Genomic DNA, 72,089 nt, shown 5'->3' on the forward strand with positions numbered 1-72,089 from the left:
CTGCGGCCGCCATCTCGGGAAATGGGATATTATCGCACCCACGACATGCACCTCCGACGCTAAACACCAGACAGGAGCAGCTCTTGCCGTCGGATCGCGATAACCCCTAACGCAGGTTTGTAGGGGAAGGACCCAGGTAGATATCCTGTCGGAAAAATTAAAAAGGAGGTCGAGTGTTGGAGTCACGGGAAAGGGTTGATTCTCCCCTTGAAATTAGGAGGAAATGCTAAATCGTAGCGGATTTTAAAGTTTGAATAGAAAGTTCAGTTTTGACGGGAAACTCACAATGTGTTAGAGAGTAGCTGTATCATTCCTCTACACGAAAATATGCAGGGCGAGACAAAAGTAAATCCGGAATCTTGACTTTTCTAAGAAAATCCGCGAGCCCGTGTCCTTTTCGCACCTTTATAAGCGCTTCTCGCCCCCTAAACCGCCATTTCGTTAAAATGCAGTTAAGTGTACCTCGGTCTAACCGAGGAAGTCGAAACTTGGGATACCCTGAGAGCCGGACCTCTCCTTTTAAATGGTAAAATTTCGTAACGATCGAATGACGCCAAGTATGAAAAAGTGATAATCGAAAGACAATGTCATTCTCGTCTCCTAAGGAGCGTTTCTCTCGCCTAAGCCATGTTTTCAATTTCGATCTAGGGAATCGAAATTCGGCGCAAAGGTAGCCCGCGTGAATATAATAAAAGCTTCGAATGCGATTTTGAGATATCTCAAAAACTGCGGCCGCCATCTCGGGAAATGGGATATTATCGCACCCACGACATGCACCTCCGACGCTAAACACCAGACGGGAGCAGCTCTTGCTGTCGGATCGCGATAACTCCTAACGCAGGTTTGTAGGGGAATGACCCAGGTAGATATCCTGTCGGAAAAATTAAAAAGGAGGTCGAGTGTTGGAGTCACGGGAAAGGGTTGATTCTCCCCTTGAAATTAGAAGGAAATGCTAAATCTTAGCGGATTTTAAAGTTTGAATAGAAAGTTCAGTTTTGACGGGAAATTCACAATGTGTTAGAGAGTAGCTGTATCATTCCTCTACACGAAAATATGCAGGGCGAGACAAAAGCAAATCCGGAATCTTGACTTTTCTAAGCAAATCCGCGAGCCCGTGTCCTTTTCGCACCTTTATAAGCGCTTCTCGCCCCCTAAACCGCCATTTCGTTAAAATGCAGTTAAGTGTACCTTGGTCTAACCGAGGAAGTCGAAACTTGGGATACCCTGAGAGCCGGACCTCTCCTTTTAGATGGTAAAATTTCGTAACGATCGAATGACGCCAAGTATGAAAGAGTGATAATCGAAAGACAATGTCATTCTCGTCTCCTAAGGAGCGTTTCTCTCGCCTAAGCCATGTTTTCAATTTCGATCTAGGAAATCGAAATTCGGCGCAAAGGTAGCCCACGTGCAGATAATAAAAGCTTCGAATGCGATTTTGAGATTTCTCAAAAACTGCGACCACCATCTTTGGAAATGGCATATTATCGCCCCCGCGACATGCACCTCCGACGCTAAACACCAGACAGGAGCGGCTCTTACCGTCGGATCGCGATAACCCCTAAGGCAGGGTTGTAGGGGAAGGACCCAGGTAGATATCCTCACGGTAAATTAAAAGCGAGGTCGAGTAATGGACTCACGGGAAAGGGTTGATTCTCCCCTTGAAATTAGGAAGAAATGGTAAATCTTAACTGATTTTAAAATTTGAATAGAAAATTCAGTTTTGTAAGGAAACTCACAATATGTTGTTTGAAGGTAGCTGCAACATTCGTCTACACTAAAACATGCAGTTCGAGACAAAACAAAATCCGGAATCTTCACTTTTCTAAGCGAATCCGCGAGACCGCGTCCTTCTCGCACCTTAATAAGCGTTTCTCACCACCTAAACCGCCATTTCGTTTAAAGGAGGTCAAATGGACCCGGTAGACCCGGACCTCTCCTTTTACATGGTAAAATTTCGTAACGATCGAATGACGCAAAGTATGAAAAAGTGATAATCGAAAGACAGTGTCATTCTCGTCTAATAAGGAGCGTTTCTCTCGCCTAAGCCATGTTTTCAATTTCGATCTAGGGAATCGAAATTCTTCACAAATGTAGCCCACGTGAAGATAATAAAAGCTTCGAATGCGATTTTGAGATTTCTCAAAAACTGCCGCGCCAACTTGGAAAACGGCATATTTTCGCCCCCGCGACCTGCACCTGCAACGCTAACACCAGACGGGAGCGGCTCTTGCCGTCGGATCGCGATAACCCCTAACGCAGGTTTGTAGTGGAACGACCCAGGTAGATATCCTGTCGGCAAATTATAAAGGAAGTCGAGTGTTGGAGTCACGGTAAAGGGTTGATTCTCCCTTTGAAATTAGGAGGAAATGCTAAATCTTAAAGGATTTTAAAGTTTGAATAGAAAATTGATTTTTGACGGAAAACTCACAATGTGTTAGAGAGTAGCTGTATCATTCCTCTACACGAAAATATGCAGGGCGAGACAAAAGCAAATCCGGAATCTTGACTTTTCTAAGCAAATCCGCGAGCCCGTGTCCTTTTCGCATCTTTATAAGCGCTTCTCGCCCCTTAAACCGCCATTTTTTTAAAATGCGGTTAAGGGTACCTCTGTCTAACCGAGGAAGTCGAAACTTGGGATACCCTGAGAGCCGGACCTCTCCTTTTAAATGGTAAAATTTCGTAACGATCGAATGACGCCAAGTATGAAAAAGTGATAATCGAAAGACAATGTCATTCTCGTCTCCTAAGGAGCGTTTCTCTCGCCTAAGCCATGTTTTCAATTTCGATCTAGGGAATCGAAATTCGGCATAAAGGTAGCCCACGTGAAGGTAATAAAAGCTTCGAATGCGATTTTGAGATATCTCAAAAACTGCGGCCGCCATCTTGGGAAATGGCATATTATCTCCCCCGCGACATGCACCTCCGACGCTAAACACCAAACGGGACCGGCTCTTGCCCTCGGATCGCGATAACCCCTAAGGCAGGGTTGTAGGGGAAGGACCCAGGTAGATATCCTCACGGTAAATTAAAAAAAGGTCGAGTGTTGGAGTCATGGGAAAGGGTTGATTCTCCCCTTGAAATTAGGAGGAAATGCTAAACCTTAACGGATTTTAAAGTTTGAATAGAAAATTAATATTTGTCGAGAAACTCACAATATCTTGTTGGAAGGTAGCTGCCTCATTTGTCTACACGGAAACATGCAGGACGAGTCAAAAGCAAGTCCGGAATCTTGACTTTCCTAAGCGAATCTGCTAGCCCGCGTCCTTCTCGCAGCTTAATAAGCTCTACTCGCCCCTTAACCGCCATTTCGTTTAAAGGAGGTCAAATGGTACTTCGGTCTAACCTGGGATGTCGAACCTTGGGATACCGGTAGAGCCGAACCTCTAGTTTTACATGGTAATATTTCGTAACGATCAAATGACGTCAAGTATGAAAAGTGATAATCGAAAGACAATGTCATTCTCGTCTCCTAAGGAGCGTTTCTGTCGCCTAAGCCGTGTTTTCAATTTCGATCTAGGGAATCGAAATTCTGCACAAAGGTAGCCTGTTGAGGAGAGAAAATTTGGAATGCGACTTTGAGATATCTCAAGAACTGCGGCGCCATCTTAGAAAACGGTATATTTTCGCCCCGCGACCTGCACCTCCGGCGCTAAACACCAGACGGGAGCGGCCCTTGCCGTGGGATCGCGCTAACCCCTAACCAGGGGTTGTAGGGGAAGGACCCAGGTAGATATATTGACGGTAATTTAAAAATGGAGGTGAGTGTTGGAGTCACGGGAAAAGATTGATTCTCCCCTTGAAATTAGGAGGAAATGCTATAAATTAACGGATTTTTAGGTTTGAATAGAAAATTCAGTTTTGGCTGGAAACTCGCAATAACTTGTTAGAAGGTAGGTGCATCATTCGTCTACAGGAAAACATGCTAGGCGAGGCAAAAGCAAATCCGGAATCTTGACTTTTCTAAGCAAATCCGCGAGCCAGCGCCCTTCTCGCACCTTAATAAGAGCTTCTCGCAACTAAACCGCCTTTTCGTTAAAAGGTATACTTCGGTCTAACCCTTTAAGTGGAAACTTGGGATACCGGTAGAGCCTGACCTCTCCTTTTAGATGGTAAAATTTCGTAACTTTCGAATGACGCCAAGTATGAAAAAGTGATTATCGAAAGACAATGTCATTCTCGTCTCCTAAGGAGCGTTTCTCTCGCCTAAGTCATTTTTCAATTTCGATCTAGGGAATCGAAATTCGGCACAAAGGTAGCCCACGTGAAGATAATAAAAGCTTCGAATGCGATTTTGAGATTTCTCAAAAACTGCGGCCGCCATCTCGGGAAATGGGATATTATCGCACCCACGACATGCACCTCCGACGCTAAACACCAGACGGGAGCAGCTCTTGCCGTCGGATCGCGATAACCCCTAACGCAGGTTTGTAGGGGAAGGACCCAGGTAGATATCCTGTCGGAAAAATTAAAAAGGAGGTCGAGTGTTGGAGTCACGGTAAAGGGTTGATTCTCCCCTTGAAATTAGGAGGAAATGCTAAATCTTAGCGGATTTTAAAGTTTGAATAGAAAGTTCAGTTTTGACCGGAAACTCACAATGTGTTAGGGAGTAGCTGTATCATTCCTCTACACGAAAATATGCAGGGCGAGACAAAAGCAAATCCGGAATCTTGACTTTTCTAAGCAAATCCGCGAGTCCGTGTCCTTTTCGCACCTTTATAAGCGCTTCTCGCCCCCTAAAGCGCCATTTCGTTACAATGCAGTTAAGTGTACCTCGGTCTAACCGAGGAAGTCGAAACTTGGGATACCCTGAGAGCCGGACCTCTCCTTTTAGATGGTAAAATTTCGTAACGATCGAATGAAGCCAAGTATGAAAAAGTGATAATCGAAAGACAATGTCATTCTCGTCTCCTAAGGAGCGTTTCTCTCGCCTAAGCCATGTTTTCAATTTCGATCTAGGGAATCGAAATTTGGCGCAAAAGTAGCCCACGTGAAGATAATAAAAGCTTCGAATGCGATTTTGAGATTTCTCAAAAACTGCGGCCGCCATCTTGGGAAATGGCATATTATCGCCCCCGCGACATGCACCTCCGACGCTAAACACCAGACGGGAGCGGCTGTTGCCGTCGGATCGCGATAACCCCTAACGCAGGTTTGTAGGGGAAGGACCCAGGTAGATATCCTCACGGTAAATTAAAAGCGAGGTCGAGTAATGGAGTCACGGGAAAGGGTTGATTCTCCCCTTGAAATTAGGAGGAAATGCTAAATCTTAACTGATTTTAAAATTTGAATAGAAAATTCAGTTTTGTCGGGAAACTCACAATATGTTGTTTGAAGGTAGCTGCAACATTCGTCTACACTAAAACATGCAGGACGAGACAAAACAAAATCCGGAATCTTGACTTTCCTAAGCGAATCCGCGAGACCGGGTCCTTCTCGCAACTTAATAAGCGTTTCTCACCCCCTAAACCGCCATTTCGTTTAAAGGAAGTCAAATGGAACTTCGGTCTAACCGGGGATGTCGAAATTTGGGATACCGGTAGAGCCGGACCTCTCCTTTTACATGGTAAAATTTCGTAACGATCGAATGACGCAAAGTATGTAAAAGTGACAATCGAAAGACCGTGTCATTCTCGTCTTATAAGGAGCGTTTCTCTCGCCTAAGCCATGTTTTCAATTTCGATCTAGGGAATCGAAATTCTTCACAAATGTTGCCCACGTGAAGATAATAAAAGCTTCGAATGCGATTTTGAGATTTCTCAAAAACTGCCGCGCCAACTTGGAAAACGGCATATTTTCGCCCCCGCGACCTGCACCTGCAACGCTAAACACCAGACGGGAGCGGCTCTTGCCGTCGGATCGCGATAACCCCTAACGCAGGTTTGTAGTGGAAGGACCCAGGTAGATATCCTGTCGGCAAATTAAAAAGGAAGTCGAGTGTTGGAGTCACGGTAAAGGGTTGATTCTCCCTTTGAAATTAGGAGGAAATGCTAAATCTTAACGGATTTTAAAGTTTGAATAGAAAATTGAATTTTGACGGGAAACTCACAATGTGTTAGAGAGTAGCTGTATCATTCCTCTACACGAAAATATGCAGGGCGAGACAAAAGCAAATCCGGAATCTTAACTTTTCTAAGCAAATCCGCGAGCTCGTGTCCTTTTCGCACCTTTATAAGCGCTTCTCGCCCCCTAAACCGCCATTTTTTTAAATGCGGTTAAGGGTACCTCGGTTTAACCGAGGGAGTCGAAACTTGGGATACCCTGAGAGCCGGACCTCTCCTTTTAAATGGTAAAATTTCGTAACGATCGAATGACGCCAAGTATGAAAAAGTGATAATCGAAAGACAATGTCATTCTCGTCTCCTAAGGAGCGTTTCTCTCGCATAAGCCATGTTTTCAATTTCGATCTAGGGTATCGAAATTCGGCATAAAGGTAGCCCACGTGAAGGTAATAAAAGCTTCGAATGCGATTTTGAGATATCTCAAAAACTGCGGCCGCCATCTTGGGAAATGGCATATTATCTCCCCCGCGACATGCACCTCCGACGCTAAACACCAAACGGGACCGGCTCTTGCCCTCGGATCGCGATAACCCCTAAGGCAGGGTTGTAGGGGAAGGACCCAGGTAGATATCCTCACGGTAAATTAAAAAAAGGTCGAGTGTTGGAGTCACGGGAAAGGGTTGATTCTCCCCTTGAAATTAGGAGGAAATACTAAACCTTAACGGATTTTAAAGTTTGAATAGAAAATTAATATTTGTCGAGAAACTCACAATATCTTGTTGGAAGGTAGCTGCCTCACTTGTCTACACGAAAACATGCAGGACGAGTCAAAAGCAAGTCCGGAATCTTGACTTTTCTAAGCGAATCTGCTAGCCCGCGTCCTTCTCGCAGCTTAATAAGCTCTACTCGCCCCTTAACCGCCATTTCGTTTAAAGGAGGTCAAATGGTACTTCGGTCTAACCTGCGATGTCGAACCTTGGGATACCGGTAGAGCCGAACCTCTCCTTTTACATGGTAATATTTCGTAACGATCGAATGACGCCAAGTATGAAAAAGTGATAATCGAAAGACAATGTCATTCTCGTCTCCTAAGGAGCGTTTCTGTCGCCTAAGCCGTGTTTTCAATTTCGATCTAGGGAATCGAAATTCTGCACAAAGGTAGCCTCGTGAGGAGAGAAAATTTGGAATGCGACTTTGAGATTTCTCAAGAACTGCGGCGCCATCTTAGAAAACGGTATATTTTCGCCCCCGCGACCTGCACCTCCGGCGCTAAACACCAGACGGGAGCGGCCCTTGCCGTGGGATCGCGCTAACCCCTAACCCGGGGTTGTAGGGGAAGGACCCAGGTAGATATATTGACGGTAAATTAAAAATGGAGGTGAGTGTTGGAGTCACGGGAAAAGGTTGGTTCTCCCCTTGAAATTAGGAGGAAATGCTATAAATTAACGGATTTTTAGGTTTGAATAGAAAATTCAGTTTTGGCTGGAAACTCGCAATATCTTGTTAGAAGGTAGGTGCATCATTCGTCTACAGGAAAACATGCTGGGCGAGGCAAAAGCAAATCCGGAATCTTGACTTTTCTAAGCAAACCCGCGAGCCAGCGCCCTTCTCGCACCTTAATAAGAGCTTCTCGCAACTAAACCGCCTTTTCGTTGCTACGCCCCTTGTGGGTACGTACTTAAATGTTATTTACCACTTCTACAGATATCTTAATCTCAGGGGGATAGGTTCTTTGTTTGAGAATTCCAAATAAGAAAGCGTTTTATAGCCAAGAGGATATAGTAAAATGCGGATATATATTCTGAGAACTTAACAAACTACAGAGAAAATATATGTATTTGTATAATCGAAAAGGCTTCTTCTTCTTTTAAATGGCTTCTTCTTCTTTTAAAAGGCTTCTTCTTCTTTTAAAATGCTTCTTCTTCTTTTAATATGGAAAAAGCTTCTTCTTTTCTTATGGAAACGGCTTCTTCTTCTTTTAAAAGGCTTCTTCTTCTTTTAAAAGGCTTCTTCTTCTTCTATTATGAAAACGGCTTCATCTTCTTTTAATATGGAAATGGCTTCTTCTTCTTTTACTTTGAATTTCTTCGTCTTTTATTAAAGCGTAATCTTATTTATGTGCTCGCTTTCCCCCCGCTTCTTTGTCAAACAATACAAGCTATACTTGTAGAAAGAGTAGGGTCGACTAAACTGACAATAGCGCCACCTCCTATTTGACGACCAAAGGGGAATAACCAGGATCGCTAATAACAAGCGCTACCAATAGCCCAGTGAGACTAAGAAAAAGCGCAACCGAAAAGTGCTTCGGGGCGTCTAATTTGACACAGCGCCACCGGGGACAAACAAACAAAAAACTGACGATTTTCTCCTCGTCAGAGATATAAAGATACATTTCTGAATTCGTTATCTTACTTAATAACTTCCCTAAACGTTTCGTATGCGACAATATTCTTAATTCTTTTAAATTACTATATACATCATTCTATTTACTTCTATTATAGTATTTGAACTTTTCTTTTATATATTTCTCAATTTACTATAATATATATAATCCCTCTTCTCCGCTCCTAGTTTGTACAATGAGCTCTGTTCTTCTTTATATGGCGTGCTGCCATCTATCGTCGATTCCAAGAAACCATTCCTCCTTGCAACTTTCATTGTGTCATCGAAACTGGCACGTGACACAATATCCCCCTCCTTGAGGATAAAAAATTTATATATATTGGAAAATTCATTTGTAAATTTATAAATTTTTTCCTCGTTCTAGGTGGCTTCTCTTACTGTTTCTATTCTTTATTAACTAAGATCTTTTTTACCTCCTCCGTGCAGTTGTACCTCCGGATATTCTCCAGGTTTTCCCTTCTCTCTATCTTTGTTTCTGTATGCTTTACTACCGCTGTGTTCCGAAACAAATTCATGACTTCGTATGGACCTTCATATACGAAGAACAATTTCTTGATTGCTTTCTCTGATGCTTTGCTCATTGGGTGTGTTTTGCAAAATACTAAGTCTCCCCTTTTTAATTTTATTTTCGTACCATTCTCTGCTTTCTTGTCCATTTTCTTCATTCTCTTAATGTATATGTCTAGTAATACTTCCTTAGTCTCTTCTTTGGATATTACTTCCCTCGGCCAATCAAATTCCTTGAAGATTCCGGGTTCTTCCATATATCCCAGAAACAATTCAGCTGCACTCTTCTTTGTTTCCTCAGATATAGAATTATTTATCCATCTTATGGCTCTGTTAACTGCTGTAGACCATTTCGTATGATTGTCATGACATAACATTCTTAGAATTCTTACTATTTCCCCGTTATATCTCTCTATCGGGTTCGAACTTGGATGATACCTAGTAACGTTTATCATCTTAATTCCTTTAAACTTCAGGTAATCTTTAAAGTATTCCGATACAAATTGTGTACCATTATCAGTGAGAATTTTTAATGGAACTCCATAATGTTTGACAAACCCTTCTTCTAAATATTTTACTATCTCCTTTGCTGTAGCCTTCTTGAGGTTATAACATATTACAAACTTACTGCACACGTCGACGCATGTGAGAATATATGTAAATCCTCGCGATCTTGGGAGAGGTCCAATCAGATCAATAGATATCATATCTAGAGGATTTTTCGCAGTTACGTGTAACTCTTCTCTTTCCATTTTTAATTTTGAAGGTTTAGTTTTTATACATAACATACAGTTTCTTACATGATCCACCACGTCTCTCTTCATACATTTCCAGAAAAAAAATCTCCGGGCAAGTCTCAATGTTTTATCAATCCCGAAATGTCCAGACTTCTCATGCACTTCTGCGAGTACTTTTTTAATTAGTGCTCCAGGTACGCAGAGTTGCACTTGATTGGATTTCTCTATGCTTACTCTAAAAATCATTCCTTCCTTAATTACATATTTTCCTTCTATCTTCGCTCTTCTCATTTTCTTTTCGCTTTCATTTCTATCTCCATTCAAGACATTTAAGATGCCGCTTAATTCTTCGTCTTTCTTCATGTTTTCTATCCATTCCTGTCTGGATATGTTCCCGAGTTCTTCATCCATGATGGCATTTATGGATAATTTCAACACTTCCTCTGGTTCCTGTGTCATATGTAAAGGGGATCTACTTAAGGCATCTGCAATTTTATTGTCCTTTCCTTTAATATCCACTATTTCGAAACTGTATTCCTGGAGAAGTAATGCCCATCTTGTCAAGCGAGGATTCCATTGCCTAGCAGAGTTTAACCATATAAGACTCTTATGGTCACAAAGAATTTTAAATTTTCTTCCTTTCAAGTAAACCGCAAACTTTTCAATACCGAATATAATGGCCAAACATTCCAGTTCGCTAATGGTATACGCCCTTTCGAACGCCTTCAGTGCACGACTCGCATACTGAATTACAACATCTTCTCCATCCTCAGTTTTCTGGAAGAGATAGGCCCCTAGACCTATATTTGATGCGTCTGTTCCTATGATGAAAAGTCTTTTAAAATCTGGCTGGCCTATAGCTGGACTAGATGTCAGGTCTTCTTTTAATACATTAAAAGCCTTTTCCTCCTCTTGTGCCCATTTCCATTTCACATCCTTTCTCAAAAGATCGTATAAAGGCTTGGCTTTTGAAGCGAAATTCCTAATAAATTTGCTCCTCCAATTGCATATCCCTAGGAATCTTTGCAATTGTTTCCTGGTTGTAGGCTTTGGAAAACATTTTATAGCCTCATTTTTATCGCAGCAAAGTCTTACGTTTCCTCCAGATACTATATGCCCTAGGAACTTGATTTCTTTCTTTGCAAACGAACATTTCTCTAACTTAACGGTAAGCCCTGCTTCTTTCAATTTACATAAAACCCAGTCTATTTTGCTTATATGATCCATCCAGTCCTTTGAATGTATACACATATCATCTACGTATATTGCTAACCATGACTTTGTTTCCAGACCAAATATTCTGTTTAACGCTGTTGTAAACGCCGACACCGATGAATTTAGTCCGTAAGGTAATCTCCTAAATTGGAATAGCCTGGACCCATACCTAAATGCTGTGTATTTTCTAGACCTTTCTTCAATCTCCACCTGGAAGTATCCTAGCGTTAAATCAAAAGATGTGAAGTACTTACTTCCCGCAAATGAATGCAATAACTCATTAATTTTTTCTACTTGATTTCGTGGTAGTAATACATGCTTATTTAGCTCTCTCAGGTCCAAAACAGGTCTCACGCCTCCGTTTGGCTTATCCACTACGTGCATGGGGCTTATGTGAATACTATTCGAATCTTCTATGATATCCCAGTCCAGCCATTTCTGTAGTTCTTCTTCAACAGCTTTCCTCTTGGTAAACGGTATAGAATATTGCCTAGATACTATGGGCTGATTTGTGTCGACCTCTATTTCATATGAATACACATTCGTAAGTCCAGGTCGCTGGCTAAATAAATTCCTATGCTTGACAAGTACATCTCTCAATTCTCTTCTCTCCTTTTCAGAGATTTCTATGCATTCGCTCACTTTATCTTGTATTTCTTTAACGGACGCCACACATTCATTTTCTTTTTCCATTATTTCTCTATGTTTATCTTCGTTGTATTCACTTTCTTTATACATAACGTCCCTTTTATTAACCACAAGACCTTGTTTTCGAACACACATTTCTTTTGTTGACTCGTCACACATTGTCTCCATAGGAATATCAAGTCTACACGACTCTTCCAATTCCACATTTAGCCTTCTCTCTTTGACGTGAATGTGCCCATCATACTTTTCTAGGAAAGACACTCCTAAAATAATCTCACACCGTAATCCTTTCACCACTAGGAAATTTACTGAGAAATTTTCACCTTGAATATTCATCATGATTTTTATCGATCCCTGTATCTTGTATTCGTCCTTGCCGGCTGCCATGACTAGTCTAATCCTGTCTTTCTCGCATGTATCCAATCTAGCTTGCGGGTACTTCTCTCTTATTTTCTTCCAGCATTCGTAGCTCATGACTTCCACTACGCTTCCACAATCTACCAAACATTTAACTTCCAGTTCTATTATTTTAGCTTTAACATAAAACGTTCTCCCAGGTTTCAGTCTTCCAAAGTCTGGTTCTCCTACTAAACATAATTCTAGACTATCGCTGGGTTTCTCTATTGTTTCTCCCCTCATTTCATGTTTCTTTTCATTAGCTCTCACACCTGGGGATTGCTGCAAGAGCATTACATGTTTGACGCTCGATTACTTTGGGCGCTCTCCAAATGTTCTCCTCCTTGCGATCTTTCTTGGAACCTTCTTCCATCAGTACAATAGCTTCTTGTTAGTTCCATTGCCTCGTTTCTCTCTTCGTCCTGAGATATATTTCTTCTCTCAGTTTCATCATTGGATGCTCGTCCATTCTGCTGTCTTTCTTCTCTTTCCTCTCTCCATCTAGGACTTCCCCTTCTGCCATATCTTTGGAATCTATTTCTGCCTCTATATGTCCTATCATATCCCTGGTACCTTCCATCTCCAACAAACTCTTGATTCCTGACGTAATCGTTCCTATTTCTCAAGTTGGTTCCTCTTCCTCTATCCTGGTCCTGACTTCTCAAATCCAGATTTCTAACCTCGAGCCCCACGTTGGGCGCCACTAATGCTACGCCCCTTGTGGGTACGTACTTAAATGTTATTTACCACTTCTACAGATATCTTAATCTCAGGGGGATAGGTTCTTTGTTTGAGAATTCCAAATAAGAAAGCGTTTTATAGCCAAGAGGATATAGTAAAATGCGGATCTATATTCTGAGAACTTAACAAACTACAGAGAAAATATATGTATTTGTATAATCGAAAAGGCTTCTTCTTCTTTTAAACGGCTTCTTCTTCTTTTAAAAGGCTTCTTCTTTTAAAATGCTTCTTCTTCTTTTAATATGGAAAAATCTTCTTCTTTTCTTATGGAAACGGCTTCTTCTTCTTTTAAAAGGCTTCTTCTTCTTTTAAAAGGCTTCTTCTTCTTCTATTATGAAAACGGCTTCATCTTCTTTTAATATGGAAATGGCTTCTTCTTCTTTTACTTTGAATTTCTTCGTCTTTTATTAAAGCGTAATCTTATTTATGTGCTCGCTTTCCCCCCGCTTCTTTGTCAAACAATACAAGCTATACTTGTAGAAAGAGTAGGGTCGACTAAACTGACAATAGCGCCACCTCCTATTTGACGACCAAAGGGGAATAACCAGGATCGCTAATAGCAAGCGCTACCAATAGCCCAGTGAGACTAAGAAAAAGCGCAACCGAAAAGTGCTTCGGGGCGTCTAATTTGACACAGCGCCACCGGGGACAAACAAACAAAAAACTGACGATGTTCTCCTCGTCAGAGATATAAAGATACATTTCTGAATTCGTTATCTTACTTAATAACTTCCCTAAACGTTTCGTATGCGACAATATTCTTAATTCTTTTAAATTACTATATACATCATTCTATTTACTTCAATTATAGTATTTGAACTCTTCTTTTATATATTTCTCAATTTACTATAATATATATAATCCCTCTTCTCCGCTCCTAGTTTGTACAATGAGCTCTGTTCTTCTTTATATGGCGTGCTGCCATCTATCGTCGATTCCAAGAAACCATTCCTCCTTGCAACTTTCATTGTGTCATCGAAACTGGCACGTGACAACGTTAAAAGGTATACTTCGGTCTAACCCTTTAAGTGGAAACTTGGGATACCGGTAGAGCCTGACTTCTCCTTTTAGATGGTAAAATTTCGTAACTTTCGAATGACGCCAAGTATGAAAAAGTGATTATCGAAAGACAATGTCATTCTCGTCTCCTAAGGAGCGTTTCTCTCGCCTAAGCCATTTTTCAATTTCGATCTAGGGAATCGAAATTCTGCACAAAGGTAGCCTCGTGAGGAGAGAACATTTGGAATGCGACTTTGAGATTTCTCAAGAACTGCGGCGCCATCTTAGAAAACGGTATATTTTCGCCCCCGCGACCTGCACCTCCGGCGCTAAACACCAGACGGGAGCGGCCCTTGCCGTGGGATCGCGCTAACCCGTAACCCGGGGTTGTAGGGGAAGGACCCAGGTAGGTATATTGACGGTAAATTAAAAATGGAGGTGAGTGTTGGAGTCACGGGAAAAGGTTGATTCTCCCCTTGAAATTAGGAGGAAATGCTATAACTTAAAGGATTTTTAGGTTTGAATAGAAAATTCAGTTTTGGCTGGAAACTCGAAATATCTTGTTAGAAGGTAGGTGCATCATTCGTCTACAGGAAAACATGCAGGGCGAGGCAAAAGCAAATCCGGAATCTTGGCTTTTCTAAGCAAACCCGCGAGCCAGCGCCCTTCTCGCACCATAATAAGAGCTTCTCGCAACTAAACCGCCTTTTCGAAAAATGTATACTTCGGTGTAACCCTTTAAGTGGAAACTTAGGATACCGGTAGAGCCTGACCTCTCCTTTTAGATATTAAAATTTCGTAACTTTCGAATGACGCCAAGTATGAAAAAGTGATTATCGAAAGACAATGTCATTCTCGTCTCCTAAGGAGCGTTTCTCTCGCCTAAGCCATGTTTTCAATTTCGATCTAGGGAATCGAAATTCGGCACAAAGGTAGCCCACGTGAAGATAATAAAAGCTTCGAATGCGATTTTGAGATTTCTCAAAAACTGCGGCCGCCATCTTGGGAAATGGCATATTATCGGTCCCGCGACATGCACCTCCGACGCTAAACACCAGACGGGAGCGGCTCTTACCGTCGGATCGCGATAACCCCTAAGGCAGGGTTGTAGGGGAAGGACCCAAGTAGATATCCTGTCGGCAAACTAAAAAGGAGGTCGAGTGTTGGAGTCACGGTAAAGGGTTGATTCTCCCTTTCAAATTTGGAAAAAATGCTAAATCTTAACGGATTTTAGAGTTTGAATAGAAAATTCAGTTTTGACGGGAAACACACAACGTGTTAGAGAGTAGCTGTATCATTCCTCTACAAGAAAACATGCAGGGCGAGACAAAAGCAAATCCGGAATCTTGAATTTTCTAAGCAAATCCGCGAGCGCGTGTCCTTTTCGCACTTTTATAAGCGCATCTCGCCCCCTAAACCGCCATTCTTTTAAAATGCGGTTAAGGGTACCTCGGTCTAACCGAGGAAGTCGAAACTTGGGATAACCTGAGAGCCTGACCTCTCCTTTTAAATGGTAAAATTTCGTAACGATCGAATGACGCCAAGTATGAAAGAGTGATAATCGAAAGACAATGTCATTCTCGTCTCCTAAGGAGCGTTTCTCTCGCCTAAGCCATGTTTTCAATTTTGATCTAGGGAATTGAAATTCGGCGCAAAGGTAGCCCACGTGAAGATAATAAAAGCTTCGAATGCGATTTTGAGATTTCTCAAAAACTGCGGCTGCCAGCTTGGGAAATGGCATATTATCGCCCCCGCGACATGCACCTCCGACGCTAAACACCAGACGGGAGCGGCTCTTACCGTCGGATCGCGATAACCCCTAACGCAGGGTTGTAGGGGAAGGACCCAGGTAGATATCCTCACGGTAAATTAAAAGCGAGGTCGAGTAATGGAGTCACGGGAAACGGTTGATTCTCCCCTTGAAATTAGGTGGAAATGCTAAATCTTAACTGAATTTAAATTTGAATAGAAAATTCAGTTTTGTCGGGAAACTCACAATATCTTGTTAGGAGGTAGCTGCATCATTCGTCTACACTAAAACATGCAAGTCGAGACAAAGAAAAACCGGAATGTTGACTTTTCTAAGCGAATCCGCGAGACGGCGAACTTCTCGCACCTTAATAATCGTTTCTCACCCCCTAAACCGCCATTTCGTTTAAAGGAGGTCAAATGGAACTTCGGTTTAACCGGGGATGTCGAAATTTGGGATACCGGTAGAGCAGGACCTCTTCTTTTACATGGTAAAATTTCGTAACGATCGAATGACGCAAAGTATGAAAATGTGATAATCGAAAGACAGTGTCATTCTCGTCTAATAAGGAGCGTTTCTCTCGCCTAAGCCATGTTTTCAATTTCGATCTAGGGAATCGAAATTCGGCACAAAGGTAACCCACGTGAAGATAATAAAAGCTTCGAATGCGATATTGAGATTTCTCAAAAACTGCCGCGCCAACTTGGAAAAAGGCATATTTTCGCCCCCGCGACCTGCACCTCCGGCGCTAAACACCAGACGGGAGCGGCTCTTGCCGTCGGATCGCGATAACCCCTAACGCAGGTTTGTAGGGGAAGGACCCAGGTAGATATCCTGTCGGAAAAATTAAAAAGGAGGTCGAGTGTTGGAGTCACGGGAAAGGTTTGATTCTCCCCTTGAAATTAGGAGGAAATGCTAAATCTTAGCGGATTTTAAAGTTTGAATAGAAAATTGAATTTTGACGGGAAACTCACAATGTGTTAGAGAGTAGCTGTATCATTCCTGTACACGAAAATATGCAGGGCGAGACAAAAGCAAATCCGGAATCTTGACTTTTCTAAGTAAATCCGCGAGCCCGTGTCCTTTTCGCACCTTTATAAGCGCTTCTCGTTCGCTAAACCTCCATTTTTTTAAAATGCGGTTAAGGGTACCTCGGTCTAACCAAGGAAGTCGAAACTTGGGATACCCTGAGAGCCGGACCTCTCCTTTTAAATGGTAAAATTTCGTAACGATCGAATGACGCCAAGTATGAAAACGTGATAATCGAAAGACAATGTCATTCTCGTCTCCTAAGGAGCGTTTCTCTCGCCTAAGCCATGTTTTCAATTTCGATCTAGGGAATCGAAATTCGGCATAAAGGGAGCCCACGTGAAGGTAATAAAAGCTTCGAATGCGATTTTGAGATATCTCAAAAACTGCGGCCGCCATCTTGGGAAATGGCATATTATCTCCCCCGCGACATGCACCTCCGACGCTAAACACCAAACGGGACCGGCTCTTGCCCTCGGATCGCTATAACCCCTAAGGCAGGGTTGTAGGGGAAGGACCCAGGTAGATATCCTCACGGTAAATTAAAAAAAGGTCGAGTGTTTGAGTCATGGGAAAGGGTTGATTCTCCCCTTGAAATTAGGAGGAAATGCTAAACCTTAACGGATTTTAAAGTTTGAATAGAAAATTAATATTTGTCGAGAAACTCACAATATCTTGTTGGAAGGTAGCTGTATCATTTGTCTACACGAAAACATGCAGGACGAGGCAAAAGCAAGTCCAGAATCTTGACTTTCCTAAGCGAATCCGCTAGCCCGCGTCCTTCTCGCAGCTTAATAAGCTCTACTCGCCCCTAAACCGCCATTTCGTTTAAAGGAGGTCAAATGGTACTTCGGTCTAACCTGGGATGTCGAACCTTGGGATACCGGTAGAGCCGAACCTCTCCTTTTACATGGTAATATTTCGTAACGATCGAATGACGCCAAGTATGAAAAAGTGATAATCGAAAGACAATGTCATTCTCGTCTCCTATGGAGCATTTCTGTCGCCTAAGCCGTGTTTTCAATTTCGATCTAGGGAATCGAAATTCTGCACAAAGGTAGCCTCGTGAGGAGAGAACATTTGGAATGCGACTTTGAGATTTCTCAAGAACTGCGGCGCCATCTTAGAAAACGGTATATTTTCGCCCCCGCGACCTGCACCTCCGGCGCTAAACACCAGACGGGAGCGGCCCTTGCCGTGGGATCGCGCTAACCCGTAACCCGGGGTTGTAGGGGAAGGACCCAGGTAGGTATATTGACGGTAAATTAAAAATGGAGGTGAGTGTTGGAGTCACGGGAAAAGGTTGATTCTCCCCTTGAAATTAGGAGGAAATGCTATAACTTAAAGGATTTTTAGGTTTGAATAGAAAATTCAGTTTTGGCTGGAAACTCAAAATATCTTGTTAGAAGGTAGGTGCATCATTCGTCTACAGGAAAACATGCAGGGCGAGGCAAAAGCAAATCCGGAATCTTGGCTTTTCTAAGCAAACCCGCGAGCCAGCGCCCTTCTCGCACCATAATAAGAGCTTCTCGCAACTAAACCGCCTTTTCGAAAAATGTATACTTCGGTGTAACCCTTTAAGTGGAAACTTAGGATACCGGTAGAGCCTGACCTCTCCTTTTAGATATTAAAATTTCGTAACTTTCGAATGACGCCAAGTATGAAAAAGTGATTATCGAAAGACAATGTCATTCTCGTCTCCTAAGGAGCGTTTCTCTCGCCTAAGCCATGTTTTCAATTTCGATCTAGGGAATCGAAATTCGGCACAAAGGTAGCCCACGTGAAGATAATAAAAGCTTCGAATGCGATTTTGAGATTTCTCAAAAACTGCGGCCGCCATCTTGGGAAATGGCATATTATCGGTCCCGCGACATGCACCTCCGACGCTAAACACCAGACGGGAGCGGCTCTTACCGTCGGATCGCGATAACCCCTAATTCAGGGTTGTAGGGGAAGGACCCAAGTAGATATCCTGTCGGCAAACTAAAAAGGAGGTCGAGTGTTGGAGTCACGGTAAAGGGTTGATTCTCCCTTTCAAATTTGGAAAAAATGCTAAATCTTAACGGATTTTAGAGTTTGAATAGAAAATTCAGTTTTGACGGGAAACACACAATGTGTTAGAGAGTAGCTGTATCATTCCTCTACACGAAAACATGCAGGGCGAGACAAAAGCAAATCCGGAATCTTGAATTTTCTAAGCAAATCCGCGAGCGCGTGTCCTTTTCGCACTTTTATAAGCGCTTCTCGCCCCCTAAACCGCCATTCTTTTAAAATGCGGTTAAGGGTACCTCGGTCTAACCGAGGAAGTCGAAACTTGGGATACCCTGAGAGCCTGACCTCTCCTTTTAAATGGTAAAATTTCGTAACGATCGAATGACGCCAAGTATGAAAGAGTGATAATCGAAAGACAATGTCATTCTCGTCTCCTAAGGAGCGTTTCTCTCGCCTAAGCCATGTTTTCAATTTCGATCTAGGGAATCGAAATTCGGCGCAAAGGTAGCCCACGTGAAGATAATAAAAGCTTCGAATGCGATTTTGAGATTTCTCAAAAACTGCGGCCGCCAGCTTGGGAAATGGCATATTATCGCCCCCGCGACATGCACCTCCGACGCTAAACACCAGACGGGAGCGGCTCTTACCGTCGGATCGCGATAACCCCTAACGCAGGGTTGTAGGGGAAGGACCCAGGTAGATATCCTCACGGTAAATTAAAAGCGAGGTCGAGTAATGGAGTCACGGGAAACGGTTGATTCTCCCCTTGAAATTAGGTGGAAATGCTAAATCTTAACTGAATTTAAATTTGAATAGAAAATTCAGTTTTGTCGGGAAACTCACAATATCTTGTTAGGAGGTAGCTGCATCATTCGTCTACACTAAAACATGCAAGTCGATACAAAGAAAAACCGGAATGTTGACTTTTCTAAGCGAATCCGCGAGACGGCGAACTTCTCGCACCTTAATAATCGTTTCTCACCCCCTAAACCGCCATTTCGTTTAAAGGAGGTCAAATGGAACTTCGGTCTAACCGGGGATGTCGAAATTTGGGATACCGGTAGAGCAGGACCTCTCCTTTTACATGGTAAAATTTCGTAACGATCGAATGACGCAAAGTATGAAAATGTGATAATCGAAAGACAGTGTCATTCTCGTCTAATAAGGAGCGTTTCTCTCGCCTAAGCCATGTTTTCAATTTCGATCTAGGGAATCGAAATTCTGCACAAAGGTAACCCACGTGAAGATAATAAAAGCTTCGAATGCGAAATTGAGATTTCTCAAAAACTGCCGCGCCAACTTGGAAAAAGGCATATTTTCGCCCCAGCGACCTGCACCTCCGGCGCTAAACACCAGACGGGAGCGGCTCTTGCCGTCGGATCGCTATAACCCCTAACGCAGGTTTGTAGGGGAAGGACCCAGGTAGATATCCTGTCGGAAAAATTAAAAAGGAGGTCGAGTGTTGGAGTCACGGGAAAGGTTTGATTCTCCCCTTGAAATTAGGAGGAAATGCTAAATCTTAGCGGATTTTAAAGTTTGAATAGAAAGTTCAGTTTTGACGGGAAACTCACAATGTGTTAGAGAGTAACTGTATCATTCCTCTACACGAAAATATGCAGGGCGAGACAAAAGCAAATCCGGAATCTTGACTTTTCTAAGCAAATCCGCGAGCCCGTGTCCTTTTCGCACCTTTATAAGCGCTTCTCGCCTCCTAAACCGCCATTTCGTTAAAATGCAGTTAAGTGTACCTCGGTCTAACCGAGGAAGTCGAAACTTGGGATACCCTGAGAGCCGGACCTCTCCTTTTAAATGGTAAAATTTCGTAACGATCGAATGACGCCAAGTATGAAAAAGTGATAATCGAAAGACAATGTCATTCTCGTCTACTAAGGAGCGTTTCTCTCGCCTAAGCCATGTTTTCAATTTCGATCTAGGGAATCGAAATTCGGCGCAAAGGCAGCCCACGTGAATATAATAAAAGCTTCGAATGCGATTTTGAGATTTCTCAAAAACTGCGCCCGCCATCTCGGGAAATGGCATATTATCGCACACACGACATGCACCTCCGACGCTAAACACCAGACGGGAGCAGCTCTTGCCGTCGGTTCGCGATAACCCCTCACGCAGGTTTGTAGGGGAGAGACCCATTTAGATATCCTGTCGGAAAATTAAAAAGGAGGTCGAGTGTTGGAGTCACGGTAAGGGGTTGATTCTCCCTTTGAAATTAGGAGGAAATGCTAAATCTAAACGGATTTTAAACATTGAATAGAAAATTCAGTTTTGACGTTAAACACACAATGTGTTAGAGAGTAGCTGTATCATTCCTCTACACGAAAACATGAAGGGCGAGACAAAAGCAAATCCGGAATCTTAACTTTTCTAAGCAAATCCGCGAGCCCGTGTCCTTTTCGCACCTTTATAAGCGTTTTCGCACCCTAAACCGCCATTTCGTTAAAATGCGGTTAAGTTTACCTCGGTCTAACCGAGGAAGTCGAAACTTGGGATACCATGAGAGCCTGACCTCTCCTTTTAAATGGTAAAATTTCGTAACGATCGAATGACGCCAAGTATGAAAGAGTGATAATCGAAAGACAATGTCATTCTCGTCTCCTAAGGAGCGTTTCTCTCGCCTAAGCCATGTTTTCAATTTCGATCTAGGGAATCGAAATTCGGCATAAAGGTAGCCCACGTGAAGGTAATAAAAGCTTCGAATGCGATTTTGAGATATCTCAAAAACTGCGGCCGCCATCTTGGGAAATGGCATATTATCTCCCCCGCGACATGCACCTCAGACGCTAAACACCAAACGGGACCGGCTCTTGCCCTCGGATCGCGATAACCCCTAAGGCAGGGTTGTAGGGGAAGGACCCAGGTAGATATCCTCACTGTAAATTAAAAAAAGGTCGAGTGTTTGAGTCACGGGAAAGGGTTGATTCTCCCCTTGAAATTAGGAGGAAATGCTAAACCTTAACGGATTTTAAAGTTTGAATAGAAAATTAATATTTGTCGAGAAACTCACAATATCTTGTTGGAAGGTAGCTGCATCATTCGTCTACACTAAAACATGCAAGACGAGACAAAGAAAAACCGGAATCTTGACTTTTCTAAGCGAATCCGCGAGACGGCGACCTTCTCGCACCTTAATAATCGTTTCTCACCCCTTAAACCGCCATTTCGTTTAAAGGAGGTCAAATGGAACTTCGGTCTAACCGGGGATGTCGAAATTTGGGATACCGGTAGAGCAGGACCTCTCCTTTTACATGGTAAAATTTCGTAACGATCGAATGACGCAAAGTATGAAAATGTGATAATCGAAAGACAGTGTCATTCTCGTCTAATAAGGAGCGTTTCTCTCGCCTAAGCCATGTTTTCAATTTCAATCTAGGGAATCGAAATTCTGCACAAAGGTAGCCCACGTGAAGATAATAAAAGCTTCGAATGCGATATTGAGATTTCTCAAGAACTGCCCCGCCAACTTGGAAAAAGGCATATTTTCGCCCCCGCGACCTGCACCTCCGGCGCTAAACACCAGACGGGAGCGGCCCTTGCCGTGGGATCGCGCTAAACCCTAACCCGGGGTTGTAGGGGAAGGACACAGGTAGATATATTGACGGTAAATTAAAAATGGAGGTTAGTGTTGGAGTCACGGGAAAAGGTTGATTCTCCCCTTGAAATTAGGAGGAAATGCTATAAATTAACGGATTTTTAGGTTTGATTAGAAAATTCAGTTTTGGATGGAAACTCGCAATATCTTGTTAGAAGGTAGGTGCATCATTCGTCTACAGGAAAACATGCTGGGCGGGGCAAAAGCAAATCCGGAATCTTGACTTTTCTAAGCAAACCCGCGTGCCAGCGCCCTTCTCGCACCTTAATAAGAGCTTCTCGCAACTAAACCGCCTTTTCGTTAAAAGGTATACTTCGGTCTAACCCTTTAAGTGGAAACTTGGGATATCGGTAGAGCCTGACCTCTCCTTTTAGATGGTAAAATTTCGTAATTTCGAATGACGCCAAGTATGAAAAGATAATAAAAGCTTCGAATGCGATATTGAGATTTCTCAAGAACTGCCGCGCCAACTTGGAAAAAGGCATATTTTCGCCCCCGCGACCTCCACCTCCGGCGCTAAACACCAGACGGGAGCGGCTCTTGCCGTTGGATCGCGATAACCCCTAACGCAGGTTTGTAGGGGAAGGACCCAGGTAGATATCCTGTCGGAAAAATTAAAAAGGAAGTCGAGTGTTGGAGTCACGGGAAAGGGTTGATTCTCCCCTTGAAATTAGGAGGAAATGCTAAATCTTAGCGGAATTTAAAGTTTGAATAGAAAGTTCAGTTTTGACGGGAAACTCACAATGTGTTAGAGAGTAGCTGTATCATTATTCTACACGAAAATATGCAGGGCGAGACAAAAGCAAATCTGGAATCTTGACTTTTCTAAGCAAATACGCGAGCCCGTGCCCTTTTCGCACCTTTATAAGCGCTTCTCGCCCCCTAAACCGCCATTTCGTTAAAATGCAGTTAAGTGTACCTCGGTCTAACCGAGGAAGTCGAAACTTGGGATACCCTGAGAGCCGGACCTCTCCTTTTAAATGGTAAAATTTCGTAACGATCGAATGACGCCAAGTATGAAAAAGTGATAATCGAAAGACAATGTCATTCTCGTCTCCTAAGGAGCGTTTCTCTCGCCTAAGCCATGTTTTCAATTTCGATCTAGGGAATCGAAATTCGGCGCAAAGGTAGCCCACGTGAAGATAATAAAAGCTTCGAATGCGATTTTGAGATTTCTCAAAAACTGCGGCCGCCATCTCGGGAAATGGCATATTATCGCACACACGACATGCACCTCCGACGCTAAACACCAGACGGGAGCAGCTCTTGCCGTCGGATCGCGATAACCCCTAACGCAGGTTTGTAGGGGAAGGACCCATTTAGATATCCTGTCGGAAAATTAAAAAGGAGGTCGAGTGTTGGAGTCACGGTAAGGGGTTGATTCTCCCTTTGAAATTAGGAGGAAATGCTAAATCTAAACGGATTTTAAACATTGAATAGAAAATTCACTTTTGACGTTAAACACACAATGTGTTAGAGAGTAGCTGTATCATTCCTCTACACGAAAACATGCAGGGCGAGACAAAAGCAAATCCGGAATATTGAATTTTCTAAGCAAATCCGCGAGCCCGTGTCCTTTTCGCACCTTTATAAGCGCTTCTCGCACCCTAAACCGCCATTTCGTTAAAATGCGGTTAAGTGTACCTCGGTCTAACCGAGGAAGTCGAAACTTGGGATACCCTGAGAGCCGGTCCTCTCCTTTCACATGGTAATATTTCGTAACGATCGAATGACGCAAAGTATGAAAAAGTGATAATCGAAAGACAGTGTCATTCTCGTCTAATAAGGAGCGTTTCTCTCGCCTAAGCCATGTTTTCAATTTCGATCTAGGGAATCGAAATTCTTCACAAATGTAGCCCACGTGAAGATAATAAAAGCTTCGATTGCGATTTTGAGATTTCTCAAAACTGCCGCGCCAACTTGGAAAACGGCATATTTTCGCCCCCGCGACCTGCACCTGCAACGCTAAACACCAGACGGGAGCGGCTCTTGCCGTCGGATCGCGATAACCCCTAACACAGGTTTGTAGTGGAAAACCCAGGTAGATATCCTGTCGGCAAATTAAAAAGGAAGTCGAGAGTTGGAGTCACGGTAAAGGGTTGATTCTCCCTTTGAAATTAGGAGGAAATGCTAAATCTTAACGGATTTTAAAGTTTGAATAGAAAATTCAATTTTGACGGGAAACTCACAATGTGTTAGAGAGTAGCTGTATCAATCCTCTACACGAAAATATGCAGGGCGAGACAAAATCAAATCCGGAATCTTCACTTTTCTAATCAAATCCGCGAGCCCGTGTCCTTTTCGCACCTTTATAAGCGCTTCTCGCCCCCTAAACCGCCATTTTTTTAAAATGCGGTTAAGGGTACCTCGGTCTAACCGAGGACGTCGAAACTTGGGGTACCCTGAGAGCCGGACCTCTCCTTTTAAATGGTAAAATTTCGTAACGATCGAGAGACGCCAAGTATGAAAAAGTGATAATCGAAAGACAATGTCATTCTCGTCTCCTAAGGAGCGTTTCTCTCGCCTAAGCCATGTTTTCAATTTCGATCTAGGGAATCGAAATTCGGCATAAAGGTAGCCCACGTGAAGGTAATAAAAGCTTCGAATGCGAATTTGAGATATCTCAAAAACTGCGGCCGCCATCTTGGGAAATGGCATATTATCTCCCCCGCGACATGCACCTACGACGCTAAACACCAAACGGGACCGGCTCTTGCCCTCGGATCGCGATAACCCCTAAGGCAGGGTTGTAGGGGAAGGACCCAGGTAGATATCCTCACGGTAAATTAAAAAAAAGGTCGAGTGTTGGAGTCACGGGAAAGGCTTGATTCTCCCCTTGAAATTAGGAGGAAATGCTAAACCTTAACGGATTTTAAAGTTTGAATAGAAAATTAATATTTGTCGAGAAACTCACAATATCTTGTTGGAAGGTAGCTGCCTCATTTGTCTACACGAAAACATGCAGGACGAGTCCAAAGCAAGTCCGGAATCGTGACTTTTCTAAGCGAATCCGCTAGCCCGCGTCCTTCTCGCAGCTTAATAAGCTCTACTCGCCCTTAACCGCCATTTCGTTTAAAGGAGGTCAAATGGTACTTCGGTCTAACCGAGGAAGTCGAAACTTGGGATGCCTGAGAGCCGGACCTCTCCTTTTAAATGGTAAAATTTCGTAAGGATCGAATGAAGCCAAGTATGAAAAAGTGATAATCGAAAGACAATGTCATTCTCGTCTCCTAAGGAGCGTTTCTCTCGCCTAAGCCATGTTTTCAATTTCGATCTAGGGAATCGAAATTCGGCGCAAAGGTAGCCCACGTGAAGATAATAAAAGCTTCGAATGCGATTTTGAGATTTCTCAAAAACTGCGGCCGCCATCTTGGGAAAAGGCATATTATCGCCCCCGCGACATGCACCTCCGACGCTAAACACCAGACGCGAGCGGCTCTTACCGTCGGATCGCGATAACCCCTAACGCAGGGTTGTAGGGGAAGGACCCAGGTAGATATCCTCACGGTAAATTAAAAGCGAGGTCGAGTAATGGAGTCACGGGAAAGGGTTGATTCTCACTTGAAATTAGGAGGAAATGCTAAATCTTAACTGATTTTAAAATTTGAATAGAAAATTCAGTTTTGTCGGGAAACTCACAATATCTTGTTAGGAGGTAGCTGCATCATTCGTCTACACTAAAACATGCAAGACGAGACAAAGAAAAACCGGAATCTTGACTTTTCTAAGCGAATCCGCGAGACGGCGACCTTCTCGCACCTTAATAATCGTTTCTCACCCCCTAAACCGCCATTTCGTTTAAAGGAGGTCAAATGGAAGTTCGGTCTAACCGGGGATGTAGAAATTTGGGATACCGGTAGAGCAGGACCTCTCCTTTTACATGGTAAAATTTCGTAACAATCGAATGACGCAAAGTATGAAAATGTGATAATCGAAAGACAGTGTCATTCTCGTCTAATAAGGAGCGTTTCTCTCGCCTAAGCCATGTTTTCAATTTCGACCTAGGGAATCGAAATTCTGCACAAAGGTAGCCCACGTGAAGATAATAAAAGCTTCGAATGAGATATTGAGATTTCTCAAGAACTGCCGCGCCAACTTGGAAAAAGGCATATTTTCGCCCCCGCGACCTCCACCTCCGGCGCTAAACACCAGACGGGAGCGGCTCTTGCCGTTGGATCGCGATAACCCCTAACGCAGGTTTGTAGGGGAAGGACCCAGGTAGATATCCTGTCGGAAAAATTAAAAAGGAGGTCGAGTGTTGGAGTCACGGTAAAGGGTTGATTCTCGGTGTACCTCGGTCTAACCGAGGAAGTCGAAACTTGGGATACCCTGAGAGCCGGACCTCTCCTTTTAAATGGTAAAATTTCGTAACGATCGAATGACGCCAAGTATGAAAAAGTGACAATCGAAAGACAATGTCATTCTCGTCTCCTAAGGAGCGTTTCTCTCGCCTAAGCCATGTTTTCAATTTCGATCTAGGGAATCGAAATTCGGCGCAAAGGTAGCCCACGTGAAGATAATAAAAGCTTCGAATGCGATTTTGAGATTTCTCAAAAACTGCGGCCGCCATCTCGGGAAATGGCATATTATCGCACACAGGAGATGAACCTACGACGCTAAACACCAGACGGGAGCAGCTCTTGTCGTCGGATCGCGATAACCCCTAACGCAGGTTTGTAGGGGAAGGACCCATTTAGATATCCTGTCGGAAAATTAAAAAGGAGGTCGAGTGTTGGAGTCACGGTAAGGGGTTGATTCTCCCTTTGAAATTAGGAGGAAATGCTAAATCTAAACGGATTTTAAACATTGAATAGAAAATTCAGTTTTGACGGGAAACTCACAATGTGTTAGAGAGTAGCTGTATCATTCCTCTACACGAAAATATGCAGGGCGAGACAAAAGCAAATCCGGAATCTTGACTTTTCTAAGCAAATCCGCGAGCCCGTGTCCTTTTCGCACCTTTATAAGCGCTTCTCGCCCCCTAAACCGCCATTTTTTTAAAATGCGGTTAAGGGTACCTCGGTCTAACCGAGGAAGTCGAAACTTGGAATACCCTGAGAGCCGGACCTCTCCCTTTAAATGGTAAAATTTCGTAACGATCGAGAGACGCCAAGTATGAAAAAGTGATAATCGAAAGACAATGTCATTCTCGTCTCCTAAGGAGCGTTTCTCTCGCCTAAGCCATGTTTTCAATTTCGATCTAGGGAATCGAAATTCGTCATAAAGGTAGCTCACGTGAAGGTAATAAAAGCTTCGAATGCGAATTTGAGATATCTCAAAAACTGCGGCCGCCATCTTGGGAAATGGCATATTATCTCCCACGCGACATGCACCTACGACGCTAAACACCAAACGGGACCGGCTCTTGCCCTCGGATCGCGATAACCCCTAAGGCAGGGTTGTAGGGGAAGGACCCAGGTAGATATCCTCACGGTAAATTAAAAAAAGAGTCGAGTGTTGGAGTCACGGGAAAGGCTTGATTCTCCCCTTGAAATTAGGAGGAGATGCTAAACCTTAACGGATTTTAAAGTTTGAATAGAAAATTAATATTTGTCGAGAAACTCACAATATCTTGTTGGAAGGTAGCTGCCTCATTTGTCTACACGAAAACATGCAGGACGAGTCAAAAGCAAGTCCGGAATCTTGACTTTCCTAAGCGAATCTGCTAGCCCGCGTCCTTCTCGCAGCTTAATAAGCTCTACTCGCCCCTTAACCGCCATTTCGTTTAAAGGAGGTCAAATGGTACTTCGGTCTAACCTGGGATGTCGAACCTTGGGATACCGGTAGAGCCGAACCTCTAGTTTTACATGGTAATATTTCGTAACGATCAAATGACGTCAAGTATGAAAAGTGATAATCGAAAGACAATGTCATTCTCGTCTCCTAAGGAGCGTTTCTGTCGCCTAAGCCGTGTTTTCAATTTCGATCTAGGGAATCGAAATTCTGCACAAAAAGGTAGCCTGTTGAGGAGAGAAAATTTGGAATGCGACTTTGAGATATCTCAAGAACTGCGGCGCCATCTTAGAAAACGGTATATTTTCGCCCCGCGACCTGCACCTCCGGCGCTAAACACCAGACGGGAGCGGCCCTTGCCGTGGGATCGCGCTAACCCCTAACCAGGGGTTGTAGGGGAAGGACCCAGGTAGATATATTGACGGTAATTTAAAAATGGAGGTGAGTGTTGGAGTCACGGGAAAAGATTGATTCTCCCCTTGAAATTAGGAGGAAATGCTATAAATTAACGGATTTTTAGGTTTGAATAGAAAATTCAGTTTTGGCTGGAAACTCGCAATAACTTGTTAGAAGGTAGGTGCATCATTCGTCTACAGGAAAACATGCTGGGCGAGGCAAAAGCAAATCCGGAATCTTGACTTTTCTAAGCAAATCCGCGAGCCAGCGCCCTTCTCGCACCTTAATAAGAGCTTCTCGCAACTAAACCGCCTTTTCGTTAAAAGGTATACTTCGGTCTAACCCTTTAAGTGGAAACTTGGGATACCGGTAGAGCCTGACCTCTCCTTTTAGATGGTAAAATTTCGTAACTTTCGAATGACGCCAAGTATGAAAAAGTGATTATCGAAAGACAATGTCATTCTCGTCTCCTAAGGAGCGTTTCTCTCGCCTAAGCCATTTTTCAATTTCGATCTAGGGAATCGAAATTCGGTACAAAGGTAGCCCACGTGAAGATAATAAAAGCTTCGAATGCGATTTTGAGATTTCTCAAAAACTGCGGCCGCCATCTCGGGAAATGGGATATTATCGCACCCACGACATGCACCTCCGACGCTAAACACCAGACGGGAGCAGCTCTTGCCGTCGGATCGCGATAACCCCTAACGCAGGTTTGTAGGGGAAGGACCCAGGTAGATATCCTGTCGGAAAAATTAAAAAGGAGGTCGAGTGTTGGAGTCACGGTAAAGGGTTGATTCTCCCCTTGAAATTAGGAGGAAATGCTAAATCTTAGCGGATTTTAAAGTTTGAATAGAAAGTTCAGTTTTGACCGGAAACTCACAATGTGTTAGGGAGTAGCTGTATCATTCCTCTACACGAAAATATGCAGGGCGAGACAAAAGCAAATCCGGAATCTTGACTTTTCTAAGCAAATCCGCGAGTCCGTGTCCTTTTCGCACCTTTATAAGCGCTTCTCGCCCCCTAAAGCGCCATTTCGTTACAATGCAGTTAAGTGTACCTCGGTCTAACCGAGGAAGTCGAAACTTGGGATACCCTGAGAGCCGGACCTCTCCTTTTAGATGGTAAAATTTCGTAACGATCGAATGAAGCCAAGTATGAAAAAGTGATAATCGAAAGACAATGTCATTCTCGTCTCCTAAGGAGCGTTTCTCTCGCCTAAGCCATGTTTTCAATTTCGATCTAGGGAATCGAAATTCGGTACAAAGGTAGCCCACGTGAAGATAATAAAAGCTTCGAATGCGATTTTGAGATTTCTCAAAAACTGCGGCCGCCATCTCGGGAAATGGGATATTATCGCACCCACGACATGCACCTCCGACGCTAAACACCAGACGGGAGCAGCTCTTGCCGTCGGATCGCGATAACCCCTAACGCAGGTTTGTAGGGGAAGGACCCAGGTAGATATCCTCACGGTAAATTAAAAGCGAGGTCGAGTAATGGAGTCACGGGAAAGGGTTCATTCTCCCCTTGAAATTAGGAAGAAATGCTAAATCTTAACTGATTTTAAAATTTGAATAGAAAATTCAGTTTTGTCGGGAAACTCACAATATGTTGTTTGAAGGTAGCTGCAACATTCGTCTACACTAAAACATGCAGGACGAGACAAAACAAAATCCGGAATCTTGACTTTCCTAAGCGAATCCGCGAGACCGGGTCCTTCTCGCAACTTAATAAGCGTTTCTCACCCCCTAAACCGCCATTTCGTTTAAAGGAAGTCAAATGGAACTTCGGTCTAACCGGGGATGTCGAAATTTGGGATACCGGTAGAGCCGGACCTCTCCTTTTACATGGTAAAATTTCGTAACGATCGAATGACGCAAAGTATGTAAAAGTGACAATCGAAAGACCGTGTCATTCTCGTCTTATAAGGAGCGTTTCTCTCGCCTAAGCCATGTTTTCAATTTCGATCTAGGGAATCGAAATTCTTCACAAATGTTGCCCACGTGAAGATAATAAAAGCTTCGAATGCGATTTTGAGATTTCTCAAAAACTGCCGCGCCAACTTGGAAAACGGCATATTTTCGCCCCCGCGACCTGCACCTGCAACGCTAAACACCAGACGGGAGCGGCTCTTGCCGTCGGATCGCGATAACCCCTAACGCAGGTTTGTAGTGGAAGGACCCAGGTAGATATCCTGTCGGCAAATTAAAAAGGAAGTCGAGTGTTGGAGTCACGGTAAAGGGTTGATTCTCCCTATGAAATTAGGAGGAAATGCTAAATCTTAACGGATTTTAAAGTTTGAATAGAAAATTGAATTTTGACGGGAAACTCACAATGTGTTAGAGAGTAGCTGTATCATTCCTCTACACGAAAATATGCAGGGCGAGACAAAAGCAAATCCGGAATCTTAACTTTTCTAAGCAAATCCGCGAGCTCGTGTCCTTTTCGCACCTTTATAAGCGCTTCTCGCCCCCTAAACCGCCATTTTTTTTAAATGCGGTTAAGGGTACCTCGGTTTAACCGAGGGAGTCGAAACTTGGGATACCCTGAGAGCCGGACCTCTCCTTTTAAATGGTAAAATTTCGTAACGATCGAATGACGCCAAGTATGAAAAAGTGATAATCGAAAGACAATGTCATTCTCGTCTCCTAAGGAGCGTTTCTCTCGCCTAAGCCATGTTTTCAATTTCGATCTAGGGTATCGAAATTCGGCATAAAGGTAGCCCACGTGAAGGTAATAAAAGCTTCGAATGCGATTTTGAGATATCTCAAAAACTGCGGCCGCCATCTTGGGAAATGGCATATTATCTCCCCCGCGACATGCACCTCCGACGCTAAACACCAAACGGGACCGGCTCTTGCCCTCGGATCGCGATAACCCCTAAGGCAGGGTTGTAGGGGAAGGACCCAGGTAGATATCCTCACGGTAAATTAAAAAAAAGGTCGAGTGTTGGAGTCACGGGAAAGGGTTGATTCTCCCCTTGAAATTAGGAGGAAATACTAAACCTTAACGGATTTTAAAGTTTGAATAGAAAATTAATATTTGTCGAGAAACTCACAATATCTTGTTGGAAGGTAGCTGCCTCACTTGTTTACACGAAAACATGCAGGACGAGTCAAAAGCAAGTCCGGAATCTTGACTTTTCTAAGCGAATCTGCTAGCCCGCGTCCTTCTCGCAGCTTAATAAGCTCTACTCGCCCCTTAACCGCCATTTCGTTTAAAGGAGGTCAAATGGTACTTCGGTCTAACCTGCGATGTCGAACCTTGGGATACCGGTAGAGCCGAACCTCTCCTTTTACATGGTAATATTTCGTAACGATCGAATGACGCCAAGTATGAAAAAGTGATAATCGAAAGACAATGTCATTCTCGTCTCCTAAGGAGCGTTTCTGTCGCCTAAGCCGTGTTTTCAATTTCGATCTAGGGAATCGAAATTCTGCACAAAGGTAGCCTCGTGAGGAGAGAAAATTTGGAATGCGACTTTGAGATTTCTCAAGAACTGCGGCGCCATCTTAGAAAACGGTATATTTTCGCCCCCGCGACCTGCACCTCCGGCGCTAAACACCAGACGGGAGCGGCCCTTGCCGTGGGATCGCGCTAACCCCTAACCCGGGGTTGTAGGGGAAGGACCCAGGTAGATATATTGACGGTAAATTAAAAATGGAGGTGAGTGTTGGAGTCACGGGAAAAGGTTGGTTCTCCCCTTGAAATTAGGAGGAAATGCTATAAATTAACGGATTTTTAGGTTTGAATAGAGAATTCAGTTTTGGCTGGAAACTCGCAATATCTTGTTAGAAGGTAGGTGCATCATTCGTCTACAGGAAAACATGCTGGGCGAGGCAAAAGCAAATCCGGAATCTTGACTTTTCTAAGCAAACCCGCGAGCCAGCGCCCTTCTCGCACCTTAATAAGAGCTTCTCGCAACTAAACCGCCTTTTCGTTGCTACGCCCCTTGTGGGTACGTACTTAAATGTTATTTACCACTTCTACAGATATCTTAATCTCAGGGGGATATGTTCTTTGTTTGAGAATTCCAAATAAGAAAGCGTTTTATAGCCAAGAGGATATAGTAAAATGCGGATATATATTCTGAGAACTTAACAAACTACAGAGAAAATATATGTATTTGTATAATCGAAAAGGCTTCTTCTTCTTTTAAATGGCTTCTTCTTCTTTTAAAAGGCTTCTTCTTCTTTTAAAATGCTTCTTCTTCTTTTAATATGGAAAAAGCTTCTTCTTTTCTTATGGAAACGGCTTCTTCTTCTTTTAAAAGGCTTCTTCTTCTTTTAAAAGGCTTCTTCTTCTTCTATTATGAAAACGGCTTCATCTTCTTTTAATATGGAAATGGCTTCTTCTTCTTTTACTTTGAATTTCTTCGTCTTTTATTAAAGCGTAATCTTATTTATGTGCTCGCTTTCCCCCCGCTTCTTTGTCAAACAATACAAGCTATACTTGTAGAAAGAGTAGGGTCGACTAAACTGACAATAGCGCCACCTCCTATTTGACGACCAAAGGGGAATAACCAGGATCGCTAATAACAAGCGCTACCAATAGCCCAGTGAGACTAAGAAAAAGCGCAACCGAAAAGTGCTTCGGGGCGTCTAATTTGACACAGCGCCACCGGGGACAAACAAACAAAAAACTGACGATTTTCTCCTCGTCAGAGATATAAAGATACATTTCTGAATTCGTTATCTTACTTAATAACTTCCCTAAACGTTTCGTATGCGACAATATTCTTAATTCTTTTAAATTACTATATACATCATTCTATTTACTTCTATTATAGTATTTGAACTTTTCTTTTATATATTTCTCAATTTACTATAATATATATAATCCCTCTTCTCCGCTCCTAGTTTGTACAATGAGCTCTGTTCTTCTTTATATGGCGTGCTGCCATCTATCGTCGATTCCAAGAAACCATTCCTCCTTGCAACTTTCATTGTGTCATCGAAACTGGCACGTGACACAATATCCCCCTCCTTGAGGATAAAAAATTTATATATATTGGAAAATTCATTTGTAAATTTATAAATTTTTTCCTCGTTCTAGGTGGCTTCTCTTACTGTTTCTATTCTTTATTAACTAAGATCTTTTTTACCTCCTCCGTGCAGTTGTACCTCCGGATATTCTCCAGGTTTTCCCTTCTCTCTATCTTTGTTTCTGTATGCTTTACTACCGCTGTGTTCCGAAACAAATTCATGACTTCGTATGGACCTTCATATACGAAGAACAATTTCTTGATTGCTTTCTCTGATGCTTTGCTCATTGGGTGTGTTTTGCAAAATACTAAGTCTCCCCTTTTTAATTTTATTTTCGTACCATTCTCTGCTTTCTTGTCCATTTTCTTCATTCTCTTAATGTATATGTCTAGTAATACTTCCTTAGTCTCTTCTTTGGATATTACTTCCCTCGGCCAATCAAATTCCTTGAAGATTCCGGGTTCTTCCATATATCCCAGAAACAATTCAGCTGCACTCTTCTTTGTTTCCTCAGATATAGAATTATTTATCCATCTTATGGCTCTGTTAACTGCTGTAGACCATTTCGTATGATTGTCATGACATAACATTCTTAGAATTCTTACTATTTCCCCGTTATATCTCTCTATCGGGTTCGAACTTGGATGATACCTAGTAACGTTTATCATCTTAATTCCTTTAAACTTCAGGTAATCTTTAAAGTATTCCGATACAAATTGTGTACCATTATCAGTGAGAATTTTTAATGGAACTCCATAATGTTTGACAAACCCTTCTTCTAAATATTTTACTATCTCCTTTGCTGTAGCCTTCTTGAGGTTATAACATATTACAAACTTACTGCACACGTCGACGCATGTGAGAATATATGTAAATCCTCGCGATCTTGGGAGAGGTCCAATCAGATCAATAGATATCATATCTAGAGGATTTTTCGCAGTTACGTGTAACTCTTCTCTTTCCATTTTTAATTTTGAAGGTTTAGTTTTTATACATAACATACAGTTTCTTACATGATCCACCACGTCTCTCTTCATACATTTCCAGAAAAAAAATCTCCGGGCAAGTCTCAATGTTTTATCAATCCCGAAATGTCCAGACTTCTCATGCACTTCTGCGAGTACTTTTTTAATTAGTGCTCCAGGTACGCAGAGTTGCACTTGATTGGATTTCTCTATGCTTACTCTAAAAATCATTCCTTCCTTAATTACATATTTTCCTTCTATCTTCGCTCTTCTCATTTTCTTTTCGCTTTCATTTCTATCTCCATTCAAGACATTTAAGATGCCGCTTAATTCTTCGTCTTTCTTCATGTTTTCTATCCATTCCTGTCTGGATATGTTCCCGAGTTCTTCATCCATGATGGCATTTATGGATAATTTCAACACTTCCTCTGGTTCCTGTGTCATATGTAAAGGGGATCTACTTAAGGCATCTGCAATTTTATTGTCCTTTCCTTTAATATCCACTATTTCGAAACTGTATTCCTGGAGAAGTAATGCCCATCTTGTCAAGCGAGGATTCCATTGCCTAGCAGAGTTTAACCATATAAGACTCTTATGGTCACAAAGAATTTTAAATTTTCTTCCTTTCAAGTAAACCGCAAACTTTTCAATACCGAATATAATGGCCAAACATTCCAGTTCGCTAATGGTATACGCCCTTTCGAACGCCTTCAGTGCACGACTCGCATACTGAATTACAACATCTTCTCCATCCTCAGTTTTCTGGAAGAGATAGGCCCCTAGACCTATATTTGATGCGTCTGTTCCTATGATGAAAAGTCTTTTAAAATCTGGCTGGCCTATAGCTGGACTAGATGTCAGGTCTTCTTTTAATACATTAAAAGCCTTTTCCTCCTCTTGTGCCCATTTCCATTTCACATCCTTTCTCAAAAGATCGTATAAAGGCTTGGCTTTTGAAGCGAAATTCCTAATAAATTTGCTCCTCCAATTGCATATCCCTAGGAATCTTTGCAATTGTTTCCTGGTTGTAGGCTTTGGAAAACATTTTATAGCCTCATTTTTATCGCAGCAAAGTCTTACGTTTCCTCCTGATACTATATGCCCTAGGAACTTGATTTCTTTCTTTGCAAACGAACATTTCTCTAACTTAACGGTAAGCCCTGCTTCTTTCAATTTACATAAAACCCAGTCTATTTTGCTTATATGATCCATCCAGTCCTTTGAATGTATACACATATCATCTACGTATATTGCTAACCATGACTTTGTTTCCAGACCAAATATTCTGTTTAACGCTGTTGTAAACGCCGACACCGATGAATTTAGTCCGTAAGGTAATCTCCTAAATTGGAATAGCCTGGACCCATACCTAAATGCTGTGTATTTTCTAGACCTTTCTTCAATCTCCACCTGGAAGTATCCTAGCGTTAAATCAAAAGATGTGAAGTACTTACTTCCCGCAAATGAATGCAATAACTCATTAATTTTTTCTACTTGATTTCGTGGTAGTAATACATGCTTATTTAGCTCTCTCAGGTCCAAAACAGGTCTCACGCCTCCGTTTGGCTTATCCACTACGTGCATGGGGCTTATGTGAATACTATTCGAATCTTCTATGATATCCCAGTCCAGCCATTTCTGTAGTTCTTCTTCAACAGCTTTCCTCTTGGTAAACGGTATAGAATATTGCCTAGATACTATGGGCTGATTTGTGTCGACCTCTATTTCATATGAATACACATTCGTAAGTCCAGGTCGCTGGCTAAATAAATTCCTATGCTTGACAAGTACATCTCTCAATTCTCTTCTCTCCTTTTCAGAGATTTCTATGCATTCGCTCACTTTATCTTGTATTTCTTTAACGGACGCCACACATTCATTTTCTTTTTCCATTATTTCTCTATGTTTATCTTCGTTGTATTCACTTTCTTTATACATAACGTCCCTTTTATTAACCACAAGACCTTGTTTTCGAACACACATTTCTTTTGTTGACTCGTCACACATTGTCTCCATAGGAATATCAAGTCTACACGACTCTTCCAATTCCACATTTAGCCTTCTCTCTTTGACGTGAATGTGCCCATCATACTTTTCTAGGAAAGACACTCCTAAAATAATCTCACACCGTAATCCTTTCACCACTAGGAAATTTACTGAGAAATTTTCACCTTGAATATTCATCATGATTTTTATCGATCCCTGTATCTTGTATTCGTCCTTGCCGGCTGCCATGACTAGTCTAATCCTGTCTTTCTCGCATGTATCCAATCTAGCTTGCGGGTACTTCTCTCTTATTTTCTTCCAGCATTCGTAGCTCATGACTTCCACTACGCTTCCACAATCTACCAAACATTTAACTTCCAGTTCTATTATTTTAGCTTTAACATAAAACGTTCTCCCAGGTTTCAGTCTTCCAAAGTCTGGTTCTCCTACTAAACATAATTCTAGACTATCGCTGGGTTTCTCTATTGTTTCTCCCCTCATTTCATGTTTCTTTTCATTAGCTCTCACACCTGGGGATTGCTGCAAGAGCATTACATGTTTGACGCTCGATTACTTTGGGCGCTCTCCAAATGTTCTCCTCCGTGCGATCTTTCTTGGAACCTTCTTCCATCAGTACAATAGCTTCTTGTTAGTTCCATTGCCTCGTTTCTCTCTTCGTCCTGAGATATATTTCTTCTCTCAGTTTCATCATTGGATGCTCGTCCATTCTGCTGTCTTTCTTCTCTTTCCTCTCTCCATCTAGGACTTCCCCTTCTGCCATATCTTTGGAATCTATTTCTGCCTCTATATGTCCTATCATATCCCTGGTACCTTCCATCTCCAACAAACTCTTGATTCCTGACGTAATCGTTCCTATTTCTCAAGTTGGTTCCTCTTCCTCTATCCTGGTCCTGACTTCTCAAATCCAGATTTCTAACCTCGAGCCCCACGTTGGGCGCCACTAATGCTACGCCCCTTGTGGGTACGTACTTAAATGTTATTTACCACTTCTACAGATATCTTAATCTCAGGGGGATAGGTTCTTTGTTTGAGAATTCCAAATAAGAAAGCGTTTTATAGCCAAGAGGATATAGTAAAATGCGGATCTATATTCTGAGAACTTAACAAACTACAGAGAAAATATATGTATTTGTATAATCGAAAAAACTTCTTCTTCTTTTAAACGGCTTCTTCTTCTTTTAAAAGGCTTCTTCTTTTAAAATGCTTCTTCTTCTTTTAATATGGAAAAATCTTCTTCTTTTCTTATGGAAACGGCTTCTTCTTCTTTTAAAAGGCTTCTTCTTCTTTTAAAAGGCTTCTTCTTCTTCTATTATGAAAACGGCTTCATCTTCTTTTAATATGGAAATGGCTTCTTCTTCTTTTACTTTGAATTTCTTCGTCTTTTATTAAAGCGTAATCTTATTTATGTGCTCGCTTTCCCCCCGCTTCTTTGTCAAACAATACAAGCTATACTTGTAGAAAGAGTAGGGTCGACTAAACTGACAATAGCGCCACCTCCTATTTGACGACCAAAGGGGAATAACCAGGATCGCTAATAGCAAGCGCTACCAATAGCCCAGTGAGACTAAGAAAAAGCGCAACCGAAAAGTGCTTCGGGGCGTCTAATTTGACACAGCGCCACCGGGGACAAACAAACAAAAAACTGACGATGTTCTCCTCGTCAGAGATATAAAGATACATTTCTGAATTCGTTATCTTACTTAATAACTTCCCTAAACGTTTCGTATGCGACAATATTCTTAATTCTTTTAAATTACTATATACATCATTCTATTTACTTCTATTATAGTATTTGAACTCTTCTTTTATATATTTCTCAATTTACTATAATATATATAATCCCTCTTCTCCGCTCCTAGTTTGTACAATGAGCTCTGTTCTTCTTTATATGGCGTGCTGCCATCTATCGTCGATTCCAAGAAACCATTCCTCCTTGCAACTTTCATTGTGTCATCGAAACTGGCACGTGACAACGTTAAAAGGTATACTTCGGTCTAACCCTTTAAGTGGAAACTTGGGATACCGGTAGAGCCTGACTTCTCCTTTTAGATGGTAAAATTTCGTAACTTTCGAATGACGCCAAGTATGAAAAAGTGATTATCGAAAGACAATGTCATTCTCGTCTCCTAAGGAGCGTTTCTCTCGCCTAAGCCATTTTTCAATTTCGATCTAGGGAATCGAAATTCGGCACAAAGGTAGCCCACGTGAATACAATAAAAGCTTCGAATGCGATTTTGAGATTTCTCAAAAACTGCGGCCGCCATCTCGGGAAATGGCATATTATCGCACCCACGACATGCACCTCCGACGCTAAACACCAGACGGGAGCAGCTCTTGCCGTCGGATCGCGATAACCCCTAACGCAGGTTTGTAGGGGAAGGACCCATTTAGATATCCTGTCGGAAAATTAAAAAGGAGGTCGAGTGTTGGAGTCACGGTAAAGGGTTGATTCTCCCTTTGAAATTAGGAGGAAATGCTAAATCTTAACGGATTTTAAACATTGAATTGAAAATTCACTTTTGACGTTAAACACACAATGTGTTAGAGAGTAGCTGTATCATTCCTCTACACGAAAACATGCAGGGCGAGACAAAAGCAAATCCGGAATCTTGACTTTTCTAAGCAAATCCGCGAGCCCGTGTCCTTTTCGCACCTTTATATGCGCTTCTCGAACCCTAAACCGCCATTTCGTTAAAATGCGGTTAAGTGTACCTCGGTCTAACCGAGGAAGTCGAAACTTGGGATACCCTGAGAGCCGGACCTCTCCTTTTAAATGGTAAAATTTCGTAACGATCGAATGACGCCAAGTATGAAAGAGTGATAATCGAAAGACAATGTCATTCTCGTCTCCTAAGGAGCGTTTCTCTCGCCTAAGCCATGTTTTCAATTTCGATCTAGGGAATCGAAATGTGGCGCAAAGGTAGCCCACGTGAAGATAATAAAAGCTTCGAATGCGATTTTGAGATTTCTCAAAAACTGCAGCCGCCATCTTGGGAAATGGCATATTATCGCCCCCGCGACATGCACCTCCGACGCTAAACACCAGACGGGAGCGGCTCTTACCGTCGGATCGCGATAACCCTTAAGGCAGGGTTGTAGCGGAAGGACCCAAGTAGATATCCTCACGGTAAATTAAAAGCGAGGTCGAGTAATGGAGTCACGGGAAAGGGTTCATTCTCCCCTTGAAATTAGGAAGAAATGCTAAATCTTAACTGATTTTAAAATTTGAATAGAAAATTCAGTTTTGTAAGGAAACTCACAATATGTTGTTTGAAGGTAGCTGCAACATTCGTCTACACTAAAACATGCAGGACGAGACAAAACAAAATCCGGAATCTTGACTTTTCTAAGCGAATCCGCGAGACCGCGTCCTTCTCGCACCTTAATAAGCGTTTCTCACCCCCTAAACCGTCATTTCGTTTAAAGGAGGTCAAATGGAACTTCGGTCTAACAGGGGATGTCGAAATTTGGGATACCGGTAGAGCCGGACCTCTCCTTTTACATGGTAAAATTTCGTAACGATCGAATGACGCAAAGTATGAAAAAGTGATAATCGAAAGACAGTGTCATTCTCGTCTAATAAGGAGCGTTTCTCTCGCCTAAGCCATGTTTTCAATTTCGATCTAGGGAATCGAAATTCTTCACAAATGTAGCCCACGTGAAGATAATAAAAGCTGCGAATGCGATTTTGAGATTTCTCAAGAACTGCCGCGCCAACTTGGAAAACGGCATATTTTCGCCCCCGCGACCTGCACCTGCAAAGCTAAACACCAGACGGGAGCGTTTCTTGCCGTCGGATCGCGATAACCCATAACGCAGGTTTGTAGTGGAAGGACCCAGGTAGATATCCTGTCGGCAAATTAAAAAGGAAGTCGAGTGTTGGAGTCACGGTAAAGGGTTGATTCTCCCTTTGAAATTAGGAGGAAATGCTAAACCTTAACGGATTTTAAAGTTTGAATAGAAAATTGAATTTTGACGGGAAACTCACAATGTGTTAGAGAGTAGCTGTATCATTCCTCTACACGAAAATATGCAGGGCGAGACAAAAGCAAATCCGGAATCTTGACTTTTCTAAGTAAATCCGCGAGCCCGTGTCCTTTTCGCACCTTTATAAGCGCTTCTCGTTCCCTAAACCGCCATTTTTTTAAAATGCGGTTAAGGGTACCTCGGTCTAACCAAGGAAGTCGAAACTTGGGATACCCTGAGAGCCGGACCTCTCCTTTTAAATGGTAAAATTTCGTAACGATCGAATGACGCCAAGTATGAAAACGTGATAATCGAAAGACAATGTCATTCTCGTCTCCTAAGGAGCGTTTCTCTCGCCTAAGCCATGTTTTCAATTTCGATCTAGGGAATCGAAATTCGGCATAAAGGTAGCCCACGTGAAGGTAATAAAAGCTTCGAATGCGATTTTGAGATATCTCAAAAACTGCGGCCGCCATCTTGGGAAATGGCATATTATCTCCCCCGCGACATGCACCTCCGACGCTAAACACCAAACGGGACCGGCTCTTGCCCTCGGATCGCTATAACCCCTAAGGCAGGGTTGTAGGGGAAGGACCCAGGTAGATATCCTCACGGTAAATTAAAAAAAGGTCGAGTGTTTGAGTCATGGGAAAGGGTTGATTCTCCCCTTGAAATTAGGAGGAAATGCTAAACCTTAACGGATTTTAAAGTTTGAATAGAAAATTAATATTTGTCGAGAAACTCACAATATCTTGTTGGAAGGTAGCTGTATCATTTGTCTACACGAAAACATGCAGGACGAGGCAAAAGCAAGTCCAGAATCTTGACTTTCCTAAGCGAATCCGCTAGCCCGCGTCCTTCCCGCAGCTTAATAAGCTCTACTCGCCCCTAAACCGCCATTTCGTTTAAAGGAGGTCAAATGGTACTTCGGTCTAACCTGAGATGTCGAACCTTGGGATACCGGTAGAGCCGAACCTCTCCTTTTACATGGTAATATTTCGTAACGATCGAATGACGCCAAGTATGAAAAAGTGATAATCGAAAGACAATGTCATTCTCGTCTCCTATGGAGCATTTCTGTCGCCTAAGCCGTGTTTTCAATTTCGATCTAGGGAATCGAAATTCTGCACAAAGGTAGCCTCGTGAGGAGAGAACATTTGGAATGCGACTTTGAGATTTCTCAAGAACTGCGGCGCCATCTTAGAAAACGGTATATTTTCGCCCCCGCGACCTGCACCTCCGGCGCTAAACACCAGACGGGAGCGGCCCTTGCCGTGGGATCGCGCTAACCCGTAACCCGGGGTTGTAGGGGAAGGACCCAGGTAGGTATATTGACGGTAAATTAAAAATGGAGGTGAGTGTTGGAGTCACGGGAAAAGGTTGATTCTCCCCTTGAAATTAGGAGGAAATGCTATAACTTAAAGGATTTTTAGGTTTGAATAGAAAATTCAGTTTTGGCTGGAAACTCGAAATATCTTGTTAGAAGGTAGGTGCATCATTCGTCTACAGGAAAACATGCAGGGCGAGGCAAAAGCAAATCCGGAATCTTGGCTTTTCTAAGCAAACCCGCGAGCCAGCGCCCTTCTCGCACCATAATAAGAGCTTCTCGCAACTAAACCGCCTTTTCGAAAAATGTATACTTCGGTGTAACCCTTTAAGTGGAAACTTAGGATACCGGTAGAGCCTGACCTCTCCTTTTAGATATTAAAATTTCGTAACTTTCGAATGACGCCAAGTATGAAAAAGTGATTATCAAAGACAATGTCATTCTCGTCTCCTAAGGAGCGTTTCTCTCGCCTAAGCCATGTTTTCAATTTCGATCTAGGGAATCGAAATTCGGCACAAAGGTAGCCCACGTGAAGATAATAAAAGCTTCGAATGCGATTTTGAGATTTCTCAAAAACTGCGGCCGCCATCTTGGGAAATGGCATATTATCGGTCCCGCGACATGCACCTCCGACGCTAAACACCAGACGGGAGCGGCTCTTACCGTCGGATCGCGATAACCCCTAAGGCAGGGTTGTAGGGGAAGGACCCAAGTAGATATCCTGTCGGCAAACTAAAAAGGAGGTCGAGTGTTGGAGTCACGGTAAAGGGTTGATTCTCCCTTTCAAATTTGGAAAAAATGCTAAATCTTAACGGATTTTAGAGTTTGAATAGAAAATTCAGTTTTGACGGGAAACACACAATGTGTTAGAGAGTAGCTGTATCATTCCTCTACACGAAAACATGCAGGGCGAGACAAAAGCAAATCCGGAATCTTGAATTTTCTAAGCAAATCCGCGAGCGCGTGTCCTTTTCGCACTTTTATAAGCGCTTCTCGCCCCCTAAACCGCCATTCTTTTAAAATGCGGTTAAGGGTACCTCGGTCTAACCGAGGAAGTCGAAACTTGGGATACCCTGAGAGCCTGACCTCTCCTTTTAAATGGTAAAATTTCGTAACGATCGAATGACGCCAAGTATGAAAGAGTGATAATCGAAAGACAATGTCATTCTCGTCTCCTAAGGAGCGTTTCTCTCGCCTAAGCCATGTTTTCAATTTTGATCTAGGGAATCGAAATTCGGCGCAAAGGTAGCCCACGTGAAGATAATAAAAGCTTCGAATGCGATTTTGAGATTTCTCAAAAACTGCGGCCGCCAGCTTGGGAAATGGCATATTATCGCCCCCGCGACATGCACCTCCGACGCTAAACACCAGACGGGAGCGGCTCTTACCGTCGGATCGCGATAACCCCTAACGCAGGGTTGTAGGGGAAGGACCCAGGTAGATATCCTCACGGTAAATTAAAAGCGAGGTCGAGTAATGGAGTCACGGGAAACGGTTGATTCTCCCCTTGAAATTAGGTGGAAATGCTAAATCTTAACTGAATTTAAATTTGAATAGAAAATTCAGTTTTGTCGGGAAACTCACAATATCTTGTTAGGAGGTAGCTGCATCATTCGTCTACACTAAAACATGCAAGTCGAGACAAAGAAAAACCGGAATGTTGACTTTTCTAAGCGAATCCGCGAGACGGCGAACTTCTCGCACCTTAATAATCGTTTCTCACCCCCTAAACCGCCATTTCGTTTAAAGGAGGTCAAATGGAACTTCGGTCTAACCGGGGATGTCGAAATTTGGGATACCGGTAGAGCAGGACCTCTCCTTTTACATGGTAAAATTTCGTAACGATCGAATGACGCAAAGTATGAAAATGTGATAATCGAAAGACAGTGTCATTCTCGTCTAATAAGGAGCGTTTCTCTCGCCTAAGCCATGTTTTCAATTTCGATCTAGGGAATCGAAATTCTGCACAAAGGTAACCCACGTGAAGATAATAAAAGCTTCGAATGCGATATTGAGATTTCTCAAAAACTGCCGCGCCAACTTGGAAAAAGGCATATTTTCGCCCCCGCGACCTGCACCTCCGGCGCTAAACACCAGACGGGAGCGGCTCTTGCCGTCGGATCGCGATAACCCCTAACGCAGGTTTGTAGGGGAAGGACCCAGGTAGATATCCTGTCGGAAAAATTAAAAAGGAGGTCGAGTGTTGGAGTCACGGGAAAGGTTTGATTCTCCCCTTGAAATTAGGAGGAAATGCTAAATCTTAGCGGATTTTAAAGTTTGAATAGAAAATTGAATTTTGACGGGAAACTCACAATGTATTAGAGAGTAGCTGTATCATTCCTCTACACGAAAATATGCAGGGCGAGACAAAAGCAAATCCGGAATCTTGACTTTTCTAAGTAAATCCGCGAGCCCGTGTCCTTTTCGCACCTTTATAAGCGCTTCTCGTTCGCTAAACCTTCATTTTTTTAAAATGCGGTTAAGGGTACCTCGGTCTAACCAAGGAAGTCGAAACTTGGGATACCCTGAGAGCCGGACCTCTCCTTTTAAATGGTAAAATTTCGTAACGATCGAATGACGCCAAGTATGAAAACGTGATAATCGAAAGACAATGTCATTCTCGTCTCCTAAGGAGCGTTTCTCTCGCCTAAGCCATGTTTTCAATTTCGATCTAGGGAATCGAAATTCGGCATAAAGGTAGCCCACGTGAAGGTAATAAAAGCTTCGAATGCGATTTTGAGATTTCTCAAAAACTGCGGCCGCCATCTTGGGAAATGGCATATTATCTCCCCCGCGACATGCACCTCCGACGCTAAACACCAAACGGGACCGGCTCTTGCCCTCGGATCGCTATAACCCCTAAGGCAGGGTTGTAGGGGAAGGACCCAGGTAGATATCCTCACGGTAAATTAAAAAAAGGTCGAGTGTTTGAGTCATGGGAAAGGGTTGATTCTCCCCTTGAAATTAGGAGGAAATGCTAAACCTTAACGGATTTTAAAGTTTGAATAGAAAATTAATATTTGTCGAGAAACTCACAATATCTTGTTGGAAGGTAGCTGTATCATTTGTCTACACGAAAACATGCAGGACGAGGCAAAAGCAAGTCCAGAATCTTGACTTTCCTAAGCGAATCCGCTAGCCCGCGTCCTTCTCGCAGCTTAATAAGCTCTACTCGCCCCTAAACCGCCATTTCGTTTAAAGGAGGTCAAATGGTACTTCGGTCTAACCTGGGATGTCGAACCTTGGGATACCGGTAGAGCCGAACCTCTCCTTTTACATGGTAATATTTCGTAACGATCGAATGACGCCAAGTATGAAAAAGTGATAATCGAAAGACAATGTCATTCTCGTCTCCTATGGAGCATTTCTGTCGCCTAAGCCGTGTTTTCAATTTCGATCTAGGGAATCGAAATTCTGCACAAAGGTAGCCTCGTGAGGAGAGAACATTTGGAATGCGACTTTGAGATTTCTCAAGAACTGCGGCGCCATCTTAGAAAACGGTATATTTTCGCCCCCGCGACCTGCACCTCCGGCGCTAAACACCAGACGGGAGCGGCCCTTGCCGTGGGATCGCGCTAACCCGTAACCCGGGGTTGTAGGGGAAGGACCCAGGTAGGTATATTGACGGTAAATTAAAAATGGAGGTGAGTGTTGGAGTCACGGGAAAAGGTTGATTCTCCCCTTGAAATTAGGAGGAAATGCTATAACTTAAAGGATTTTTAGGTTTGAATAGAAAATTCAGTTTTGGCTGGAAACTCGAAATATCTTGTTAGAAGGTAGGTGCATCATTCGTCTACAGGAAAACATGCAGGGCGAGGCAAAAGCAAATCCGGAATCTTGGCTTTTCTAAGCAAACCCGCGAGCCAGCGCCCTTCTCGCACCATAATAAGAGCTTCTCGCAACTAAACCGCCTTTTCGAAAAATGTATACTTCGGTGTAACCCTTTAAGTGGAAACTTAGGATACCGGTAGAGCCTGACCTCTCCTTTTAGATATTAAAATTTCGTAACTTTCGAATGACGCCAAGTATGAAAAAGTGATTATCGAAAGACAATGTCATTCTCGTCTCCTAAGGAGCGTTTCTCTCGCCTAGGCCATGTTTTCAATTTCGATCTAGGGAATCGAAATTCGGCACAAAGGTAGCCCACGTGAAGATAATAAAAGCTTCGAATGCGATTTTGAGATTTCTCAAAAACTGCGGCCGCCATCTTGGGAAATGGCATATTATCGGTCCCGCGACATGCACCTCCGACGCTAAACACCAGACGGGAGCGGCTCTTACCGTCGGATCGCGATAACCCCTAAGGCAGGGTTGTAGGGGAAGGACCCAAGTAGATATCCTGTCGGCAAACTAAAAAGGAGGTCGAGTGTTGGAGTCACGGTAAAGGGTTGATTCTCCCTTTCAAATTTGGAAAAAATGCTAAATCTTAACGGATTTTAGAGTTTGAATAGAAAATTCAGTTTTGACGGGAAACACACAATGTGTTACAGAGTAGCTGTATCATTCCTCTACACGAAAACATGCAGGGCGAGACAAAAGCAAATCCGGAATCTTGAATTTTCTAAGCAAATCCGCGAGCGCGTGTCCTTTTCGCACTTTTATAAGCGCTTCTCGCCCCCTAAACCGCCATTCTTTTAAAATGCGGTTAAGGGTACCTCGGTCTAACCGAGGAAGTCGAAACTTGGGATACCCTGAGAGCCTGACCTCTCCTTTTAAATGGTAAAATTTCGTAACGATCGAATGACGCCAAGTATGAAAGAGTGATAATCGAAAGACAATGTCATTCTCGTCTCCTAAGGAGCGTTTCTCTCGCCTAAGCCATGTTTTCAATTTTGATCTAGGGAATCGAAATTCGGCGCAAAGGTAGCCCACGTGAAGATAATAAAAGCTTCGAATGCGATTTTGAGATTTCTCAAAAACTGCGGCCGCCAGCTTGGGAAATGGCATATTATCGCCCCCGCGACATGCACCACCGACGCTAAACACCAGACGGGAGCGGCTCTTACCGTCGGATCGCGATAACCCCTAACGCAGGGTTGTAGGGGAAGGACCCAGGTAGATATCCTCACGGTAAATTAAAAGCGAGGTCGAGTAATGGAGTCACGGGAAACGGTTGATTCTCCCCTTGAAATTAGGTGGAAATGCTAAATCTTAACTGAATTTAAATTTGAATAGAAAATTCAGTTTTGTCGGGAAACTCACAATATCTTGTTAGGAGGTAGCTGCATCATTCGTCTACACTAAAACATGCAAGTCGATACAAAGAAAAACCGGAATGTTGACTTTTCTAAGCGAATCCGCGAGACGGCGAACTTCTCGCACCTTAATAATCGTTTCTCACCCCCTAAACCGCCATTTCGTTTAAAGGAGGTCAAATGGAACTTCGGTCTAACCGGGGATGTCGAAATTTGGGATACCGGTAGAGCAGGACCTCTCCTTTTACATGGTAAAATTTCGTAACGATCGAATGACGCAAAGTATGAAAATGTGATAATCGAAAGACAGTGTCATTCTCGTCTAATAAGGAGCGTTTCTCTCGCCTAAGCCATGTTTTCAATTTCGATCTAGGGAATCGAAATTCTGCACAAAGGTAACCCACGTGAAGATAATAAAAGCTTCGAATGCGATATTGAGATTTCTCAAAAACTGCCGCGCCAACTTGGAAAAAGGCATATTTTCGCCCCCGCGACCTGCACCTCCGGCGCTAAACACCAGACGGGAGCGGCTCTTGCCGTCGGATCGCGATAACCCCCAACGCAGGTTTGTAGGGGAAGGACCCAGGTAGATATCCTGTCGGAAAAATTAAAAAGGAGGTCGAGTGTTGGAGTCACGGGAAAGGTTTGATTCTCCCCTTGAAATTAGGAGGAAATGCTAAATCTTAGCGGATTTTAAAGTTTGAATAGAAAGTTCAGTTTTGACGGGAAACTCACAATGTGTTAGAGAGTAACTGTATCATTCCTCTACACGAAAATATGCAGGGCGAGACAAAAGCAAATCCGGAATCTTGACTTTTCTAAGCAAATCCGCGAGCCCGTGTCCTTTTCGCACCTTTATAAGCGCTTCTCGCCTCCTAAACCGCCATTTCGTTAAAATGCAGTTAAGTGTACCTCGGTCTAACCGAGGAAGTCGAAACTTGGGATACCCTGAGAGCCGGACCTCTCCTTTTAAATGGTAAAATTTCGTAACGATCGAATGACGCCAAGTATGAAAAAGTGATAATCGAAAGACAATGTCATTCTCGTCTACTAAGGAGCGTTTCTCTCGCCTAAGCCATGTTTTCAATTTCGATCTAGGGAATCGAAATTCGGCGCAAAGGCAGCCCACGTGAATATAATAAAAGCTTCGAATGCGATTTTGAGATTTCTCAAAAACTGCGGCCGCCATCTCGGGAAATGGCATATTATCGCACCCACGACATGCACCTCCGACGCTAAACACCAGACGGGAGCAGCTCTTGCCGTCGGTTCGCGATAACCCCTCACGCAGGTTTGTAGGGGAGAGACCCATTTAGATATCCTGTCGGAAAATTAAAAAGGAGGTCGAGTGTTGGAGTCACGGTAAGGGGTTGATTCTCCCTTTGAAATTAGGAGGAAATGCTAAATCTAAACGGATTTTAAACATTGAATAGAAAATTCAGTTTTGACGTTAAACACACAATGTGTTAGAGAGTAGCTGTATCATTCCTCTACACGAAAACATGAAGGGCGAGACAAAAGCAAATCCGGAATCTTAACTTTTCTAAGCAAATCCGCGAGCCCGTGTCCTTTTCGCACCTTTATAAGCGTTTTCGCACCCTAAACCGCCATTTCGTTAAAATGCGGTTAAGTTTACCTCGGTCTAACCGAGGAAGTCGAAACTTGGGATACCATGAGAGCCTGACCTCTCCTTTTAAATGGTAAAATTTCGTAACGATCGAATGACGCCAAGTATGAAAGAGTGATAATCGAAAGACAATGTCATTCTCGTCTCCTAAGGAGCGTTTCTCTCGCCTAAGCCATGTTTTCAATTTCGATCTAGGGAATCGAAATTCGGCATAAAGGTAGCCCACGTGAAGGTAATAAAAGCTTCGAATGCGATTTTGAGATATCTCAAAAACTGCGGCCGCCATCTTGGGAAATGGCATATTATCTCCCCCGCGACATGCACCTCAGACGCTAAACACCAAACGGGACCGGCTCTTGCCCTCGGATCGCGATAACCCCTAAGGCAGGGTTGTAGGGGAAGGACCCAGGTAGATATCCTCACTGTAAATTAAAAAAAGGTCGAGTGTTTGAATCACGGGAAAGGGTTGATTCTCCCCTTGAAATTAGGAGGAAATGCTAAACCTTAACGGATTTTAAAGTTTGAATAGAAAATTAATATTTGTCGAGAAACTCACAATATCTTGTTGGAAGGTAGCTGCATCATTCGTCTACACTAAAACATGCAAGACGAGACAAAGAAAAACCGGAATCTTGACTTTTCTAAGCGAATCCGCGAGACGGCGACCTTCTCGCACCTTAATAATCGTTTCTCACCCCTTAAACCGCCATTTCGTTTAAAGGAGGTCAAATGGAACTTCGGTCTAACCGGGGATGTCGAAATTTGGGATACCGGTAGAGCAGGACCTCTCCTTTTACATGGTAAAATTTCGTAACGATCGAATGACGCAAAGTATGAAAATGTGATAATCGAAAGACAGTGTCATTCTCGTCTAATAAGGAGCGTTTCTCTCGCCTAAGCCATGTTTTCAATTTCGATCTAGGGAATCGAAATTCTGCACAAAGGTAGCCCACGTGAAGATAATAAAAGCTTCGAATGCGATTTTGAGATTTCTCAAAAACTGCGGCCGCCATCTCGGGAAATGGCATATTATCGCACCCACGACATGCACCTCCGACGCTAAACACCAGACGGGAGCAGCTCTTGCCGTCGGATCGCGATAACCCCTAACGCAGGTTTGTAGGGGAAGGACCCATTTAGATATCCTGTCGGAAAATTAAAAAGGAGGTCGAGTGTTGGAGTCACGGTAAAGGGTTGATTCTCCCTTTGAAATTAGGAGGAAATGCTAAATCTTAACGGATTTTAAACATTGAATTGAAAATTCAGTTTTGACGTTAAACACACAATGTGTTAGAGAGTAGCTGTATCATTCCTCTACACGAAAACATGCAGGGCGAGACAAAAGCAAATCCGGAATCTTGACTTTTCTAAGCAAATCCGCGAGCCCGTGTCCTTTTCGCACCTTTATATGCGCTTCTCGAACCCTAAACCGCCATTTCGTTAAAATGCGGTTAAGTGTACCTCGGTCTAACCGAGGAAGTCGAAACTTGGGATACCCTGAGAGCCGGACCTCTCCTTTTAAATGGTAAAATTTCGTAACGATCGAATGACGCCAAGTATGAAAGAGTGATAATCGAAAGACAATGTCATTCTCGTCTCCTAAGGAGCGTTTCTCTCGCCTAAGCCATGTTTTCAATTTCGATCTAGGGAATCGAAATGTGGCGCAAAGGAAGCCCACGTGAAGATAATAAAAGCTTCGAATGCGATTTTGAGATTTCTCAAAAACTGCGGCCGCCATCTTGGGAAATGGCATATTATCGCCCCCGCGACATGCACCTCCGACGCTAAACACCAGACGGGAGCGGCTCTTACCGTCGGATCGCGATAACCCTTAAGGCAGGGTTGTAGCGGAAGGACCCAAGTAGATATCCTCACGGTAAATTAAAAGCGAGGTCGAGTAATGGAGTCACGGGAAAGGGTTCATTCTCCCCTTGAAATTAGGAAGAAATGCTAAATCTTAACTGATTTTAAAATTTGAATAGAAAATTCAGTTTTGTAAGGAAACTCACAATATGTTGTTTGAAGGTAGCTGCAACATTCGTCTACACTAAAACATGCAGGACGAGACAAAACAAAATCCGGAATCTTGACTTTTCTAAGCGAATCCGCGAGACCGCGTCCTTCTCGCACCTTAATAAGCGTTTCTCACCCCCTAAACCGCCATTTCGTTTAAAGGAGGTCAAATGGAACTTCGGTCTAACAGGGGATGTCGAAATTTGGGATACCGGTAGAGCCGGACCTCTCCTTTTACATGGTAAAATTTCGTAACGATCGAATGACGCAAAGTATGAAAAAGTGATAATCGAAAGACAGTGTCATTCTCGTCTAATAAGGAGCGTTTCTCTCGCCTAAGCCATGTTTTCAATTTCGATCTAGGGAATCGAAATTCTTCACAAATGTAGCCCACGTGAAGATAATAAAAGCTGCGAATGCGATTTTGAGATTTCTCAAGAACTGCCGCGCCAACTTGGAAAACGGCATATTTTCGCCCCCGCGACCTGCACCTGCAAAGCTAAACACCAGACGGGAGCGTTTCTTGCCGTCGGATCGCGATAACCCATAACGCAGGTTTGTAGTGGAAGAACCCAGGTAGATATCCTGTCGGCAAATTAAAAAGGAAGTCGAGTGTTGGAGTCACGGTAAAGGGTTGATTCTCCCTTTGAAATTAGGAGGAAATGCTAAACCTTAACGGATTTTAAAGTTTGAATAGAAAATTGAATTTTGACGGGAAACTCACAATGTGTTAGAGAGTAGCTGTATCATTCCTCTACACGAAAATATGCAGGGCGAGACAAAAGCAAATCCGGAATCTTGACTTTTCTAAGTAAATCCGCGAGCCCGTGTCCTTTTCGCACCTTTATAAGCGCTTCTCGTTCCCTAAACCGCCATTTTTTTAAAATGCGGTTAAGGGTACCTCGGTCTAACCAAGGAAGTCGAAACTTGGGATACCCTGAGAGCCGGACCTCTCCTTTTAAATGGTAAAATTTCGTAACGATCGAATGACGCCAAGTATGAAAACGTGATAATCAAAAGACAATGTCATTCTCGTCTCCTAAGGAGCGTTTCTCTCGCCTAAGCCATGTTTTCAATTTCGATCTAGGGAATCGAAATTCGGCATAAAGGTAGCCCACGTGAAGGTAATAAAAGCTTCGAATGCGATTTTGAGATATCTCAAAAACTGCGGCCGCCATCTTGAGAAATGGCATATTATCTCCCCCGCGACATGCACCTCCGACGCTAAACACCAAACGGGACCGGCTCTTGCCCTCGGATCGCTATAACCCCTAAGGCAGGGTTGTAGGGGAAGGACCCAGGTAGATATCCTCACGGTAAATTAAAAAAAGGTCGAGTGTTTGAGTCATGGGAAAGGGTTGATTCTCCCCTTGAAATTAGGAGGAAATGCTAAACCTTAACGGATTTTAAAGTTTGAATAGAAAATTAATATTTGTCGAGAAACTCACAATATCTTGTTGGAAGGTAGCTGTATCATTTGTCTACACGAAAACATGCAGGACGAGGCAAAAGCAAGTCCAGAATCTTGACTTTCCTAAGCGAATCCGCTAGCCCGCGTCCTTCTCGCAGCTTAATAAGCTCTACTCGCCCCTAAACCGCCATTTCGTTTAAAGGAGGTCAAATGGTACTTCGGTCTAACCTGGGATGTCGAACCTTGGGATACCGGTAGAGCCGAACCTCTCCTTTTACATGGTAATATTTCGTAACGATCGAATGACGCCAAGTATGAAAAAGTGATAATCGAAAGACAATGTCATTCTCGTCTCCTATGGAGCATTTCTGTCGCCTAAGCCGTGTTTTCAATTTCGATCTAGGGAATCGAAATTCTGCACAAATGTAGCCTCGTGAGGAGAGAACATTTGGAATGCGACTTTGAGATTTCTCAAGAACTGCGGCGCCATCTTAGAAAACGGTATATTTTCGCCCCCGCGACCTGCACCTCCGGCGCTAAACACCAGACGGGAGCGGCCCTTGCCGTGGGATCGCGCTAACCCGTAACCCGGGGTTGTAGGGGAAGGACCCAGGTAGGTATATTGACGGTAAATTAAAAATGGAGGTGAGTGTTGGAGTCACGGGAAAAGGTTGATTCTCCCCTTGAAATTAGGAGGAAATGCTATAACTTAAAGGATTTTTAGGTTTGAATAGAAAATTCAGTTTTGGCTGGAAACTCGAAATATCTTGTTAGAAGGTAGGTGCATCATTCGTCTACAGGAAAACATGCAGGGCGAGGCAAAAGCAAATCCGGAATCTTGGCTTTTCTAAGCAAACCCGCGAGCCAGCGCCCTTCTCGCACCATAATAAGAGCTTCTCGCAACTAAACCGCCTTTTCGAAAAATGTATACTTCGGTGTAACCCTTTAAGTGGAAACTTAGGATACCGGTAGAGCCTGACCTCTCCTTTTAGATATTAAAATTTCGTAACTTTCGAATGACGCCAAGTATGAAAAAGTGATTATCGAAAGACAATGTCATTCTCGTCTCCTAAGGAGCGTTTCTCTCGCCTAAGCCATGTTTTCAATTTCGATCTAGGGAATCGAAATTCGGCACAAAGGTAGCCCACGTGAAGATAATAAAAGCTTCGAATGCGATTTTGAGATTTCTCAAAAACTGCGGCCGCCATCTTGGGAAATGGCATATTATCGGTCCCGCGACATGCACCTCCGACGCTAAACACCAGACGGGAGCGGCTCTTACCGTCGGATCGCGATAACCCCTAAGGCAGGGTTGTAGGGGAAGGACCCAAGTAGATATCCTGTCGGCAAACTAAAAAGGAGGTCGAGTGTTGGAGTCACGGTAAAGGGTTGATTCTCCCTTTCAAATTTGGAAAAAATGCTAAATCTTAACGGATTTTAGAGTTTGAATAGAAAATTCAGTTTTGACGGGAAACACACAACGTGTTAGAGAGTAGCTGTATCATTCCTCTACACGAAAACATGCAGGGCGAGACAAAAGCAAATCCGGAATCTTGAATTTTCTAAGCAAATCCGCGAGCGCGTGTCCTTTTCGCACTTTTATAAGCGCTTCTCGCCCCCTAAACCGCCATTCTTTTAAAATGCGGTTAAGGGTACCTCGGTCTAACCGAGGAAGTCGAAACTTGGGATACCCTGAGAGCCTGACCTCTCCTTTTAAATGGTAAAATTTCGTAACGATCGAATGACGCCAAGTATGAAAGAGTGATAATCGAAAGACAATGTCATTCTCGTCTCCTAAGGAGCGTTTCTCTCGCCTAAGCCATGTTTTCAATTTTGATCTAGGGAATCGAAATTCGGCGCAAAGGTAGCCCACGTGAAGATAATAAAAGCTTCGAATGCGATTTTGAGATTTCTCAAAAACTGCGGCCGCCAGCTTGGGAAATGGCATATTATCGCCCCCGCGACATGCACCTCCGACGCTAAACACCAGACGGGAGCGGCTCTTACCGTCGGATCGCGATAACCCCTAACGCAGGGTTGTAGGGGAAGGACCCAGGTAGATATCCTCACGGTAAATTAAAAGCGAGGTCGAGTAATGGAGTCACGGGAAACGGTTGATTCTCCCCTTGAAATTAGGTGGAAATGCTAAATCTTAACTGAATTTAAATTTGAATAGAAAATTCAGTTTTGTCGGGAAACTCACAATATCTTGTTAGGAGGTAGCTGCATCATTCGTCTACACTAAAACATGCAAGTCGATACAAAGAAAAACCGGAATGTTGACTTTTCTAAGCGAATCCGCGAGACGGCGAACTTCTCGCACCTTAATAATCGTTTCTCACCCCCTAAACCGCCATTTCGTTTAAAGGAGGTCAAATGGAACTTCGGTCTAACCGGGGATGTCGAAATTTGGGATACCGGAAGAGCAGGACCTCTCCTTTTACATGGTAAAATTTCGTAACGATCGAATGACGCAAAGTATGAAAATGTGATAATCGAAAGACAGTGTCATTCTCGTCTAATAAGGAGCGTTTCTCTCGCCTAAGCCATGTTTTCAATTTCGATCTAGGGAATCGAAATTCTGCACAAAGGTAACCCACGTGAAGATAATAAAAGCTTCGAATGCGATATTGAGATTTCTCAAAAACTGCCGCGCCAACTTGGAAAAAGGCATATTTTCGCCCCCGCGACCTGCACCTCCGGCGCTAAACACCAGACGGGAGCGGCTCTTGCCGTCGGATCGCGATAACCCCTAACGCAGGTTTGTAGGGGAAGGACCCAGGTAGATATCCTGTCGGAAAAATTAAAAAGGAGGTCGAGTGTTGGAGTCACGGGAAAGGTTTGATTCTCCCCTTGAAATTAGGAGGAAATGCTAAATCTTAGCGGATTTTAAAGTTTGAATAGAAAATTGAATTTTGACGGGAAACTCACAATGTGTTAGAGAGTAGCTGTATCATTCCTGTACACGAAAATATGCAGGGCGAGACAAAAGCAAATCCGGAATCTTGACTTTTCTAAGTAAATCCGCGAGCCCGTGTCCTTTTCGCACCTTTATAAGCGCTTCTCGTTCGCTAAACCTCCATTTTTTTAAAATGCGGTTAAGGGTACCTCGGTCTAACCAAGGAAGTCGAAACTTGGGATACCCTGAGAGCCGGACCTCTCCTTTTAAATGGTAAAATTTCGTAACGATCGAATGACGCCAAGTATGAAAACGTGATAATCGAAAGACAATGTCATTCTCGTCTCCTAAGGAGCGTTTCTCTCGCCTAAGCCATGTTTTCAATTTCGATCTAGGGAATCGAAATTCGGCATAAAGGTAGCCCACGTGAAGGTAATAAAAGCTTCGAATGCGATTTTGAGATATCTCAAAAACTGCGGCCGCCATCTTGGGAAATGGCATATTATCTCCCCCGCGACATGCACCTCCGACGCTAAACACCAAACGGGACCGGCTCTTGCCCTCGGATCGCTATAACCCCTAAGGCAGGGTTGTAGGGGAAGGACCCAGGTAGATATCCTCACGGTAAATTAAAAAAAGGTCGAGTGTTTGAGTCATGGGAAAGGGTTGATTCTCCCCTTGAAATTAGGAGGAAATGCTAAACCTTAACGGATTTTAAAGTTTGAATAGAAAATTAATATTTGTCGAGAAACTCACAATATCTTGTTGGAAGGTAGCTGTATCATTTGTCTACACGAAAACATGCAGGACGAGGCAAAAGCAAGTCCAGAATCTTGACTTTCCTAAGCGAATCCGCTAGCCCGCGTCCTTCTCGCAGCTTAATAAGCTCTACTCGCCCCTAAACCGCCATTTCGTTTAAAGGAGGTCAAATGGTACTTCGGTCTAACCTGGGATGTCGAACCTTGGGATACCGGTAGAGCCGAACCTCTCCTTTTACATGGTAATATTTCGTAACGATCGAATGACGCCAAGTATGAAAAAGTGATAATCGAAAGACAATGTCATTCTCGTCTCCTATGGAGCATTTCTGTCGCCTAAGCCGTGTTTTCAATTTCGATCTAGGGAATCGAAATTCTGCACAAAGGTAGCCTCGTGAGGAGAGAACATTTGGAATGCGACTTTGAGATTTCTCAAGAACTGCGGCGCCATCTTAGAAAACGGTATATTTTCGCCCCCGCGACCTGCACCTCCGGCGCTAAACACCAGACGGGAGCGGCCCTTGCCGTGGGATCGCGCTAACCCGTAACCCGGGGTTGTAGGGGAAGGACCCAGGTAGGTATATTGACGGTAAATTAAAAATGGAGGTGAGTGTTGGAGTCACGGGAAAAGGTTGATTCTCCCCTTGAAATTAGGAGGAAATGCTATAACTTAAAGGATTTTTAGGTTTGAATAGAAAATTCAGTTTTGGCTGGAAACTCGAAATATCTTGTTAGAAGGTAGGTGCATCATTCGTCTACAGGAAAACATGCAGGGCGAGGCAAAAGCAAATCCGGAATCTTGGCTTTTCTAAGCAAACCCGCGAGCCAGCGCCCTTCTCGCACCATAATAAGAGCTTCTCGCAACTAAACCGCCTTTTCGAAAAATGTATACTTCGGTGTAACCCTTTAAGTGGAAACTTAGGATACCGGTAGAGCCTGACCTCTCCTTTTAGATATTAAAATTTCGTAACTTTCGAATGACGCCAAGTATGAAAAAGTGATTATCGAAAGACAATGTCATTCTCGTCTCCTAAGGAGCGTTTCTCTCGCCTAAGCCATGTTTTCAATTTCGATCTAGGGAATCGAAATTCGGCACAAAGGTAGCCCACGTGAAGATAATAAAAGCTTCGAATGCGATTTTGAGATTTCTCAAAAACTGCGGCCGCCATCTTGGGAAATGGCATATTATCGGTCCCGCGACATGCACCTCCGACGCTAAACACCAGACGGGAGCGGCTCTTACCGTCGGATCGCGATAACCCCTAAGGCAGGGTTGTAGGGGAAGGACCCAAGTAGATATCCTGTCGGCAAACTAAAAAGGAGGTCGAGTGTTGGAGTCACGGTAAAGGGTTGATTCTCCCTTTCAAATTTGGAAAAAATGCTAAATCTTAACGGATTTTAGAGTTTGAATAGAAAATTCAGTTTTGACGGGAAACACACAATGTGTTAGAGAGTAGCTGTATCATTCCTCTACACGAAAACATGCAGGGCGAGACAAAAGCAAATCCGGAATCTTGAATTTTCTAAGCAAATCCGCGAGCGCGTGTCCTTTTCGCACTTTTATAAGCGCTTCTCGCCCCCTAAACCGCCATTCTTTTAAAATGCGGTTAAGGGTACCTCGGTCTAACCGAGGAAGTCGAAACTTGGGATACCCTGAGAGCCTGACCTCTCCTTTTAAATGGTAAAATTTCGTAACGATCGAATGACGCCAAGTATGAAAGAGTGATAATCGAAAGACAATGTCATTCTCGTCTCCTAAGGAGCGTTTCTCTCGCCTAAGCCATGTTTTCAATTTTGATCTAGGGAATCGAAATTCGGCGCAAAGGTAGCCCACGTGAAGATAATAAAAGCTTCGAATGCGATTTTGAGATTTCTCAAAAACTGCGGCCGCCAGCTTGGGAAATGGCATATTATCGCCCCCGCGACATGCACCTCCGACGCTAAACACCAGACGGGAGCGGCTCTTACCGTCGGATCGCGATAACCCCTAACGCAGGGTTGTAGGGGAAGGACCCAGGTAGATATCCTCACGGTAAATTAAAAGCGAGGTCGAGTAATGGAGTCACGGGAAACGGTTGATTCTCCCCTTGAAATTAGGTGGAAATGCTAAATCTTAACTGAATTTAAATTTGAATAGAAAATTCAGTTTTGTCGGGAAACTCACAATATCTTGTTAGGAGGTAGCTGCATCATTCGTCTACACTAAAACATGCAAGTCGATACAAAGAAAAACCGGAATGTTGACTTTTCTAAGCGAATCCGCGAGACGGCGAACTTCTCGCACCTTAATAATCGTTTCTCACCCCCTAAACCGCCATTTCGTTTAAAGGAGGTCAAATGGAACTTCGGTCTAACCGGGGATGTCGAAATTTGGGATACCGGTAGAGCAGGACCTCTCCTTTTACATGGTAAAATTTCGTAACGATCGAATGACGCAAAGTATGAAAATGTGATAATCGAAAGACAGTGTCATTCTCGTCTAATAAGGAGCGTTTCTCTCGCCTAAGCCATGTTTTCAATTTCGATCTAGGGAATCGAAATTCTGCACAAAGGTAACCCACGTGAAGATAATAAAAGCTTCGAATGCGATATTGAGATTTCTCAAAAACTGCCGGCCAACTTGGAAAAAGGCATATTTTCGCCCCAGCGACCTGCACCTCCGGCGCTAAACACCAGACGGGAGCGGCTCTTGCCGTCGGATCGCGATAACCCCTAACGCAGGTTTGTAGGGGAAGGACCCAGGTAGATATCCTGTCGGAAAAATTAAAAAGGAGGTCGAGTGTTGGAGTCACGGGAAAGGTTTGATTCTCCCCTTGAAATTAGGAGGAAATGCTAAATCTTAGCGGATTTTAAAGTTTGAATAGAAAGTTCAGTTTTGACGGGAAACTCACAATGTGTTAGAGAGTAACTGTATCATTCCTCTACACGAAAATATGCAGGGCGAGACAAAAGCAAATCTGGAATCTTGACTTTTCTAAGCAAATCCGCGAGCCCGTGTCCTTTTCGCACCTTTATAAGCGCTTCTCGCCTCCTAAACCGCCATTTCGTTAAAATGCAGTTAAGTGTACCTCGGTCTAACCGAGGAAGTCGAAACTTGGGATACCCTGAGAGCCGGACCTCTCCTTTTAAATGGTAAAATTTCGTAACGATCGAATGACGCCAAGTATGAAAAAGTGATAATCGAAAGACAATGTCATTCTCGTCTACTAAGGAGCGTTTCTCTCGCCTAAGCCATGTTTTCAATTTCGATCTAGGGAATCGAAATTCGGCGCAAAGGCAGCCCACGTGAATATAATAAAAGCTTCGAATGCGATTTTGAGATTTCTCAAAAACTGCGCCCGCCATCTCGGGAAATGGCATATTATCGCACACACGACATGCACCTCCGACGCTAAACACCAGACGGGAGCAGCTCTTGCCGTCGGTTCGCGATAACCCCTCACGCAGGTTTGTAGGGGAGAGACCCATTTAGATATCCTGTCGGAAAATTAAAAAGGAGGTCGAGTGTTGGAGTCACGGTAAGGGGTTGATTCTCCCTTTGAAATTAGGAGGAAATGCTAAATCTAAACGGATTTTAAACATTGAATTGAAAATTCAGTTTTGACGTTAAACACACAATGTGTTAGAGAGTAGCTGTATCATTCCTCTACACGAAAACATGAAGGGCGAGACAAAAGCAAATCCGGAATCTTAACTTTTCTAAGCAAATCCGCGAGCCCGTGTCCTTTTCGCACCTTTATAAGCGTTTTCGCACCCTAAACCGCCATTTCGTTAAAATGCGGTTAAGTTTACCTCGGTCTAACCGAGGAAGTCGAAACTTGGGATACCATGAGAGCCTGACCTCTCCTTTTAAATGGTAAAATTTCGTAACGATCGAATGACGCCAAGTATGAAAGAGTGATAATCGAAAGACAATGTCATTCTCGTCTCCTAAGGAGCGTTTCTCTCGCCTAAGCCATGTTTTCAATTTCGATCTAGGGAATCGAAATTCGGCATAAAGGTAGCCCACGTGAAGGTAATAAAAGCTTCGAATGCGATTTTGAGATATCTCAAAAACTGCGCCGCCATCTTGGGAAATGGCATATTATCTCCCCCGCGACATGCACCTCAGACGCTAAACACCAAACGGGACCGGCTCTTGCCCTCGGATCGCGATAACCCCTAAGGCAGGGTTGTAGGGGAAGGACCCAGGTAGATATCCTCACTGTAAATTAAAAAAAGGTCGAGTGTTTGAGTCACGGGAAAGGGTTGATTCTCCCCTTGAAATTAGGAGGAAATGCTAAACCTTAACGGATTTTAAAGTTTGAATAGAAAATTAATATTTGTCGAGAAACTCACAATATCTTGTTGGAAGGTAGCTGCATCATTCGTCTACACTAAAACATGCAAGACGAGACAAAGAAAAACCGGAATCTTGACTTTTCTAAGCGAATCCGCGAGACGGCGACCTTCTCGCACCTTAATAATCGTTTCTCACCCCTTAAACCGCCATTTCGTTTAAAGGAGGTCAAATGGAACTTCGGTCTAACCGGGGATGTCGAAATTTGGGATACCGGTAGAGCAGGACCTCTCCTTTTACATGGTAAAATTTCGTAACGATCGAATGACGCAAAGTATGAAAATGTGATAATCGAAAGACAGTGTCAATCTCGTCTAATAAGGAGCGTTTCTCTCGCCTAAGCCATGTTTTCAATTTCGATCTAGGGAATCGAAATTCTGCACAAAGGTAGCCCACGTGAAGATAATAAAAGCTTCGAATGCGATATTGAGATTTCTCAAGAACTGCCCCGCCAACTTGGAAAAAGGCATATTTTCGCCCCCGCGACCTGCACCTCCGGCGCTAAACTCCAGACGGGAGCGGCTCTTGCCGTCGGATCGCGATAACCCCTAACGCAGGTTTGTAGGGGAAGGACCCAGGTAGATATCCTGTCGGAAAAATTAGAAAGGAGGTCGAGTGTTGGAGTCACGGGAAAGGGTTGATTCCCCCTTGAAATTAGGAGGAAATGCTAAATCTTAGCGGATTTTAAAGTTTGAATAGAAAGTTCAGTTTTGACGGGAAACTCACAATGTGTTAGAGTGTAGCTGTATCATTCCTCTACACGGAAATATGCAGGGCGAGACAAAAGCAAATCCGGAATCTTGACTTTTCTAAGCAAATCCGCGAGCCCGTGTCCTTTTCGCACCTTTATAAGCGCTTCTCGCCCCCTAAACCGCCATTTCGTTAAAATGCAGTTAAGTGTACCTCGGTCTAACGGAGGAAGTCGAAACTTGGGATACCCTGAGCCGGACCTCTCCTTTTAAATGGTAAAATTTCGTAACGATCGAATGACGCCAAGTATGAAAACGTGATAATCGAAAGACAATGTCATTCTCGTCTCCTAAGGAGCGTTTCTCTCGCCTAAGCCATGTTTTCAATTTCGATCTAGGGAATCGAAATTCGGCGCAAAGGTAGCCCACGTGAATATAATAAAAGCTTCGAATGCGATTTTGAGATTTCTCAAAAACTGCGGCCGCCATCTCGGGAAATGGCATATTATCGCACACACGACATGCACCTCCGACGCTAAACACCAGACGGGAGCAGCTCTTGCCGTCGGATCGCGATAACCCCTAAAGCAGGTTTGTAGGGAAGGACCCATTTAGATATCCTGTCGGAAAATTAAAAAGGAGGTCGAGTGTTGGAGTCACGTTAAGGGGTTGATTCTCCTTTTGAAATTAGGAGGAAATGTTAAATCTAAACGGATTTTAAACATTGAATAGAAAATTCAGTTTTGACGTTAAACACACAATGTGTTAGAGAGTAGCTGTATCATTCCTCTACACGAAAACATGCAGGGCGAGACAAAAGCAAATCCGGAATTTTGACTTTTCTAAGCAAATCCGCTAGCCCGTGTCCTTTTCGCACCTTTATAAGCGCTTCTCGCACCCTAAACCGCCATTTCGTTAAAATGCGGTTAAGTGTACCTCGGTCTAACCGAGGAAGTCGAAACTTGGGATACCCTGAGAGCCGGACCTCTCCTTTTAAATGGTAAAATTTCGTAACGATCGAATGACGCAAAGTATGAAAATGTGATAATCGAAAGACAGTGTCATTCTCGTCTCCTAAGGAGCGTTTCTCTCGCCTAAGCCATGTTTTCAATTTCAATCTAGGGAATCGAAATTCTGCACAAAGGTAGCCCACGTGAAGATAATAAAAGCTTCGAATGCGATATTGAGATTTCTCAAGAACTGCCCCGCCAACTTGGAAAAAGGCATATTTTCGCCCCCGCGACCTGCACCTCCGGCGCTAAACACCAGACGGGAGCGGCCCTTGCCGTGGGATCGCGCTAAACCCTAACCCGGGGTTGTAGGGGAAGGACACAGGTAGATATATTGACGGTAAATTAAAAATGGAGGTTAGTGTTGGAGTCACGGGAAAAGGTTGATTCTCCCCTTGAAATTAGGAGGAAATGCTATAAATTAACGGATTTTTAGGTTTGATTAGAAAATTCAGTTTTGGATGGAAACTCGCAATATCTTGTTAGAAGGTAGGTGCATCATTCGTCTACAGGAAAACATGCTGGGCGGGGCAAAAGCAAATCCGGAATCTTGACTTTTCTAAGCAAACCCGCGTGCCAGCACCCTTCTCGCACCTTAATAAGAGCTTCTCGCAACTAAACCGCCTTTTCGTTAAAAGGTATACTTCGGTCTAACCCTTTAAGTGGAAACTTGGGATATCGGTAGAGCCTGACCTCTCCTTTTAGATGGTAAAATTTCGTAATTTCGAATGACGCCAAGTATGAAAAGATAATAAAAGCTTCGAATGCGATATTGAGATTTCTCAAGAACTGCCGCGCCAACTTGGAAAAAGGCATATTTTCGCCCCCGCGACCTCCACCTCCGGCGCTAAACACCAGACGGGAGCGGCTCTTGCCGTTGGATAGCGATAACCCCTAACGCAGGTTTGTAGGGGAAGGACCCAGGTAGATATCCTGTCGGAAAAATTAAAAAGGAAGTCGAGTGTTGGAGTCACGGGAAAGGGTTGATTCTCCCCTTGAAATTAGGAGGAAATGCTAAATCTTAGCGGAATTTAAAGTTTGAATAGAAAGTTCAGTTTTGACGGGAAACTCACAATGTGTTAGAGAGTAGCTGTATCATTATTCTACACGAAAATATGCAGGGCGAGACAAAAGCAAATCTGGAATCTTGACTTTTCTAAGCAAATCCGCGAGCCCGTGCCCTTTTCGCACCTTTATAAGCGCTTCTCGCCCCTAAACCGCCATTTCGTTAAAATGCAGTTAAGTGTACCTCGGTCTAACCGAGGAAGTCGAAACTTGGGATACCCTGAGAGCCGGACCTCTCCTTTTAAATGGTAAAATTTCGTAACGATCGAATGACGCCAAGTATGAAAAAGTGATAATCGAAAGACAATGTCATTCTCGTCTCCTGAGGAGCGTTTCTCTCGCCTAAGCCATGTTTTCAATTTCGATCTAGGGAATCGAAATTCGGCGCAAAGGTAGCCCACGTGAAGATAATAAAAGCTTCGAATGCGATTTTGAGATTTCTCAAAAACTGCGGCCGCCATCTCGGGAAATGGCATATTATCGCACACACGACATGCACCTCCGACGCTAAACACCAGACGGGAGCAGCTCTTGCCGTCGGATCGCGATAACCCCTAACGCAGGTTTGTAGGGGAAGGACCCATTTAGATATCCTGTCGGAAAATTAAAAAGGAGGTCGAGTGTTGGAGTCACGGTAAGGGGTTGATTCTCCCTTTGAAATTAGGAGGAAATGCTAAATCTAAACGGATTTTAAACATTGAATAGAAAATTCACTTTTGACGTTAAACACACAATGTGTTAGAGAGTAGCTGTATCATTCCTCTACACGAAAACATGCAGGGCGAGACAAAAGCAAATCCGGAATATTGAATTTTCTAAGCAAATCCGCGAGCCCGTGTCCTTTTCGCACCTTTATAAGCGCTTCTCGCACCCTAAACCGCCATTTCGTTAAAATGCGGTTAAGTGTACCTCGGTCTAACCGAGGAAGTCGAAACTTGGGATACCCTGAGAGCCGGTCCTCTCCTTTCACATGGTAATATTTCGTAACGATCGAATGACGCAAAGTATGAAAAAGTGATAATCGAAAGACAGTGTCATTCTCGTCTAATAAGGAGCGTTTCTCTCGCCTAAGCCATGTTTTCAATTTCGATCTAGGGAATCGAAATTCTTCACAAATGTAGCCCACGTGAAGATAATAAAAGCTTCGATTGCGATTTTGAGATTTCTCAAAACTGCCGCGCCAACTTGGAAAACGGCATATTTTCGCCCCCGCGACCTGCACCTGCAACGCTAAACACCAGACGGGAGCGGCTCTTGCCGTCGGATCGCGATAACCCCTAACACAGGTTTGTAGTGGAAAACCCAGGTAGATATCCTGTCGGCAAATTAAAAAGGAAGTCGAGTGTTGGAGTCACGGTAAAGGGTTGATTCTCCCTTTGAAATTAGGAGGAAATGCTAAATCTTAACGGATTTTAAAGTTTGAATAGAAAATTCAATTTTGACGGGAAACTCACAATGTGTTAGAGAGTAGCTGTATCATTCCTCTACACGAAAATATGCAGGGCGAGACAAAATCAAATCCGGAATCTTGACTTTTCTAATCAAATCCGCGAGCCCGTGTCCTTTTCGCACCTTTATAAGCGCTTCTCGCCCCCTAAACCGCCATTTTTTTAAAATGGGGTTAAGGGTACCTCGGTCTAACCGAGGACGTCGAAACTTGGGGTACCCTGAGAGCCGGACCTCTCCTTTTAAATGGTAAAATTTCGTAACGATCGAGAGACGCCAAGTATGAAAAAGTGATAATCGAAAGACAATGTCATTCTCGTCTCCTAAGGAGCGTTTCTCTCGCCTAAGCCATGTTTTCAATTTCGATCTAGGGAATCGAAATTCGGCATAAAGGTAGCCCACGTGAAGATAATAAAAGCTTCGAATGAGATATTGAGATTTCTCAAGAACTGCCGCGCCAACTTGGAAAAAGGCATATTTTCGCCCCCGCGACCTCCACCTCCGGCGCTAAACACCAGACGGGAGCGGCTCTTGCCGTTGGATCGCGATAACCCCTAACGCAGGTTTGTAGGGGAAGGACCCAGGTAGATATCCTGTCGGAAAAATTAAAAAGGAGGTCGAGTGTTGGAGTCACGGTAAAGGGTTGATTCTCGGTGTACCTCGGTCTAACCGAGGAAGTCGAAACTTGAGATACCCTGAGAGCCGGACCTCTCCTTTTAAATGGTAAAATTTCGTAACGATCGAATGACGCCAAGTATGTAAAAGTGATAATCGAAAGACAATGTCATTCTCGTCTCCTAAGGAGCGTTTCTCTCGCCTAAGCCATGTTTTCAATTTCGATCTAGGGAATCGAAATTCGGCGCAAAGGTAGCCCACGTGAAGATAATAAAAGCTTCGAATGCGATTTTGAGATTTCTCAAAAACTGCGGCCGCCATCTCGGGAAATGGCATATTATCGCACACAGGAGATGAACCTCCGACGCTAAACACCAGACGGGAGCAGCTCTTGTCGTCGGATCGCGATAACCCCTAACGCAGGTTTGTAGGGGAAGGACCCATTTAGATATCCTGTCGGAAAATTAAAAAGGAGGTCGAGTGTTGGAGTCACGGTAAGGGGTTGATTCTCCCTTTGAAATTAGGAGGAAATGCTAAATCTAAACGGATTTTAAACATTGAATAGAAAATTCAGTTTTGACGGGAAACTCACAATGTGTTAGAGAGTAGCTGTATCATTCCTCTACACGAAAATATGCAGGGCGAGACAAAAGCAAATCCGGAATCTTGACTTTTCTAAGCAAATCCGCGAGCCCGTGTCCTTTTCGCACCTTTATAAGCGCTTCTCGCCCCCTAAACCGCCATTTTTTTAAAATGCGGTTAAGGGTACCTCGGTCTAACCGAGGAAGTCGAAAATTGGAATACCCTGAGAGCCGGACCTCTCCTTTTAAATGGTAAAATTTCGTAACGATCGAGAGACGCCAAGTATGAAAAAGTGATAATCGAAAGACAATGTCATTCTCGTCTCCTAAGGAGCGTTTCTCTCGCCTAAGCCATGTTTTCAATTTCGATCTAGGGAATCGAAATTCGTCATAAAGGTAGCTCACGTGAAGGTAATAAAAGCTTCGAATGCGAATTTGAGATATCTCAAAAACTGCGGCCGCCATCTTGGGAAATGGCATATTATCTCCCACGCGACATGCACCTACGACGCTAAACACCAAACGGGACCGGCTCTTGCCCTCGGATCGCGATAACCCCTAAGGCAGGGTTGTAGGGGAAGGACCCAGGTAGATATCCTCACGGTAAATTAAAAAAAGAGTCGAGTGTTGGAGTCACGGGAAAGGCTTGATTCTCCCCTTGAAATTAGGAGGAGATGCTAAACCTTAACGGATTTTAAAGTTTGAATAGAAAATTAATATTTGTCGAGAAACTCACAATATCTTGTTGGAAGGTAGCTGCCTCATTTGTCTACACGAAAACATGCAGGACGAGTCAAAAGCAAGTCCGGAATCTTGACTTTCCTAAGCGAATCTGCTAGCCCGCGTCCTTCTCGCAGCTTAATAAGCTCTACTCGCCCCTTAACCGCCATTTCGTTTAAAGGAGGTCAAATGGTACTTCGGTCTAACCTGGGATGTCGAACCTTGGGATACCGGTAGAGCCGAACCTCTAGTTTTACATGGTAATATTTCGTAACGATCAAATGACGTCAAGTATGAAAAGTGATAATCGAAAGACAATGTCATTCTCGTCTCCTAAGGAGCGTTTCTGTCGCCTAAGCCGTGTTTTCAATTTCGATCTAGGGAATCGAAATTCTGCACAAAAAGGTAGCCTGTTGAGGAGAGAAAATTTGGAATGCGACTTTGAGATATCTCAAGAACTGCGGCGCCATCTTAGAAAACGGTATATTTTCGCCCCGCGACCTGCACCTCCGGCGCTAAACACCAGACGGGAGCGGCCCTTGCCGTGGGATCGCGCTAACCCCTAACCAGGGGTTGTAGGGGAAGGACCCAGGTAGATATATTGACGGTAATTTAAAAATGGAGGTGAGTGTTGGAGTCACGGGAAAAGATTGATTCTCCCCTTGAAATTAGGAGGAAATGCTATAAATTAACGGATTTTTAGGTTTGAATAGAAAATTCAGTTTTGGCTGGAAACTCGCAATAACTTGTTAGAAGGTAGGTGCATCATTCGTCTACAGGAAAACATGCTGGGCGAGGCAAAAGCAAATCCGGAATCTTGACTTTTCTAAGCAAATCCGCGAGCCAGCGCCCTTCTCGCACCTTAATAAGAGCTTCTCGCAACTAAACCGCCTTTTCGTTAAAAGGTATACTTCGGTCTAACCCTTTAAGTGGAAACTTGGGATACCGGTAGAGCCTGACCTCTCCTTTTAGATGGTAAAATTTCGTAACTTTCGAATGACGCCAAGTATGAAAAAGTGATTATCGAAAGACAATGTCATTCTCGTCTCCTAAGGAGCGTTTCTCTCGCCTAAGCCATTTTTCAATTTCGATCTAGGGAATCGAAATTCGGTACAAAGGTAGCCCACGTGAAGATAATAAAAGCTTCGAATGCGATTTTGAGATTTCTCAAAAACTGCGGCCGCCATCTCGGGAAATGGGATATTATCGCACCCACGACATGCACCTCCGACGCTAAACACCAGACGGGAGCAGCTCTTGCCGTCGGATCGCGATAACCCCTAACGCAGGTTTGTAGGGGAAGGACCCAGGTAGATATCCTGTCGGAAAAATTAAAAAGGAGGTCGAGTGTTGGAGTCACGGTAAAGGGTTGATTCTCCCCTTGAAATTAGGAGGAAATGCTAAATCTTAGCGGATTTTAAAGTTTGAATAGAAAGTTTAGTTTTGACCGGAAACTCACAATGTGTTAGGGAGTAGCTGTATCATTCCTCTACACGAAAATATGCAGGGCGAGACAAAAGCAAATCCGGAATCTTGACTTTTCTAAGCAAATCCGCGAGTCCGTGTCCTTTTTGCACCTTTATAAGCGCTTCTCGCCCCCTAAAGCGCCATTTCGTTACAATGCAGTTAAGTGTACCTCGGTCTAACCGAGGAAGTCGAAACTTGGGATACCCTGAGAGCCGGACCTCTCCTTTTAGATGGTAAAATTTCGTAACGATCGAATGAAGCCAAGTATGAAAAAGTGATAATCGAAGACAATGTCATTCTCGTCTCCTAAGGAGCGTTTCTCTCGCCTAAGCCATGTTTTCAATTTCGATCTAGGGAATCGAAATTTGGCGCAAAAGTAGCCCACGTGAAGATAATAAAAGCTTCGAATGCGATTTTGAGATTTCTCAAAAACTGCGGCCGCCATCTTGGGAAATGGCATATTATCGCCCCCGCGACATGCACCTCCGACGCTAAACACCAGACGGGAGCGGCTGTTGCCGTCGGATCGCGATAACCCCTAACGCAGGGTTGTAGGGGAAGGACCCAGGTAGATATCCTCACGGTAAATTAAAAGCGAGGTCGAGTAATGGAGTCACGGGAAAGGGTTGTTTCTCCCTTGAAATTAGGAGGAAATGCTAAATCTTAACTGATTTTAAAATTTGAATAGAAAATTCAGTTTTGTCGGGAAACTCACAATATGTTGTTTGAAGGTAGCTGCAACATTCGTCTACACTAAAACATGCAGGACGAGACAAATCAAAATCCGGAATCTTGACTTTCCTAAGCGAATCCGCGAGACCGGGTCCTTCTCGCAACTTAATAAGCGTTTCTCACCCCCTAAACCGCCATTTCGTTTAAAGGAAGTCAAATGGAACTTCGGTCTAACCGGGGATGTCGAAATTTGGGATACCGGTAGAGCCGGACCTCTCCTTTTACATGGTAAAATTTCGTAACGATCGAATGACGCAAAGTATGTAAAAGTGACAATCGAAAGACCGTGTCATTCTCGTCTTATAAGGAGCGTTTCTCTCGCCTAAGCCATGTTTTCAATTTCGATCTAGGGAATCGAAATTCTTCACAAATGTTGCCCACGTGAAGATAATAAAAGCTTCGAATGCGATTTTGAGATTTCTCAAAAACTGTGGCGCCAACTTGGAAAACGGCATATTTTCGCCCCCGCGACCTGCACCTGCAACGCTAAACACCAGACGGGAGCGGCTCTTGCCGTCGGATCGCGATAACCCCTAACGCAGGTTTGTAGTGGAAGGACCCAGGTAGATATCCTGTCGGCAAATTAAAAAGGAAGTCGAGTGTTGGAGTCACGGTAAAGGGTTGATTCTCCCTTTGAAATTAGGAGGAAATGCTAAATCTTAACGGATTTTAAAGTTTGAATAGAAAATTGAATTTTGACGGGAAACTCACAATGTGTTAGAGAGTAGCTGTATCATTCCTCTACACGAAAATATGCAGGGCGAGACAAAAGCAAATCCGGAATCTTAACTTTTCTAAGCAAATCCGCGAGCTCGTGTCCTTTTCGCACCTTTATAAGCGCTTCTCGCCCCCTAAACCGCCATTTTTTTTAAATGCGGTTAAGGGTACCTCGGTTTAACCGAGGGAGTCGAAACTTGGGATACCCTGAGAGCCGGACCTCTCCTTTTAAATGGTAAAATTTCGTAACGATCGAATGACGCCAAGTATGAAAAAGTGATAATCGAAAGACAATGTCATTCTCGTCTCCTAAGGAGCGTTTCTCTCGCCTAAGCCATGTTTTCAATTTCGATCTAGGGTATCGAAATTCGGCATAAAGGTAGCCCACGTGAAGGTAATAAAAGCTTCGAATGCGATTTTGAGATATCTCAAAAACTGCGGCCGCCATCTTGGGAAATGGCATATTATCTCCCCCGCGACATGCACCTCCGACGCTAAACACCAAACGGGACCGGCTCTTGCCCTCGGATCGCGATAACCCCTAAGGCAGGGTTGTAGGGGAAGGACCCAGGTAGATATCCTCACGGTAAATTAAAAAAAAGGTCGAGTGTTGGAGTCACGGGAAAGGGTTGATTCTCCCCTTGAAATTAGGAGGAAATACTAAACCTTAACGGATTTTAAAGTTTGAATAGAAAATTAATATTTGTCGAGAAACTCACAATATCTTGTTGGAAGGTAGCTGCATCATTCGTCTACACTAAAACATGCAAGACGAGACAAAGAAAAACCGGAATCTTGACTTTTCTAAGCGAATCCGCGAGACGGCGACCTTCTCGCACCTTAATAATCGTTTCTCACCCCTTAAACCGCCATTTCGTTTAAAGGAGGTCAAATGGAACTTCGGTCTAACCGGGGATGTCGAAATTTGGGATACCGGTAGAGCAGGACCTCTCCTTTTACATGGTAAAATTTCGTAACGATCGAATGACGCAAAGTATGAAAATGTGATAATCGAAAGACAGTGTCATTCTCGTCTAATAAGGAGCGTTTCTCTCGCCTAAGCCATGTTTTCAATTTCGATCTAGGGAATCGAAATTCTGCACAAAGGTAGCCCACGTGAAGATAATAAAAGCTTCGAATGCGATATTGAGATTTCTCAAGAACTGCCCCGCCAACTTGGAAAAAGGCATATTTTCGCCCCCGCGACCTGCACCTCCGGCGCTAAACACCAGACGGGAGCGGCTCTTGCCGTCGGATCGCGATAACCCCTAACGCAGGTTTGTAGGGGAAGGACCCAGGTAGATATCCTGTCGGAAAAACTAGAAAGGAGGTCGAGTGTTGGAGTCACGGGAAAGGGTTGATTCCCCCTTGAAATTAGGAGGAAATGCTAAATCTTAGCGGATTTTAAAGTTTGAATAGAAAGTTCAGTTTTGACGGGAAACTCACAATGTGTTAGAGTGTAGCTGTATCATTCCTCTACACGGAAATATGCAGGGCGAGACAAAAGCAAATCCGGAATCTTGACTTTTCTAAGCAAATCCGCGAGCCCGTGTCCTTTTCGCACCTTTATAAGCGCTTCTCGCCCCCTAAACCGCCATTTCGTTAAAATGCAGTTAAGTGTACCTCGGTCTAACGGAGGAAGTCGAAACTTGGGATACCCTGAGCCGGACCTCTCCTTTTAAATGGTAAAATTTCGTAACGATCGAATGACGCCAAGTATGAAAACGTGATAATCGAAAGACAATGTCATTCTCGTCTCCTAAGGAGCGTTTCTCTCGCCTAAGCCATGTTTTCAATTTCGATCTAGGGAATCGAAATTCGGCGCAAAGGTAGCCCACGTGAATATAATAAAAGCTTCGAATGCGATTTTGAGATTTCTCAAAAACTGCGGCCGCCATCTCGGGAAATGCCATATTATCGCACACACGACATGCACCTCCGACGCTAAACACCAGACGGGAGCAGCTCTTGCCGTCGGATCGCGATAACCCCTAAAGCAGGTTTGTAGGGAAGGACCCATTTAGATATCCTGTCGGAAAATTAAAAAGGAGGTCGAGTGTTGGAGTCACGTTAAGGGGTTGATTCTCCTTTTGAAATTAGGAGGAAATGTTAAATCTAAACGGATTTTAAACATTGAATAGAAAATTCAGTTTTGACGTTAAACACACAATGTGTTAGAGAGTAGCTGTATCATTCCTCTACACGAAAACATGCAGGGCGAGACAAAAGCAAATCCGGAATTTTGACTTTTCTAAGCAAATCCGCTAGCCCGTGTCCTTTTCGCACCTTTATAAGCGCTTCTCGCACCCTAAACCGCCATTTCGTTAAAATGCGGTTAAGTGTACCTCGGTCTAACCGAGGAAGTCGAAACTTGGGATACCCTGAGAGCCGGACCTCTCCTTTTAAATGGTAAAATTTCGTAACGATCGAATGACGCAAAGTATGAAAATGTGATAATCGAAAGACAGTGTCATTCTCGTCTCCTAAGGAGCGTTTCTCTCGCCTAAGCCATGTTTTCAATTTCAATCTAGGGAATCGAAATTCTGCACAAAGGTAGCCCACGTGAAGATAATAAAAGCTTCGAATGCGATATTGAGATTTCTCAAGAACTGCCCCGCCAACTTGGAAAAAGGCATATTTTCGCCCCCGCGACCTGCACCTCCGGCGCTAAACACCAGACGGGAGCGGCCCTTGCCGTGGGATCGCGCTAAACCCTAACCCGGGGTTGTAGGGGAAGGACACAGGTAGATATATTGACGGTAAATTAAAAATGGAGGTTAGTGTTGGAGTCACGGGAAAAGGTTGATTCTCCCCTTGAAATTAGGAGGAAATGCTATAAATTAACGGATTTTTAGGTTTGATTAGAAAATTCAGTTTTGGATGGAAACTCGCAATATCTTGTTAGAAGGTAGGTGCATCATTCGTCTACAGGAAAACATGCTGGGCGGGGCAAAAGCAAATCCGGAATCTTGACTTTTCTAAGCAAACCCGCGTGCCAGCACCCTTCTCGCACCTTAATAAGAGCTTCTCGCAACTAAACCGCCTTTTCGTTAAAAGGTATACTTCGGTCTAACCCTTTAAGTGGAAACTTGGGATATCGGTAGAGCCTGACCTCTCCTTTTAGATGGTAAAATTTCGTAATTTCGAATGACGCCAAGTATGAAAAGATAATAAAAGCTTCGAATGCGATATTGAGATTTCTCAAGAACTGCCGCGCCAACTTGGAAAAAGGCATATTTTCGCCCCCGCGACCTCCACCTCCGGCGCTAAACACCAGACGGGAGCGGCTCTTGCCGTTGGATAGCGATAACCCCTAACGCAGGTTTGTAGGGGAAGGACCCAGGTAGATATCCTGTCGGAAAAATTAAAAAGGAAGTCGAGTGTTGGAGTCACGGGAAAGGGTTGA

General features: G+C 43.5%; 1 protein-coding gene across 1 annotated transcript; it reads right to left on the minus strand.

Annotated features, from left to right (window-relative positions):
* Positions 1 to 9,231: 9,231 nt before the first annotated feature.
* LOC145981946 (uncharacterized) lies at positions 9,232 to 36,334 on the minus strand. The gene is made up of 3 exons (XM_083115442.1): positions 34,319 to 36,334; positions 9,881 to 11,962; positions 9,232 to 9,246 (listed from the first exon to the last, which is right to left on the minus strand). Exons 1-3 carry the CDS (start codon positions 36,332 to 36,334, stop codon positions 9,232 to 9,234), a joined length of 4,113 nt encoding a protein of 1,370 aa, XP_082971568.1.
* Between the last annotated feature and the right edge of the window lie 35,755 nt (positions 36,335 to 72,089).

The sequence above is a fragment of the Lepisma saccharinum genome, chromosome 30, assembly GCF_977018435.1.
Source record: "Lepisma saccharinum chromosome 30, izLepSacc3.1, whole genome shotgun sequence".
Classification (NCBI taxonomy): Eukaryota; Metazoa; Arthropoda; class Insecta; order Zygentoma; family Lepismatidae; genus Lepisma; species Lepisma saccharinum.

Bases quoted from the DNA above. Each gene is read 5' to 3' on its own strand.
- LOC145981946 (XM_083115442.1), bottom strand. From the start codon at position 36,334: ATGGCAGCCGGCAAGGACGAATACAAGATACAGGGATCGATAAAAATC. The intron at 11,963-34,318 runs GTAAGCATAGAG...GAATGCTGGAAG, and splicing joins AGGAAGGAATGATTTTTAGA to AAAATAAGAGAGAAGTACCC.